The sequence below is a fragment of the Chenopodium album genome, chromosome 4 (genome assembly GCF_948465745.1).
Source record: "Chenopodium album chromosome 4, dcCheAlbu1.1, whole genome shotgun sequence".
NCBI classification, from domain to species: Eukaryota; Viridiplantae; Streptophyta; class Magnoliopsida; order Caryophyllales; family Amaranthaceae; genus Chenopodium; species Chenopodium album.
In genome coordinates, this window is record NC_137837.1 from 3,568,019 (window position 1) to 3,634,234 (window position 66,216).

Consider the following 66,216-nt stretch of genomic DNA (forward strand, 5'->3'; position numbering starts at 1 on the left):
TCAGTTCAGTTCAGTTCAGTTCAGTTCAGCTCGGTTCGGTTCAGTTCAGTTCAGTTCAGTTCAATTCAGTTCAGCTGAGTTCAGTCAATCGGAACAGGCCCTAAACTTGTACTTATATTAGAAGTTGGTACTTGTATATTCATAACTAAAACGAACTATCAATTGGATATTTTTTTTTTTGAAGCCTCAATTGGATGTTGATGTAGCGATACTTGAGCTGCATTTTGGTGGAAAAAATCGCGTGTTCGATCCCCGCAATAACAATTAGGAGGGGATTAAAACCTAATTACGCAAAACTTAACCCTAAAATAAACTGATAAGTTTTTCTTTAATAATAATAATAATAATAATAATAATAATAATAATAATAATAATAATAATAATAATAATAATAATAATAATAATAATAATAATAATAATAATAATAATAATAATAATAATCTAATATATATATATATAAATAAAGTAGGCATTTTTCGGGAGCATTTGACGCGCCACATAAGAAAAGGTATTATTTTGTCCAATGAAAAATTAGATTAATTATTTATTTTAGAATTAAAAAATTTACTCGCCACCTAAGCAAAAGTGACGAATAAAATTTAAGAATTTTAACACATAGGTAAAAACAACGAATAGTGAATAATTAAAATTTAAATTACTTTTAAAAACCAATAGTTATCTTCTCTAAAAAAACAATAAAAAAAATTAAGTAATAATTATCTTTTTTACATATATGGATGCAAATTTTTAATCTCAAATATCTTTAATCTCTCCCTAGAAAATTTTGTAAAAGTCTGATTTTAATAATGTACTCATCGAGACGAATAAAACTAAATCTCATATGATTAATTTCCCATAATATTTTATAGTTAAACGATTATAAATGAGACTAACATTTTAAACAGAACGAGTATATTAAATAAACGCATATGCAAAAGACTTATTTTGATTTATTAAAAAACGATATTTGTCATTTCAGTTTTGAATTAAAAATTTAAATTGTCACATAAGCAAAATTAGTGAATAAGGTTTGGGATTTTAAATTCAAGCATCAGTGCGTCACATAAAATAAATAAAACAATAAAAGATAACTTTAGTGTTAAAATTAAAAAAGTATCTTATGATATTAAGAATTTTATCCATATAACTAATGAATGATCTTCATAAATATACACAATTTTAAATTAAATAAAATAATTACTAGAACCGTGCATCGCACGGGCTTACATCTAGTAATAATAATAATAATAATAATAATAATAAAATTAAAAAAAAAAACCTACAAATTCAATCAATTTACAAGAAATTGGTAGGGAGCCGAGATACAATCTGGGCTCCCACCCCTCTAGCTATAGCGAACCCGATCCTACTGACGATGTGAGCAGCTGCACGAGCACCAATATCCTGAGTCTTAGAGAACGCCTGAACCCGCTTCAGCATCGCAATAGCATCAATAATAATAATAATAATAATAATAAATTGGTAAGTATAGTAATTGTATGAAAATAGAGAAATAGGGGATTCTTGCTTTTCTAGAAATAGTTGTCCAATTTTCTACAACAAACTTGATTATGATAGGTCTTTTCTTATGATCAATCAAGGAAAAAATGGAGCTTTTTGTGAAAAAGAGGTCCACAACCACAATGCATTAGGTACTTTGCAAAAGGTTATCCACTAATCACGTACACTTCTAATTATTTTCCTCTACCGTGGGGTTAAGGGAATTGTGACTATGAGTTTTTCTATATAATGGATGCATTACGTTATTTATCATTTTAGAATAGGCATGATTTGAAAAATCAGTTTAAAATTACTTTAATTTAAACTTTTTGATGGTTGGATCTTGCTTTCTGCACAAGTGTAACGCATTAACACGTTAATCATGCATGATTAATACTTTGATCTACTCGGTACTTTGTATTGTGAGGGTCTGTCCTGATTTACTGAATTGAGCTGAATTAAACTGAATTAATTGGAGCTGAACTAAACTGTGGACTGATTATTTTATAAAAGAAGGAAATTAGAAAATGAAGTGAACTGAACTGAACTGAAAATTAGTTGAAGAGAATAAACCCTAAGTATTATGTAGTTATGAACAACACTTTATTTTATTTTTCATTACATATGATAAATGTCACAATATAATAATATTTTAACAACTTCTATTATAAAATCTACTTTATAAGGTAAACATCATGATAATTTGAATGTGCCATTTTCTTATTTTATGGACACTTTTAGGGAGCGATAATCATGAGTTTGCCAACCCATTATATGGTTCCAAATTTCTAAGATATTGAGTTGGGTTCAAAAAATCCTATCCAATAATCCAAATACAGGAGAATCAAATCAGCCCGATTTCTAAGGACACAAATCATACAATAGCATAAGATCAGACTATTCAGACACATTGAAATCAAATTTATTGCCTATAACTTGAAATGATTAGATCGATATATTTGAGCATAATCCCTTTTTTGTTCAAAAATATTGCTAAGATCTTTATGAACCTCCTATCGATCTCCTTATAAAAGTTTTAAATTTTTTTGAGCCCACCCCTAGAATAATTTTAGAATAATTTGGAGTAACTTGTAAGAATTCATTCTTTTTGATTGGTTGCTAGTCAAAATCTAATTGTGTGGGGGAAGCAATTTTAAAAAGTACATATACTTCATACTATGTATATGATTATGACCATAATATTAAAGTCAGGTCACAAGTATAAGCATCAATTTTTCGAGCTTGAACTTTGGTTATAATTTTTTTATCAAAATATATAAAATAATATAAAATTATAATCCATAATTTATATATGAAGCAAAATAATACTTTTCAGAGGCGAATCCAGAATATCAATTCATGCACATAAACTGTAAATAAAAAAAAGTACAAGTACATATTATTATTATTATTATGCAATTAAAGATGTCAAGAGAATTTAAGTTTTATTAGTCACATAGTAACAATGTATCTTTTATTTTCTTTTTATTAACTTTAAGTTTTTTCTTTTTGATTGATAGAAAAACTTTAAATTGTATGAAATCCCTAGCTAGCAAAAAAAGTAGGGTTTTAACTTAACCTCTATACTCTAACCATACAACCCTAAAAACAATTGTAATTGTCAGTGTCTTAGACAATTAGAAGGTTGCATAAACCCTATAACTTTTCCATAGGCATTTTCACCTTCACATTCAGGAATCTCGTTACGATACGAGAGTTTAATATCTTGCAACGTTAATCCTACACAAGGCTTCTTGGAGCTACATTCAAAGATCAAGGCCGTTTTAGAAGCTGATGTACCACGAATCCCCTTGTATACAACATTATTAATTTGTATGCCCGATCCCTATTATATAAATTACATAAAAGAAAATGATTAATAATATGCTCTTAAGGGGTAGATTGAATTAAACTGAACTTAACTGAAAGAAATCAAAGGATACCTGGCCAGTAGGGCAACTATTATGAGGGCAATAATTTTGATCGATGATAATTGGGTTTTGGACATTATTCATTCGGGCCCCCAAGAAAAATATGTCCTTAACTCTTCCATTGACTGAAGTTGAAAAAGTCTTAATTCTCAGCCCATTAGATGTTCCTGTGAATGTTACTGACTTCACCATCACATTTTGGACCATTACACCTTCTTCTGACTTTTCACGTCCAAGGCTCCCTATACTGTTGGTCCAAACAGCATAATTATAAAATTAATACCAATATTAGTAACAGATTTTAATTTTGTAACAATCTAATTTCACCATAAATATTAAAAAAAAATTAAGGTAACACAGTAAAGTATTCAAATGAGCTTGAGTATTCTAGAGACACAAAGATCAAATAAGAATTAACCATAACGTTTTAATAGTACGTACGTAGAGATCATACCTAATACCGTGGCCTGGACCACAATGTATGTTTTCGATCCATAAGTTTTGATTATTTGGACCAATTGAAATGCAATCATCACCCGTCTTAATATTTGAATCCAATATTGTAACTCCGCTTGAAAAGGCTATGTGAATGCCATCAGTATTAGGACTATTAGCATGTGCTGTAATTGTCATCCTTGTTATCTTTATATTTTGGCATGCATTAATAGTAACATGGAACATTTGGCTGTCAATTGATGTCAAACCATCAACAAATATGTTCTTCGAGTTATCAAACCCCAATGTCTACTCCAACAAAGGGGAAACAAAAAACGAGAAGAGGTATATTAGAAAATACAAAATCAAAGATTGATATTAACGTACACGAGACATAAGATATCAACAATAAGGTAAAGTTTTGTATGAGACAATAATTGATCTCGATCATTAACCACCGAGTATATTCGATCTTTACCAATTATATCAAAACAATCTATTTCAACAGGAATGACATAGAACACTACTATATGTACAAAAAAAATCATATGATATGAAATGATACTAAAATAATTTATTGCCTAACGCTTTGATCGATATTCTTGACTATTAGGATTATTCAATCTTTTTTAGGAACATTGTTAGCTTGTGACATGTAACGTGATTTCAAGTAGACAAAATTATTAAACAAAAACAATGTACAATATACATATATTCTACCGGCTTCAATTCAAACGAATACATTATAGCCAGGTGGCTAAAAAAGTATAATTCAAGTTAAGCAAAAATAACGAGGTTACCTTAGCCCCATCGGGACATTGTTGATTAGATGCCTTACAATTCCACAAGTACTTACCCTTAGCATCTAGGACACCACCCTTAATATGAAGGCCATTTATTCCATGAAACATAATCCAATGATGAGTTGAAGCTATCTCTCTATAATCATTAGGAGCAACTAGGGTTCCATCAATTTGGAACACAATTTTTGGGCTCTTACAATTTCCTTCAAATTGCAATGATTTCAACAAATATTCTCCTTTTGGTACGTATAAAACGGATGGATTCGTCGAAGAACAAGCAGCATCCCACGCATCAAGGAATGCTTTTGTTGCATCCGTCTTTCCATCATTTCTTGCACCAAAATTTCTTACATTTATAAATCTTTGTATCGATGAGGATGATGACAACGACGACAACAATGATGGTGATAGGGAATTATCGAATCTCGGTCTCATTCGATATGCTAAAGAAGGGTGAAGGAAGAAAAAGGGGAGTATTAGAAGGAGAATGAGGTTGTTACTACTAGGAGTCATGGTGATGAGCTTAATTCTAAGGGTTTTTGTGCGTGTAAAGTGATGAAAATGAAGAGTCAATAAAATGGTTTAATTAGGAGTTCAATGGTTATTAATTTATACTAAGGGGTATGATAATTTATTTATGGAATTGAAATAGAGTAGAAGAAAGAGTGGTGTATCAAAAATATTTTATTCCTAGTAAATCTCAATTAAGGGATGTAAAATATTTTAGATCAATTTGGATTGGGTAATATCTTATTTTCTCTTGATTTTTGTCCATTTTAAACTCTTCCTAATATGGGTTTGATTTTAGTTTTTGATGGAAAATATGAATTTGTTAATTATATTTGATTCAAATATGTTGTTTTCTTGAATTTTTAAATCTTGTATATTTTCTTTGTTTACAAATTGGTAATCATGCTATAAAAATGTTAAAATTAATTCCCCATTTAGATTCCAACTTCTATAATTTCGATTGAAATTCACAGCCTCAAATTAATTATTTTAATTAGGCATCATTAAGTACAGTAACAATAATCCGTACCGACCGTACGTACTTCCATATTTACTTCCTCTTTACTAATTAAGTCATGAACTAGTGGCAGTACGTAGCAATAAGTGCAATATTTAAAACTACATTAGATTTCAGTATTGAAATCTTTCTTCATTTGTAATGATTTTTTTCTACATTTGAAAAATTCTTATTTTCTCGAACAATTAGTAGAATCTTACCTAAATAACTACTCCCTCCGTCCCTAAATTACATTCATACTTCTAGCATTTATTTCTCACATAATAGAGAGAAACAGAAATGTAATTTAGGGACGGAGGGAGTACATCGGACCATATTAAGTAATCACACAATATATCAACATATCATGACTATATATTGATGTCCTGAGGAGAAAAAGAATTGTATGCACATATCATACATACTGTTGTCAAAAAAAAAAAAAAAAAAACATATCATACATACATATTAAATTTTTTTTTTCTTATATTGTTAATATTTTAAATTATTGGTAGCTTTATGTACAACCTTTTACAATGGTTACATCTAAATAACGCTCTCTAATATCTTGTTGTAATGATACTAGCGATATGGATCTAGACTTAAAATAAACATAACCAATATGTCGGATCACTTCTGATAGAACGAATTGGTTTTTAAAATTGATCAATACGAATAATCACTTCACATCCACATCAGCTATTAACAACTAAATAATGATTATGCTAGCTAAGCTATCAATGATGGAATGATATTGAAATTAATATTCATTCGTCATTACAATTTTTTTGTACAACAATACAAAAGGATAGAATACACAATAAGACGAAGGGATCAAGGGAGTACGTACTTATTTATATACATGCGGTGGAAATACAGAACTAAATTTTAAGTAGCTAGCCTAATGCGTGATGATAAGCTCTATAGTTAATCGATTTAAAAGACGTACTTTGTGTAAAGTGCATGCTCAATCTCATTACAAGTTTAAAATTTTACATTAATTATAATGTGATTATATATAGATAGAGAACAAAAATCTCCCCATATTAATCATGGAGTATAATATAACCTTTATGGTACAAATTGAGAGTACTTTATAAAGAATGTAATGTCTGAAGAATCGCATAATACGCTATCAAAATTGGAAGTGATGCCATCATTCCGAAGATCACCCTGCAATATGCCAAAAGAGACAAGACACAAAATTATTAAAAGGTCATAAACGACACCAAAATGTTAAATAATTAATCGCGGAGTACATAATTATTGAAATCTCTTAGTTGTTATTATTATTATTACTCCCTCCGTTCTCAATCCTTACATACTTCTTTTTCAGCTATAATTATTATTAATTTTGACGAATTTCTTAAAGCATTTGTTGATCAAACAAACTTACGCTGTACTAAGCACATCCGCATGTAGTCCGTATTCTTTGGCATATATGAATGAGGTAATAGATTGTGGTAATGCCGCCTGAAAAAAGAAAAACAAAATAGTTGTTATTGTAACACTACGTAAGTTTTAACAAATATATCGTAACACTAAACATAATATAGTATAATCCCTTCCTCCGAAGTTGGTCATAATTCGGACAGAGGTAGTACAAGTTACAACAATTAAACTAGCTAGTAATATAACAATATGATTTTAAAATTGAAGAGAATAACAAGGGTGTACACTATTGTATATATATACCTGGATAATAGCTATACGAAGAACATCGCCATGCAAACCAACAACAAGGGCAGCAATAGCCATGGCAGCTGGGCCAGCTACAAACTTCAGGATCATCCCAAACATGGTCAATTTTGGTCCACACGCGATTAGCTTCTCTTGCAAAGCCATGAACATGCCTACATATCCCCAATATAACTAAACATTAAGTTCATTATACATCTGGGTGTACCTATATTTTGATAATTTTGTGTACTGCACGTATATATAACTATTTGTTTGAGAGGGTAACACGCGTTTTTTATATATGTAATTAGGCTTACCCATACTAAACATAGAAGTGCCAGTCCCAGCTTTTGACATAATGAGTATAGATCCATCAACAATGCTTGGTATTTGAAAATTGAACCTACATGTATACATCAATAACATTAACATGTTAATATCTAAATCATAACAAATTAATTAAATCAAATAATAAAATCATAGCACATAATTATAATAATTACCTGCAAGCGAAAAGCGCCCAAACAATGCCTACAATGCAAGAATAAGAGTTGGGATTAGCAAGCAATTTCTTCCCAACTACCTTCATCAAACACCATAACGATGGTCTATTACCATCCCCTAAACCATCAATATTAATAACTTTTCCTTCCAAATCGTTCCGAGAACTCTCAAGAGAATGGACTTGAGGAGGATTCCTCACTACACTAGTACTACAATTCATAGTACTAGGAAAATCTGATCTAGATTGACGAAACTCAAGAACAAATAAAAGCACCGTTAGCCAAACAATAGCTTGAATAACCGAAAATTGAACAACTAAGTCAATACCTAGTTGACCGTACATGGCTCCTAGTAAGGGCACCCCAACCACAAGTGAGCTAGTTAGTGTACACAAAGAAAAATTAGTAATCGACCAACAATAACTTCCTTTACTACTACACCTAGCCCAAAGGGCTAACACCGCGACAATAATGACTTTAGATATACCATCCGCGGCTAGGAACTTGTAGTTCCATTTAAAGGGATTACTATGTGCGGTGAAGTCTAAGTTGAATAGAGGAAGGGTGAAGTAACAAACGAGCCGGTTTATGGCATCGACTTGATCGGGTTTAAATAGGTGCCACCATTTGACCGAACCATAACCTAAGATTAGGGCTACATAGAGTGGAACCGTGGCTACTATGACCTTATATATATCATCTAAGCTAATCATAATTATTTCTCTAAATGATAATATATGAACGAACCCTTGTTAATAAGGCTTTATATAATATCAAAGTATTTAATTTATTTGAGTAGAGAGCACTGTTTATGACAAAATCAATGGTCATCTTGCTAGCTATTTATATGCATATTCCATAATTAGCATCTCTACTTTAGAGTAAAGTTTTTGTATAATTTTTTTTGGGAAATAAGTGTTCGGCTATTAAGTTAAAACTTTATAAGAATATAAGGTACATGTTTTAGAAAGTACGTTTTTTTACGGAAGTATAAAGAGAATTAAATTAAAAAATGAAAGGCTTAACCATGGCATAGTAATTTTCCATATTAACAAAAGAATTTTTTTTATTTATATTTTTTTTTTATTACAATTTACAATAACAAAATAAAAATTGGATTCTTATAAATACATAAATAAATAAATAAAAATTGAATTGAAATGAAATGAAGCTCAAATTAGAAAGGTTTTTTTTTTTTTTTTTTTTTTATTTATTTTTTATTTATTTTTTAATTTTTTTATTGTATGTCTTTATTGAATATCTTTCCTATTTTTAAAGGCCATTTACTATTTAAAATTTTTTGACATGTATTATTTATTTTTTTCATTATATTTAATTCAAGCAAATGATTGAACTTGATATGGAGTAAAATTAAATAATTAATGGGAAAATTTGTACTCAAACTTTTTAAAGAAAAAAACAATGTACATATGGAGAGAATACATATGAATAAATATATATGTATACATAACCAAGCAAATCTTTAATTTCGATTGTCTTTCCTAGTTTTCAAATATTTCACAATATGTCAATTTTACTAAGTCAATTGTTAAATATTTCCAATTTTGCCAACATTCACTTTTTCTTTTTCTTTTTCTTTTTTCTTTTTTATTTTTTTATTGTCTAAATTATTGACATTCATCACTTTGAAACAAAGAGAGTAATACAGGTCTATGAACTAGGATTATATCTTTTAAAAAAAAATATACGGAGTATAAATTTTGTTAATGGCATACGTAAATTATTCCTGATTGGATGATCAAAAAATAAGGGAATGGAATATTATTGGAATGAGGTCCATGAATAATTTTAGTGAACATTATTGTTTTAAGACATGAGTTTGAAGAATTTTGTTTTAACAAATTTACGTTTTGGATTTTGATGATGGCATAAATTTTTTGACAATGCTAGTGTATCAGTGTATGTGAATATGTGATACTATACCTGACAACGTGGAGCATCATTATGCATGCAAGAATTTGTACTCTGAATTATAGATGCTTAATCACTTCAAGTTTTACGCAACTTACACAAGTAGATAGAGCCAACTTTAAATTTTGTCCCGTAATAATGTGTGTTGTGACTTGTGACTCTTTTGATCATGGTAAAGTAATGATTATGCAATTATATGCACCTAGGTTAATTGCGTGTGACTATATGAATATTCCACGTTGATAAAAGAATATATCTCATATATGAGGGGAAGTGTAGAGAGGTCGAGATTGATTGATTACGTTATAAAATTAAGAGACTATAAGTTACACATAGTAGTAAATATTTGCTTTTATGATTTGATTGCATAATTGATTCGTGTTATGTCAAGCCATGCTTTGCAAAATGCGGCCAAGTATAGCTGGCTTTGCCCATAGCGTACACAAGCTCGATATCCTATCTCACGAGCAATTTAGCCACTTGGGTGAGCGATTGATCCCCGGCCGGGCATGCAAGACCCTAGCTAGATGCTCTTCCTCCTTTATAACCATAGAAATTAAGGGAATGTTTCTTCGGAAATTATGAGGTAGATAATATTATGAGTTGTGATAAGAAAACACGAATTTTCGAGTGGAGATAAGACATGTCGAAGAAAGTTGAGAAATCTAATCTTCTTTCTAACACTACTAAATATATATACCATTTCCTTGTGTTTCCATTTTCACAGTTTTTATTTGATGCTCTTTTTTTCTGTCATTTAAGTTTCTCACCATTAAAATAGCATATTAATATCCCTACTTTAAGTCTTTGGATACATTGCTTATTTGCTTATGCAACCAGCATATTTCTTGACAACTTGTTGGTACTAATTTACCATCTTTAGTCAAAGCACATATACAAGTACAATTCGATCTTAAACGCATAGTTGTTATATACCGAAATTATATTTTGAGTATATTTTTTTTAAGTAATACTTCGTAAAATTTGGATGTATACTATTTACCTGATTATCACTTATCTTATCTTACCTGAATTATTTTTATCTTATCTAACTTAATAATCTAAACTTAATTCAAACTTGAAAAACCTTTATCACAACTTATTTTTTCTAAACTGGACATTAATACATTGAATTTAACTTAACTTATTAGATTTGAAATAAGTGAAAATAAGGTGAACTAAACCTGTCCTTATCTATTAGCTTTAGACCCTACCCTTATTCACTTCATCTTTCACTTATTAATTCAAATAACTAAAACTATTTTTACTGATTACACTAATAATTTTAACTTATATATATTAATATGTACAAAGTGAATTAGTGAAACTTATTAAAACTTTTTTTTGTAACTAATCAATAACAATTGTTGTTCTATGAAATTATTGATTTAAATTTTTTTGTAACTAATATAATCACTGGCTATTGTTTTTCTAAAAAATAATTATCGAATTAATTTTTTTTTATTAATTAAAGCTTATTTATGTAACACTAATATTAGTTTGATTCTATTCTATCCACATATATAAATCAATAGGTAAAAACACTAAAACATAAGCATGCAGCTGACTTCCTCTCATTACATATCTAAATTTGGAAGTAAGGAATAGTTTATAGTCCAATCCTAATCCTAATTCCTAAGCAAGTATCATTACAGGTGGTAGTTATGTGCAATGTAAAACCTTTATGTAACTTCAATAAATACAATATCATTTTCTGTCATCTAAAGCCAAAAATATAAACTTGTCCATAAGTGTGTAGAAAAATAAATTGATTAAGACAGAGTAAGAAAAGAAGCATAATTCCCTTACCAATATTCTTATCTGAATATATTCTCTCTAGCATCAAAATTCAAGTTGTATATATTATGAATTTTTTTATTTTTAAATGTCTACAAATTACCATATAAAGAAGACAAGGATGGTTGAGGAACTCCCAATCTTGAGCACAATTTTGTATTATTGTTGAGATAGAGAGACTAAAGAATGGGTGTCATAAAGGACAAATAAAGTAAATACAATTTGATCATCATAGGTTTAAAGTACTAAGAAATTAGGGTCTGTTATGATTTACTAGCTGAACCGAGCTGAAGTGAACTGAAGTGAACTAAACTGAAGTATTTATAAGAGAAGAAAATTAGGAACTGAATTGAATTGAAATTAAGCTGAAAAGAACATGTCCTAAACATTCATGAACAATAGGGTGTTATGTGGCATCACACATCATACATGTTCGCGCCAATAGAGTGTACTAGGATCTTCGTTCCCAAGCTAATTAATGTTTTACTCGTACAACCTGAATTAAACTTGTATAGTAGTAATCACAAAAAGGCTATTGCGTATATTGTTACCTTATATGACAAAAAGGCTATTAGTTATGCTTGTTCCAATACCTAACAAAAATTAATAAAAAGGTATTTTCTTAAAATTTGTCCAAATTTTATTTCTAAAATATTAAAACCTTCCTTTTTCTATTCCACCTTCATTTCTCTCTTCACTTTTTCTAACTTGCAGGCAAGAAGAACCAATTCTACATTGAATGGTTCCAAAATTGACAAGTGTAGAGTAAGTAGTACCTGAGATTGGGACTTTATATATGCAAAAAGACATGATATAAACCATATAAATTGAGTAATATTTTCCAAGTTTTAATTAATTTGTTAAAAATAAAACTAGGCCATTATTTGTTATGCCTTTTTAAGGAACACATAAAAGTTGTTATTGTTGATTGTGGAGCTGTATTTCCAAATTGGGAGATCTTGTTTTGTAACTTTCAGAACTTAGCTAGGATAAGACATTAAAGCTTTTTCATGAGGCAATTTCTCCACCATGCTATTTAGTCTTTTCATTCTTTCTTTCTTTCTCACTTTTTTTAGCAATTGAAGCTTATCTTACAATTGTTGGATCACTTGGGTGGAATTACATCATACAAATTAGAGCTGTCAATTCGGGTAAACGGGTCGGGTAAGAGTGGGTCAGGTCCATTCGGATTAATTCCATAACCTATGCGGGTCGGGTTTGGGTTGGGTCATGCTTTAGTCAGGTCACGTCGGGTCATACTTCTTATCGGGTTTGGGTCGGGTTTAGGTCGGGTTAATAACAGGTCGAGTTACATTCGGGTCGGGTGAACAATAGATCGGGTTTTTATAGGTTAAAACGGGTTAGGGTAATTCTTGGGTTCGAGTTGGGTTTGGTTCAAGTCAATAATTTGGGGGTTAGAATCAGGTCGGGTCATTCTCAGGTTTGAGTCACGTTCGGTTCAAGTCAATAATTTGCGGGATATAATCAGGTCGGGTCATTTACAAGTTGGGTCATTCTCGGGTTCAAGTCGGGTTCGATTCAAGTCAATAAAATGCGGGTTATAATCAGGTTGGGTCATTTCCAAGTCGGGTTAGTCTCGGATTCAAGTCGGGTTATGTTCAAGTCAATAATTTGCAGGTTACAATCAGGTCGGGTCATTTCCAAGTCAGGTCTTATTCGAGTTCAACTAACTATAAATAGATAATTATCATTTTTATCAAGCTAATTATTTTCTTTAACTATAATATATATGAAAATATACTAGAGAACTATAGTCTATAACTTAGGAAGATAATAACTATCTCCTTTGCCATATAACAAATATATACTATATTTAACTCTTAAATTTGAGGATGATGCTCCTTTATTTTGCTGGCCTAGACCGACTTGGTCTCTCTAGACAAAATTTTTTGATCAATAATAATAAGGTGGTCTAAATTGCATTTAAGGTGATTTGGAATTGGGCCAGGAACAATTTGGGTTGAATTTAAGTCGGGTCAATAATAAGTCGTGTTAATTTCAAGTCGGGTTAGTAACAGATCGGGTAACTAATAGGTCTGGTAAAATTCGAGTCGGGTCAATAAAAAGTCGGGTTGAATTTAGGTTAGGTAATTAACAAGTCGGGTTGATTTCGGGTCGGGTTTGTAACATGTTGGGTTAAATTCGGGTCGGGTTAGGAACGGATCGGCCGGGCTGAATTTAGGTCAGGTTAGTAACAAGTCGAGTTAAATTTGGGTTTTGACGTGTTAAAACAGGTTGAGGTCAATTTCGGTTCAAGTCGGGTTCGGTGCAAGTTAATTAAATTGGCCGTTGTAAACCGGTAAATGGGTGCAAGTTGTAAACCGGTAAATTGGTCGTTTAACAGCAAATTGGATGCTTCCACACACCCAATTGTACTCCCGTACCATGGTTAATATTTCGGCAATTTTAATTTCCGGGCAAAAAATGTCAAAAAAATTCCAAAATTGAAGGCTAATATCTACGCTTTTTGATAAATTTGTGAGGTTTCGGGGCCCGAAGTCGAAAAGTCTTGAAATTCTATGGGATACATCTCAGGGTCATATAATGTTGTTTGGAACCATATATGATCATTATTTGTTGTCATAAATATTCGTGGTAGGTATGAATTAATGAAATCGGTGCAAATTGTAAACCGGTAAATTGGTCGTTTTACAGCAATTTGGATGGTTCCACAGACCCAATTGGACTCCCGGAATGTATTAGGGTTCATGGTAAAAATTTTGGCAATTTTTATTTTTGGGCGAAAAAAAGTCAAATAATTCCAAAATTGAAGGCTAATATCCATGTTTTTTGAAAAATTTTGGAGGTTTCGGGGCCCAGTGTAGAAAAGTCTTGATATTTTAGGGGATACATCTGGGGGTCTTATAATTTCGTTTGGAACCATATATGATCATTATATGTTGTCATAAATGTTCGTGGTACACTTGAGTTAATGAAATCGGTGCAAGTTGTAAACCGGTAAATTGGACGTTTAAAGTCAAATTGGATGGTTCCACCAAGCCAATTGGACTCCCGCAGGGTATTAGGGACCATGGTAAACATTTCGGCAGTTTTTATTTTCGGGCGAAAAAAAAGACAAAATTTTCAAAATAAAAGGCTAATATCCACGCTTTTTGAGACATTTCGAATGTTTACGGGCCTGGAGTAGAAAAGTCTTGATATTTTAGGGGATACATCTCGGGGTCATATAATTCCTTTTTGATCCATTTATGATCATTGTATGCTGTCATAAATGTTCGTTTTAGGCTTGATTTAACGAAATCGGTGCAAGTTGTAAACCGGAAAATTGGCCGTTTAATGATATTTGATTGGTTCCACACACCCAATTAGACTCCCAGAATGTATTAGGGTCCATGGTAAACATTTCTGCAATTTTTATTTCCGGGAGATAAAAAGTAAAAAAATTACAAAATTGAATGCTAATATCCACACATTTGAGATATTTCGAAGGTTTACGGGCGTCTTGATATTTTTGGGGATACATCTCAGAGTCATATAATGTCGTATGGAACCATATATGACCATTATTTGTTGTCAAAAATGATCGTGTTGTAGGTTTGAATTAATGAAATCAGTGCAGCTGTAAACCGGTAAATTAGTCGTTTAACAGCAAATTAAATTGGATAGTTCCACACACCCAATTGGACTCCCGGAATGTATTAGGGTCCATGGTAAACATTTCGGCAATTTTTAATTCCGGTAAAAAAAAATCAAAAAAATTCCAAAATAAAAGGCTAATAATATCCACGCTTTTTGAGAAATTTCGAAGGTTTTATGGACCTGGAGTAGAAAAGTCTTGCTATTTTAGGGGATATATCTCGGGGTCATATAATGCCGCTTGGAACCATATATGATCATTATATGTTGTCATAAATGTTCGTAGTATGCTTTAATTGATGAAATCCGTGCAAGTTGTAAACCGGTAAATAGGTCGTTTAAAGGCAAATAGGATAGTTCTACCCACCCAATGGGACTCCTAGACGGTATTAGGGATCATAGTAAACATTTCGGCAATTTTTATTTTTGGGGCGAAAAAAAGTCAAAAATTACGAAATTGAAGGCTAATATCCACGCTTTTTGAGAAATTTTGGAGGTTTCGAGGCCCGGTGTCCAAAAGTCTTGAAATTATAGGGGATACATCTCGAGGTCATATAATGCAATTTAGAGCCATAAATGATCATTATTTATTGTCATAAACGTTCGTAGTAGGCTTGAAATCATGAAACCGGTGTAAGTTGTAAACCGGTAAATTGGTCGTTAAAAGGCAAATTGGATAGTTCTACCCACCCAATGGGAATCCCAGACGGTATTTGGGATCATAGTAAATATTTCGGAAATTTTTGTTTTCGAGGCGAAAAAAGTCAAAAATTTCAAAATTGAAGGCTAATATCCACGTTTTTTGAGAAATTTTAGAGGTTTCAGGGCCCGGTGTCGAAAAGTGTTGAAATTCTATGGGATACATCTTGGGGTCGTATAATCCCATTTGGAACCATATATGATCATTATTTAATGTTATAAAAGTTCGTGGTAGGCTTGAATTAATGAAATTGATGCAAGTTGTAAACTGGTAAATTGGTCGTTTAAAGGCAAATTGGATGGTTCCACACACCCAATTGGACATCCGAAATGTATTAAGGTCCATGGTAAACATTTCGGCAATTTATATTTTCGGGCGAAAAAAAAAAGTAAAAAATTTCAAAATTGAAGGCTAATATCCACTATTTTTGAGAATTTTTTGTGGTTTCGGAGCCCGGTGTCAAAAACTGTTGAAATTCTATGGGATACATCTCGGGGTCATATAATGCCGTTGGAACCATAAATGATCATTATATGTTGTCAAAAATTTTCGTAGTATGCTTGAGTTAATTAAATCCGTGCAAGTTGTAAATCGGTAAATTGACCGTTTAAAGGCAAATTGGATGGTTCCATCAACCCAATTAGACTCCTAGAGGATATTAGGGACTATGGTAAACATTTCGGAAATTTTTATTTTCAGGCGAAAAAAAAAGCCAAAAAATTCGAAAATTGAACATTAAGACCTGCTCTCTTACGTTGAAATTCAGTTCAATTCAGTTTAGCGGAGTTCAGTCAATAAGAACAGGCCCTAATATCCACACTTTTTGAGAAATTTTACAGGTATTGGGGCCCGGTGTCGAAAAGTCTCGAAATTATAGGGGATACATCTTGGGGTCATATAATGCCGTTTGGAACCATATATGATCATTATTTGTTGTAATAAATGTTCGTGGTAGGCTTGAGTTAATGAAATCCGTGCAAGTTGTAAACCGGTAAATTGGTCGTTTAAAGATAAATTGGATGGTTCTATCCATCAAATGGGACTCCCAGACGAGTATTAGGGATCATGGTAAACATTTCGGCAATTTTTACTTCCAGGCGAAAAAAAGGTAAAAAAATTACAAAATTGAAGACTAATATCCACGCTTTTTGAGAAATTTTGGTGGTTTCGGAGCCCGGTTGCGAAAAGTGTTGAAATTCTAAAGGATACATCTCGGGGTCATATAATCCCATTTGGAACCATATATGTTCATTAATTGTTGTCATAAATGTTCGTGGTAGGCTTGAATTAATGAAATCGGTGCAAGTTGTAAACCGGTAAATTGGTCGTTTAACAGCAAATCGGATGATTTCACAAACCCAATTGGACTCTCGGAATGTATTAGGGTCCATGGTAAACATTTCTGCAATTTTTATTTCCGGGCGAAAAAAAGTCAAATAATCCCAAAATAAAAGGCTAATAATATCTACGCTTTTTGAGAAATTTCGAAGGTTTTATGGACTCGGAGTAGAAAAGTCTTGCTATTTTAGGGGATACATCTCAGGGTCATATAATTCCGTTTAGAACCATATATGATCATTATATGTTGTCATAAATGTTCGTAGTATGCTTTAGTTAATGAAATCCGTGCAAGTTGTAAACCGGTAAATTGGTCGTTTAAAGGCAAATTGGATGGTTCCACCAACCCAATTAGACTCCCAGAGGATATTAGGGACCATGGTAAATATTTCGGCAATATTTATTTCCGAGCGGAAAAATGTCAAAAAAAATCCAAAATTAAAGACTAATATCCACGCTTTTTGAGAAATTTTGGAGGTTTCGGGGCCCGGTGGCCAAAAGTCTTGAAATTATAGGGGATATATCTCGAGGTCATATAATGCAGTTTAGAGCCATAAATGATCATTATTTGTTGTCAAAAATGTTCGTAGTAGGATTGAGTTAATGAAACCGTTGCAAGTTGTAAACTGGTAAATTGGCCGTTTAAAAGCAAATTGGATAGTTCTACCCACCCAATGGGACTCCCAGACGGTATTAGGGATAATAATAAACATTTCGGCAATTTTTAATTTCGGGGCAAAAAAAAGTCAAAAATTACAAAATTGAAGGCTAATAATATCCACGCTTTTTAGGAAATTTTGGAGGTTTCGGCGCCCGGTGTCGAAATGTGTTGAAATTCTATGGGATACATCTTGGAGTCATATAATCTCGTTTGGAACCATATATGATCATTATTTAATGTTATAAAAGTTCGTGGTAAAATTGAATTAATGAAATCGGTGCAAGTTGTAAACCGGTAAATTGGTCGTTTAACAGCAAATTGGATGGTTCAACACACCCAATTGGACATCCGAAATGTATTAAGGTCCATGGTAAACATTTTGGCAATTTATATTTTCGGGTGAAAAAAAAGTAAAAAATTTTAAAATTGAAGTCTAATATCCACGCTTTTTGAGAAATTTTGGTGGTTTCGGAGCCCGATGTCGAAAACTGTTGAAATTCTATGGGATATATCTCGGGGTCATATAATTCCGTTTGAAACCATATATGATCATTATATGTTGTCAAAAATGTTCGTAGTATGCTTGAGTTAATTAAATCCGTGCAAGTTGTAAACCGGTAAATTGACCGTTTAAAGGCAAATTGGATGGTTCCACTAATCCAATTAGACTCCCGGAGGATATTAGGGACCATGGTAAACATTTCGGAAATTTTTATTTTCGGCCGAAAAAAAAGCCAAAAAATTCCAAAATAAAAATTGAAGACTAATATCCACGTTTTTTGAGAAATTTTGGTGGTTTCGAAGCTCGGTGGTGAAAAGTGTTGAAATTCTATGGGATACATCTCGGGGTCATATAATCCCGTTTGGAACCATATATGTTCATTAATTGTTGCCATAAATGTTCGTGGTAGGCTTGAATTAATGAAATCGGTGCAAGTTGTAAACCGGTAAATTGGTCGTTTAACAGCAAATTGGATGGTTCCACACACCCAATTGGACTCCTGAAATGTATTAAGGTCCATGGTAAGCATTTCGGCAATTTTTATTTTCAGGCGAAAAAAAAGTAAAAAATTTCCAAAATAAAAGGCTAATATCTATCCACGCTTTTTGAGAAATTTCGAACGTTTACGGGCCCAGTGTAGAAATGTCTTGATATTTTAGGGATACATCTCGGGGTCATATAATGTCGTTTGGAACCATATATGATCATTATATGTTTTCATAAATGTTCGTAGTATGCTTGAGTTAATGAAATCGGTGCAAGTTGTAAACCGGTAAATTGGTCGTTTAAAGGAAAATTGGATGGTTCCACTAACCCAATTAGACTCCCAGAGGATATTAGGGACCATGGTAAACATTTCGGCAATTTTTTTTTCCGGGAGAAAAAAAGTCAAAAAATTCCAAAATTGAAGACTAATATCAACGCTTTTTGAGAAATTTTGGAGGTTTGGGGGCCTAGTGTAGAAAAGTCTTGATATTTTAGGGGATACATCTCGGGGTCATATAATGTTGTTTGGAACCCAATTGTAAGGTTCCACACACCCAATTGGACTCCCGCAATGTATTAGGGTTCATGGTAAATATTTCGGCAATTTTTATTTCCGGGAGAAAAAAAGTCAAAAAAATCCAAAATTAAAGGCTAATGTCTATGCTTTTTGAGAAATTTCGAAGATTTACGGGCCTAGTGTAGAAAAGTTTTGATATAAATCTCGGGGTCATATAATGCCGTTTGGAACCATATATGACCATTTTTTATTGTCATAAATGTTCGTGGTAGGCTTGAGTTAATGAAATTGGTGCAAGTTGTAAACCGGTAAATTAGTCGTTTAACAACAAATTGGATGGTTCCATACACCCAATTAGACTCCTGGAATGCATTTGGGTCCATGGTAAACATTTTGGCAATTTTTATTTTCGGGCGAAAAAAGTCATAAAATTCCAAAATAAAAGGCTAATAATATCCACGTTTTTTGAGATATTTCTATGGTTTATGGACCGGAGTAGAAATGCTTTGATATTTTAGGGGATACATCTTGGGGTCATATAATGCCTTTTGGAACCATATAAGATCATTATATGTTGTCATAATTGTTCGTAGTATGTTTGAGTTAATGAAATCCGTGCAAGTTGTAAACCAGTAAATTGGCCGTTTAAAGGCAAATTAGATGTTCCACCAACCCAATTAGACTCCCGGAGGATATTAGGGACCATGGTTAACATTTCGGAAACTTTTATTTCCGGGTGAATTAAAGTAAAAAAATTCCAAAATTGAAGACTAATATCCACGTTTTTGAGAAATTTTGGAGGTTTCAAGGCCCGGTGTCGAAAAGTCTTGAAATTATAGGGGATACATATCGGGGTCATATAGTGCCGTTTGGAACCATATATGATCACTATTTGTTGTCATAAATGTTCGTGGTGGGCTTGAGTTAACGAAATCGGTGTAAACCGGTAAATTGATCGTTTAAAGGCAAATTGGATGGTTCTACCCACCCAATGGGACTCCCAGACGGTATTAGGGGTCATGGCAAACATTTTGGCAATTTTTATTTTCGGGCGAAAAAAAAGTCAGAAATTACAAAATTGAAGGCTATATCCACGCTTTTTTAGAAATTTTGGTGATTTCGGAGCCCAGTGTCGAAAAGTGTTGAAATTGTATGGGATACATCTCGGAGTCATATAATCCTGTTTGGAATCATATATGATCATTATTTATTGTCATTAATGTTCGTGGTAGGCTTGAATTAATGAAATCGGTGCAAGTTGTAAACCGGTAAATTGGTCGTTTAACAGCAAATTGGATGGTTCCACACACCCAATTGGACTCCTGAAATGTATTAAGGTCCATGGTAAGCATTTCGGCAATTTTTATTTTCAGGCGAAAAAAAAGTAAAAAATTTCCAAAATAAAAGGCTAATATCCACGCTTTTTGAGAATTTTTCATGTTTTACGGGCCCCGGTGTAGAAATGTCTTCATATTTTAGGGGATACATCTCGGGGTCATATAATTCCGTTTGGAACCATGTATGATCATTATATGTTTTCATAAATGTTCGTAGTATGCTTGAGTTATTGAAATCGGTGCAAGTTGTAAACCGGTAAATTTGTCGTTTAAAGGCAAATTGGATGGTTCCACCAACCCAATTAGACACCCGGAGGATATTAAGGACCATGGTTAATATTTTGGGAATTTTTATTTCCGGGCGAAAAAAAGTCAAAAAATTCCAAAATTGAAGACTAATATCAACGCTTTTTGAGAAATTTTAGAGATTTCGGGGCCTGTTGTCGAAAAGTTTTGAAATTATAGGGGATACATATCGGGGTCATATAATGCCTTTTGAAACCATATATGATCATTATTTGTCGTCATAAATGTTTTTGGTAGGCTTGAGTTGATGAAATCGGTGCAAGTTGTAAACATGTAAATTGGTCGTTTAAACTTTAAAGGCAAATTGGATGGTTCTACCCACCTAATGGAACTCCCAGACGGTATTAGGGATCATGGTAAACATTTCGGCAATTTTAATTTTCGTGCAAAAAAAAGTCAAAAATTACAAAATTAAAGGCTAATATCCACGCTTTTTGAGTAATTTTGGAGGATTAGGGGCCCGTTATCGAAAAGTCTTGAAATTCTAGGGAATACATCTCAGGGACATATAATGCTGTTTAGAGACATTTATGATCATTATATGTTGTCATAAATGTTCGTGGTAGGCTTGATTTAATGAAATTGGTGCAAGTTGTAAACCAGTAAATATGCTGTTTAAACGCAATTGGATAGTTTAACCCACCCAATTAGACTCCCGGAGGGTATTAGGAATCATGGTAAAAATTTCGGCAATTTTTATTTTCGAGGGAAAGAAGTTAAAATTTCTAAAATTGAAGGCTTATATCCACGCCTTTTGAGAAATTAAATTTTGGTGGTTTGGGGCAAGTATCGAAAAGCCTTGAAATTTTAGGGAATACATCTCGGTGTCATATAATGATGTTTGCAACCTTATATGTTTATTATATATTGTCATAAATGTTTGTAATAGGCTTGATTTAATGAAATCGGTGCAAGTTATAAACCGGTAAATAGGTCGTTTAAAGGCAAATTGGGGTGGTTCCACCCACCCAATTGAACTCCCAAAGGGTATTAGGGAACATGGTAAACATTTTGACAATTATTATTTCCGGGCGAAAAAAGTCTAAAAATTCCAAATAAAAAGGCTAGTATCCACGCTTTTTGAGAAATTTTGGAGAATTCGGGGCCCGATATCGAAAAGCCATGAGATTTTAGGGAATACATCTCAGGGTCATATAATGTCTTTTTGAACCATATATGATCATTATTTGTTGTCATAAATGTTTGTGGTAGACTTGAGTTAATGAAATCGGCGCAAGTTGTAAACCGGTAAATTGGTCGTTTAAAGGCCAATTGGATGATTCCACCCACCTAATTGGACTATCGGAGGGTATTAGAGACCATGGTAAAAATTTCAGCAATTTTTATTTCCGGGCAAAAAAAAAACAAAAAATTCATAAATTGAAGGCTTATATCCACGTTTTTTGAGAATTTTTGGAGTCTTTGGGGCCTGGTGTCGAAAAGTATTGAAATTCTTGGGAATATATCTCGTGGTCATATAATGTCGTTTGGAACCATATATGATCATTATTTGTTGTCATAAATGTTCGTGGTAAGGTTGAATTAATGAAATCGGTACAAGTTGTAAACCGGTAAATTGGCCGTTTAACAGCAAATTGGATGGTTCCACACACCCAATTGGACTCCTAAAATGTATTAGGGTCCATGGTAAACATTTCGGCAATTTTTATTTCCGGGAGAAAAAAAGTTAAAAAAATTCAAAATTGAAGGCTAATATCCACGTTTTTTGAGAAATTTTGGAGGTTTCGGGGCCCGGTGTTGAAAGGTCTTGAAATTGTATGAGAAACATCTCGGGGTCATATAATGCCATTTGGAACTATATATGATAGATCATTATTTGTTGTCATAAATGTTCGTGGCAGGCTTGACTTAATGAAATCGGTGCAATTTGTAAACCGGTAAATTGGTCGTTTAAAGGCAAATTGGATGGTTCCACCCTGCCAAATGGACTCTCAGAGGGTATTAGGGGCCATGGTAAACATTTCGGCAATTTTTAAATCTGGGTGAAAAAAAGTCAAAAAATTCCAAAATTGAAAACTAATATCCACGCTTTTTGAGAAATTTTGGAGGTTTCGGGTAGAGTTGTCAATTCAGGTAAAAGAGTCGGTTTGGGTCGGTAAGAGTGGGTCAGGTCAACTCGGGTCGGATCAATTCGGATTAATTTCGTAACCTATGCAGGTCGGGTTTGGGTTGGGTCATGCTTTAGTCGGGTTACATCGGGTCATACTTCTTATCGGGTTTGGATCGGGTTAATATCAGGTCGGGTTACATTCGGGTCGGGTGAACAATAGATCGAATTTAATTCGGGTTTTTACGGGTTAAAACGGGTTAGGGTAATGCTCGGGTTCGAGTCGGTTTCAATTCAAGTCAATAATTTGCGGGTTTTAATCACGTCGAGTCATTCTCGGGTTTGAGTTGGGTTCATTTCAAGTCAATAATTTGTGGGATATAATTAGGTGGGGTCATTTTCAAGTCGGGTCATTCTCGAGTTCAAGTCGGGTTCGGTTCAAGTTAATAATTTGCGGGTTATAATCAGGTTGGGTCATTTTCAAGTCGGGTCATTCTCGGATTCAAGTCGGGTTATGTTCGATTCAAAAATTTGCAGGTTACAATTAGGTCGGGTCATTTCCAGCGAGGTCATATTCGGGTTCAACTAATGATAAATAGATAATTATCATTTTTATGAAGCTAATTATTTCCTCTGTCTTTAAATATATATATGGCAATATACTAGAGAACTATAGTCTATAATTTAGGAAGATAATTATCTGCTTTGACCATACAACAAATATATACTATATTTAACTCTTAAATTTGAGAATAATGCTCCTTTCTTTTGCTGGTCTGGACTGACTTGGTCTCCCTAGACAAAATGCTTTGATCAATAATAATAAGGTGGTCTAAATTGCATTTAAGGTGATTTGAAATCGGGTTAGGAACAATTTGGGTTGAATTTAGGTCGGGTCAATAACAAGTCGTGTTGATTTCAAGTCGGGTTAGTAATATATCAAGTTGAATTTTTGGGTCGGGTTAGTAATAGTTCTGGTAAAATTCGGGTCGGGTCAATAACAAGTTGGGTTGAATTTGGGTCAGGTCAATAACAAGTCGGATTGATTTCGGGTCGGGTTTGTAACAGGTTGGGTTAAATTTTGGGTCGGGTTAGGAACGAGTCGGGTTGAATTTAGGTCAGGTTAGTAACAAGTCGGGTTAAATTCGGGTTATGACGGGTTAAAATGGGTTTGGGTCAATTTCGGTTCAAGTCAGGTTCGATTCAGGTCAATAATTTACGGGTTATATTCGGGTCGGGTCATCTCCAGGTCAGTTCATGTTCGGGTTCGGGTTTCACATACTCGGGTCAACTCGGGTCTAGGGTTGGTTTCAGGTTGGGTTTGGGTCACCATTTTTCGGGTTCAGATGGGTCGGTTAATAATCGGATTTGAGTCGGTATTTCAGATCGGGTCAACTTTTGACAGCTCTAATACAAATATAGCATATTGATAAATCAATGGTTGATAGTCTTCGGACCACGCTTTACAATCCGTAATTATGTAATTTCATCCTCTCTATATATATCTATTTAGATACACTCAGATGTATGCTACTCCGTACATAGTTAATTATAATACAATGGTGAATGGTATAAGTCGCACAATGACTGTTGTTTTCATAAAGGCCAACTTCAAGTGGTCAAATAAAAAGATAGTGAATAAAAAGATAGTGTACAATGACTGTTGTTTTTGGACAATCGTAGGCAAAAATGTTCATTTTGCATGAGCCCAATCCAAGCTAAAAACCAAGCATGGATCCAAGGTAGAAACCGAGCATGGCAGATCCAAGCTAGAAACGCTTATCATTTGACATTAAGTTTTTTCACTCTATATCTCACTTCATATATTAATGTTCAAAGCAGTAAATAGAAAAAAAAAAAAAAAAACATGAAGTTAATTCAAAAACACAATCGCAAGGTGTAAAATACACAATTGCAAGGTGAATCATACAAAAATGCTGAAATTGCAATCTCTAAAGGTTCATAATGCTCAACATCATGGGAGAATTCCCAAGTTTTTATTCGATTAGAGTATATAAACAAATAAATAATCCAAATCTCACCAAGCCTAATGGCAAAACATTCAGCTACAAGAAAGCATGTTCCCGCACTACTAATCATTCTTTACAACATAAGACTCCCAAGGTATCGAGTTGAGATATAGAGTGAAACAAGTGTAACCATACTAGGAACCATTCTAGATGAACACGATGTAGTTGCAACTACTAAAATGATTCAGAATCAGAAGATCGTCCCAAAATTTATTGGTTTGTAGAGACAGTTGATGGTGGTGGTGGTGGTGGTCTATTAGTCACGGCATGCATGATCTCCCCATACCCAACAACGCCAACTAAAACATCATCTTCACCCTCAGTTACCCAAACATGGGTTGCCCTGTGAGAGAGCATCTGAGCCATAACAGCAGCCAACGAGCTTGTAGCTCTGCATGTCAAAGGAGCACTTCTTCCTCTATACATACTTCTAGCCCCAGAATTGGGGCTAACAGAGTTTCCAAAAAATCCGATGCTTCTACTGCTAAATCTCCTAAGCCTCATTGAACCACTCCCATTAGTTCCGTTACTGTCTCCTTTGACAGTGGAGTTAACTCCAATATCAGGAACCGACCTTGGTGACATATTATCCTCAACACCCATAACAAACTGCCCGGCAGAGAGATTGGCTAGAGCGTATGCTGCAGCTAAGTAATCACATTTCCATAGTTTACATGCTGATATTTCCCCTATGATTTTATGCTCACCATCAGGAGTAGACTCCACAACTGCAACCGCACTTGGGTCGTGAGGCAGCTTCTTGGTGGCTTCAACAGCAGGGAGGGAGGCCTCAATGGAGGAATAATGAGAACTGATCGCTCCAAGAGAGGAGATGGAAGAGAGAGGAACAGGAGCCAGTGCTCCCAGGCAGCCAATGAGAAAACGAACAACATCTTCTCTAGAGAGACAACAATACTTTGTTTTGCTGATATTGGCGGTAGATGAGGAAGGGCGATTGAGATTTGCGATGCTACTAGCATTACTCCCTGCCTCTATGTTTTTTAGCCATTTTCCATTGTAAAGAATTGAGAACTTCTTGCTCACACCTTTCCATACCACACTCTTTGGCACAAGAAGACGCTTCACACCTTGTTTCATCATTTCCAGTGCATCTATCAATCTTGGCATAATAAACAATGAAAAACATAAGTAAACAATATTAAACGATTCTTTATATGGAGCTCAATGTGAAATAGAAATAAGGCAGGGTAGCTGACATAAATTGCCAAATCAGAGTTTTTTATTTCCAAAAAAAAATAAAAAATAAAAATAAATAAAAAAATAAACATTGCATGAATTTCAATTTATAAGAATGCAAGATATATGTGATTAATATTACGTACTCCCACTTGATCAAGTAATCTAAACAAGATAAATGAGTAATCAAAACAAAACTAAATATATCTCGATTGTTTGGAGCAGCAGCAGAAGCTTATGTAAAAATCAAGTAACCAACAATGTCTACTAGAGACATACAAGCAGTCTCAAACAGCTCCAAGAAATTCCACCATATTACACTACAATCTCATACATTGAAACAAATTCTTTCTTATTGTTGTCTGTAGATGCTGTTCTGGGTTTTTCAAGAACAAAAATAGCATCCCCCACTCCCCCCCCCCCCCCCCCCAAATGATTTTTTTGGCATATAGAGCGAGTATTAACCCAAGAAACCCATTGTGGTGGAAAAATAGATCCAATTGCTGAGTGTTGACCCTATTAATGGGTAATCTATTTCTTCCTATCTACAAATGAGGATGAGGGAGGTGGCTAACTGGACTACAAGTTTCTTGTGCAACATAAATAAGTGCATCAAAAGATCATAAAGCTGCTTCTCTTGGCAAATTCACTTGCGAGTGCAGGTAAAGGCTTCTCTGAGCAATTTTGCACACCTATTTTGTGCATTTTTTATTCTGCGTAAAGTTAAACTATTCTAAGTTCTAACATGTATGCAACAGCTTCTAACAATTCTGTCTATTAAAATTCATCCAGGTCTCCAAAAAAGGCAGGTCTAAAGTATCATCCTAAGTGGACAAGCAATAAGCTGAGCACTCAGTCATGTTTGAATGGAGAGCAGAAGCAACTGTCTACACTTATAAACCAACTTATCCATACAATAATACATTAAATATATAAATCCTTCTGAGAGTGATAATGTGACAAGACTGTGGACTTAACACAAATAATCTCCTGATGTTTCATTATCTAAACAAGACTGCCAACCATCCTAAACTTTGAAGTTTAATTCAAGTATTTTAGCACAGATGCAATGGGTGTCTACTGCTTATTTTCTTAAGTCTCAAAGTAACCCTCTAGAAACTCAACTAAGCCATAAGTTATCCCATTGAAAGATCAAACCAAAAAAAAGTTTCTAGTGTGACTCGTCTTTCAAAGTGATCATTGATAACATGAGCTAAAACTTACCATATACAATGGTTCAAATGGCTTATTGTGACGTGCTGGATACTAACCATTGTGCAATTTGAAGCAATTTAATCCCAGTTACTATGTTTACAATAGTCAATAGACAAAATTAGACTGTCTACACAAGAAGTGCATCAAACATATGGTTACTCAAGCAGGATCACAAAGAAGAACATGAACAATCATAAACAAAATGGGTAGGTTTATCTTGCATAAAAAGTACTGGACTGAGCAATAATGTATGATATCTAAAGTTGTATACTTATATCTCCCAAATTAAAATGCATCATATGTTATTTGCAAGCCAAAAATACCATGCCAATAATTATAGCAAGATTGGTCACAGACACAACACGAGTTCAACTACGGAGTAATTAAAGTTATTGTTTGGAGCGACAACATATGTAGAGGGCATTTGACTACAAAAATCGGACAGCTATACACCAACCATGAAAAACGTTAACATAACCATCACCAACTGCTGTTACAACCCCCCCAACCCCCCCCCCCCCCCCCCCCACAGGATCCAGGCAACATGCCTAAGCTGCATCATCATTCCATGATTACAGTCAATCAGAAGGATACAGACTGTGTCCTGTAGCTATTCCGACATTTATATTCCCAATGTCACTCAGATTTGACAGATGCATCATTTGTGCTAAAATGGTCAACATGGCAAAGGGATCTACTTTATATGCAATCCAAGACAAATTAATGGTGTTTAGAAGCAATAGAAGATCAAAAGCAATTCTACAAAAAGAAGATCAAAAGTAGTTCTATCAAAAAGAAAAATAAGAATAGTATACTTCGCAAGAAAATAAGAACAGATTCAGAAATGAGGTTATTCGCAAGAAAGTAGGGGTGTAGGCATTGCAGACAAACTAAGGGAAAATTGTCTGCGTTGGTTTGGGCATGTAAGATGGAGACCCGAGGGTGCACCAGTGCAAAGAGTGGGGCCATGGTGGGGTTAAATGAGGGAGAGAGAGACCGAAAATGACTTAATTGAAAGGAGTTAGGAAGAATATGAAGTATATGGATTTACATGAGGATGAGGCATTGGATTGTAGGAGATGGAGGAGGAAGATTTTTGTCGATGACTACACTTAATAATCACTTACGGTTCATGTAGCCGACCCCACTTATGGGATCAAGGCTTTGATTGATTGATTGATATTCTCTCTAGAAAATGCTCAAATAATAATTGAAGTCATTTGCATGAGATCTAATCCATGATCAAGTTACAATTCTAGCACTCTAAATCAAAACAAGAATTGATGAAGCTTCCCCCAATCTTTGCTCCCAAAACTCCAATAGCCTTGAGTGAGACTATAGATGCAAGTCCTTTTCAAAATAGAAAATTCAAACAAATTTGAAATAAACTAGGACTGATCAATAGTATCAAACTAGAACTAGAAACAATCCTTATGTACTTGATACATTGATGACGCAAATCACATAAACAAAATTAACAAAACCATCCAGGACAAGTAAACCAGGAACAGATCTAAGGAGAGTACGAACATGACACTTTCATAATATAGATTGTCAACTCAAAATGTCTCAAAATTATACTACATTAAGTGTTGAGCAAACCAAGCCCTGACTTAACATCAAGCAACGAGGATTGCAAAATAGCCTCTAAAATTAAATCAAATAAAATCAGACAATTTATTGCATCATAAAAGGCACACTTATTAGTGGATGTCAAATTGCCAACTACATAGTACTTGAGTTCCTTAAAAGCATTGGGGTGGTATACTGGATCAAATCATATATACAACAGTACAACACCACCTTAAGTGACTAGTATACAGTAATCATTGTTTGGTCTTTACAAAATAAAATCAATGAAACCTAACAAATGATTGGAACAAAAGACAATAAAAAGCAAACTTATAAGTGGAATGCCAACTAGATCAGTTTGTGGATACAATATCTATGATCGAATCACGTCTACATCATTAGCTCGTAAACCAAAACATCTCACAATGAAGGTACATTAAAACAATCAATCACAACAAAAACTTGAAAAATTAAATAAAATAAAATCAAAATTCAAACCTTGTAGCAGGATCCACTTCCTTAAGCAGTGAATTATTAGGAACAACAACTTCAGAAACTGGGGTTTTCATAGCTTTCTCCTGATCCTGCAAACACCAATCTTTTGCCAAAAAAGCCACAATATCCAAAGGATTAAGAATACCCACAAATCTTTGCAACCTCATTTCACTATTTTCAGTCACACCCTTTTGAGGTTTCCTTCTCCAAACCGGAATTCCTCCCTCTGTTGATTCTCCAATCGCTTTTATCGCCGCCTCCACCGTCTCCGTCTCCATAAACTCCACCAACTCTGGCTTCGCCACCGTCAGATCACCGACCACGTGATAAACCAATACAGAAGCCATCTTTTTGCCCCAATTTTTCACTGAAAATTGATTTTTGATGAACTGGGTATGATTTTTTTAAGGTTTTGAGAAAAACCCAGATTGTAGAATTGCGAAATTTTGGTGGGATTTTGAGTGAGGGTATTGATATCTTCCTAGAAATTGGGAGAATTGTTGATTAATCAATAAATTAATTATTATAAGAGGGAATGGAGGAAGATGAGAAGAAGATGAAGGGCAGTAATAGGAAGAGAGAGAGTTTTGGCCATGGAAGATTGATCACAGAAGGCCATCAACAGACATGGCGAATCTGGAGATTTTGAATTTTTCTCTGACCTAAATTATTTAATTTTACGAGATTATTTCTAGCAATGTCCGAAGAACTGTTTGTTAATTTGTAGAAGGAAATAAATTAGGGGTTAAAAAAAGTGGGTCAAAAAACAACAAAATTTAGTGATAGACTTTTCAAGAAGTGGGGTTAGATTTGTTGTTATTTGTTGATGGAGTTTATTGCTCATTTTGATTCATTTTGTCATGAATGATTGATGAGTACAAGATTAGAACAGTTTGGTTTATAAAATTTAAAAAAGTTTGTGTGTATGATATAATACTCGTATTGTTTTAAATGATACAGATTTATGAAGTATTTAGATTGGATATATATATGTACTCCGATATAAGTGTACTTCGAATTTAATACAATATATTCTTTTTGCTGTATATATTAAGACAATTTACGAAATAATGTTTTGTTTAAAGTTGTTTGATAAAGATGTTATAGTTTTATTAATTGAAGATGTTTATGTTTCCACTCTATTCTTTTAATGGCAATTGATATTCTTTCTTTAACCTCCCTTAGTCCCTTATCCTCATTGGATGGGTGAACATAGTTTATTCTAACAATATTTTCTTTCCTACCCGAAACAGTCAAAAGTATACTATTATATAGAAGTAAAAAAAATTAGTATAATTAATTGCGCGTTCTTGCCTATCTTTCGGCATGTAAGGGAAAGCCTTGAGCCGAAATGGGTTTTGTGAGCACAAAGTAACACAGGTGGACATATGTGTATGTATTTCAGTGGACCCTCCTATCAATTAGTGATAGAGTACGGGTGATTGACGCTTGTGACGGCTAAGCTAGTCAAGGGGACACAAGGGAATTGAGGAAGATGAGAAGAAGATGAAGGGTAGTAGTAATAAGGAGATTGAAAGTTTAGGCATTGGAAAATTGATCACAGAAGCCCACCAACAAACATGACAAATCTAGTGATTTTGGTTTTCTCTGACCTAGATTTTGTAATTTGAGATTATCTGATTTATTTTCTAGTAATGTCCAAAGAAATAGGGTGTTAATTTGTAGAAGAAGATAAAATTAGGGATTTAGAAAAGAGTCAAAAAAACAACAAAATTTAGTGGACTTTTTAAGATGTGGGGCGTAGATTTGTTATTTGTTGATGGAGTTTATTGCTCAATTTGATTCAATTTGTAGTGTCATGACTCATGAGTACAAGATTAGAACAGTTTGACTAAAATAATTTAAAAAGAGCTTGTGTATATGATGTTGTACTCGACTACTCGTATTACTTCAAAAGATATACTCATGAAGTACGGAGATTGAGTTGTTAGTACTTTATACTACGTATTTGATATATCCCTCCACTCTAAGACTAAGAGTCTAAGCCTGAAGACGACATAGAAGAGCAGTATGGAGGGAAATTTATGAAAACGCCATTATAGTACGAGTAGGCTGATTGTAGCACTTAGGCTGAAGGCTAAGAGTGGTATGTACAAAGTAAACAGAGCATGTATACTGCTATTGCTTATAGGCTATTCTCACAACATGTTTAAAGGAGCAGTCAAGTACATCTATAATTGTCTTGATGCTTCATTCAAAGAGGATGACAAAAAATGAATTAGTCACATAAAAATTTCTTTCAAGCAGATAATAGTTGAATAACCATGCAACTTCTGGCACATATACTAAACTGGTACTTCATCTGCCACACCCTTGAAAGACTTCAGATTCAAAGATTTAGATATCTATCTCAAGATGAATTTGGGGAATTCATTGTATTAAGGGTAATTTTTAAATTACCACCCAAAAATGTATCCATTTTCAAAATAATCACCCGTTAAATTTTTATTTTTATTTTACCACCCCTTAAATTCAAAAACTACTCAGATTACCAGCCATTTCAAAATTCCGGTGGATTTCTCTTATGTGGGCCTCACCTAACGACTCTTAGTGGTAACATGAAGAAGATGATCAGTAGTAGTGGCAATTTAGATAACAAGCTCTTGGTTTTTTTACTTGTTTTCTTTTGGTTTTAGGTTGTTTTGTACTTAATAAACTGGTTTAAAGGGGAGGTGGAGTTAAGACATGGTTGATTGTAATGCTTAGACATAGCCGTTGCTAGCCATTGGGTAGGTCCACATGCAAGAAATCCACCCGAATTTTGCAATGGGTGGTAGTCTGAGTAGTTTTTTAATTTAAGAGGTGGTAAAATAAAATAAAAAAAAAATTAAACGAGTGGTTATTTTAAAAATGGATACATTTTTGGGTGTTAATTTAAAAATTTTCCTTGTATTAATGATTGAGTTAACAATCCAACACAGGTCAATAAGTCACCTATCAAGGAAGAACTTAGGAGTACACCGGACCCACTTTGAACCATCATTTCTAGCCGTTAAATCGCAGTACCTTCTTGCTGATGGTTAGTAGTCATGCACGCAAACAGCCAATCGCATTCAACATCCAGATTAACTCCTCTAGCCTCAGCTACAAGTCCAGCCTTACACAGAACTTTCTGAACTTATTCTGTGTATAAAACTAAGCTACATGTTTAAGTGTGACAATTTGCTAGGAAATATTATGTGATCGATCATTTCCCTAAGGAGTTTGACAGATATCTTTAGGCTGATGGTCTTTGCAAAGACCGTGTAACAGGATATTATAGTTGACAAGATTAGGAACATCACCACTAGTTTTTATCTTATCCTTTTACTAGACATCTCTTTCAACAGACGCATGGCATCATCCATCCTTCTTTGCTTACAATATCCACTAATCAAGGAGTTGTAGGTTACAACATCAAGTGTACAACCCATATCAAGCATAGTGTCAAAAGTCTGCATTGCTTTAGCGATCAAGCCTTCCTTACAATATCCATTGATCAAAGAGTTGTAGGTTACAACATCAGGTGTACAACCCTTATCAAGCATTGTGTCAAAAGTCTGCATTGCTTTATCGATCAAGCCTTCCTTACAATATCCATTGATCAAAGAGTTGTAGGTTACAACATCAGGTGAACAGCCCATATCAAGCATAGTGTCAAAAGTCTGCATTGCTTTATCGATCAAACCTTTCTTACAATATCCATCGATCAAGGAGCTGTAGGTCACAACATTAGGTGTACAACCCATATCAAGCATTGTGTCAAAAGTCTGCATTGCTTTATCGATCAAGCCTTCCTTACAATATCCATTGATCAAAGAGTTGTAGGTTACAACATCAGGTGAACAGCCCATATCAAGCATAGTGTCAAAAGTCTGCATTGCTTTATCGATCAAACCTTTCTTACAATATCCATCGATCAAGGAGCTGTAGGTCACAACATTAGGTGTACAACCCATATCAAGCATAGTGTCAAAAGTCTGCATTGCTTTAGCGATCAAGCCTTCCTTACAATATCCATTGATCAAAGAGTTGTAGGTTACAACATCAGGTGTACAACCCTTATCAAGCATTGTGTCAAAAGTCTGCATTGCTTTATCGATCAAGCCTTCCTTATAATATCCATTAATCAAAGAGTTGTAGGTTACAACATTAGGTGAACAGCCCATATCAAGCATAGTGTCAAAAGTCTGCATTGCTTTATCGATCAAACCTTTCTTACAATATCCATCGATCAAGGTGCTGTAGGTCACAACATTAGGTGTACAGCCCATATCAAGCATAGTGTCAAAAGTCTGCATTGCTTTATCGATCAAGCCTTCCTTATAATATCCATTAATCAAAGAGTTGTAGGTTACAACATCAGGTGAACAGCCCATATTAAGCATAGTGTCAAAAGTCTGCATTGCTTTATCGATCAAACCTTTCTTACAATATCCATCGATCAAGGAGTTGTAGGTTACAACATCAGGTGTACAACCCATATCAAGCATAGTGTCAAAAGTCTGCATTGCTTTATCGATCAAACCATTCTTACAATATCCATAAATCAAGGAGCTGTAGCTTACAACATCAGGTGCACAACCCTTACTAAGCATAGCATCCAAAATCTGTAGTGCTTCATCCATCCGGCATTGTTTGCAATATCCATCAACCAAGGAGTTGTAGGTTACAACATTAGGTGTACAACCCATATCAAGCATAGTGTCAAAAGTCTGCCTTGCTTTATCGATCAAACCATTCTTACAATATCCATCAATCAACGAGCTGTAAGTTACGGTATTTGGAACATGACAAGAATCGATCATCATATCAAAAACACACTCCATTTCTTTCATCCTCCCTTCTTTACTAAGCCTACCGATTAAAATATTATACAAGGATGTATTAGGTGAAATTCCGGCATCAATCAATTCTCGCAATAACCTCCATAACTCATCCCATTGCCCCAACTTACCATGTCCCCATATTAACAGGTTGTAAGTGGTGACAGTAGGCAAGACACCATCACTGATCATTTCAGAGAAGAGTTTCGAAGCCTGAGGCAATAGATTGTCCTTACAAAATCCATACATAACCATATGATATATCCCAATATCGGGTTTGCAACCCATTAGTCTTCTCATCCTAAGCAACTTCAATGCATCAGCATTTCGCCCGGTTTTACACAAACACTTAATTAAAGCTCCATAAGTATATAAATCCAGCTGGAAACCCAGATCAATACCTTTGTAAAAAAGCTTAACAGCATCAACACTGCTGTTGATTGAACATAATCCATGAATCAAATTGGTGAATGTTCGAATGTCAGGCTCATAACCTAGCTTGATGATTTTACCCAGAAGAGAAAAACCCAAATTGACTTGATTTAAGCGGCAATAGCACTCAATATTCATGTTCAGAGCACACAAATCAGGCAAAATTTGATCATGCAACAAATACAACTTCTTAAAGAGGGGAATTGCTGCAGAATAATGTCTAACTCTAAGAATTGATTTCAAAATTGAAGTAAATGTGGCAATGGGAGGTAAAGGGCGATCATCAATCAACTTATCAAATATGTTTATGGAGTATTCAAAACTAGTTACACTACTTTCAGAGTTGCTAATAATAGAATTAGAATGAAACCCATTTGCAGAAATTTTATACAAGAATTGGGTTTTATTAGCAGAATTAAAATGATCAAAATTTCGAAAGTGAAATTGAAAGGTAGAAATTTCTGGGTAGGAGAGAAAGAAAGAAAATTTACCCTTTTTGAGTGACTTTAAACCCAGAATCAAATTGGTTTTGGCCATCTGCAACAGCAAAGAGGTGGATGGATTTGGTGCTCTTCAATGGTGGCGAATTCATCAAGTAGGTAGTAGTTTTTTTTTTTCTTTTTTTTTTAGGATAAATTTTAATTAGTGGAGTAATATTGTGGGTCAAATTGCCAACATGGCAACATAATAGTGATTTTTTTTTTTTGACAGGAATAATAGTGATTTTCCGTGTTCACTTTGCCTTAAAAAAAATTTAATATTAACTAAAAATAAGAATTTTTTCACATTTGCTACCACCTAAAACACCTAGCTTTAGATTTGCTACCGTTTTAATTTTTTTTTTTACTTTGCTACCGCCTAAATTAGAGTTTGTTAGATATCACTACCACTTAACGGAATCCGTTAGGATTTCCGTTAAGTTTCTTAAGTTTATTAAAAAAAAATAATAATAAAAAAAAAAAAGAAAAACAACCTAGCCACCTCACTGCCACCGACCCCCATCCCCTCAACTGCCAGTCTGCCACCCTCCCCCCTGCCGGCGGCCGGCGCTAAAAGATTCGGCCGGCGGCAACCTCACCCCCTCCCTATTCCCCACCCACTAAGCCAACCCCCCTCCCTATCCCTCACCCACGAAGCCAACCCCACCACCCACGAAGTCGTCCCCCACCGAAATCAGCCCCCCTCCCCGCCGTTACCCCACCGGAATCGAACCCTAAACCTGAAACCACCCCTAACCCTAAACCTCAAGCCACCCAAATGAATTGAGGGTTTGCGAATTTGGTGGTTTAGGGTTTGTGAATTGGGGGTTTGCGAATTTGGTGGCTGTGGTGGTGTTGCAGGCTTATGCAAAATGGTGGCTGCGAATTGAGGAGGGACTGCGAAATTGGTGGCGGAGCTGGTGTTGCGGGTGGGTGCGAATTGGTGGCTGCTGGAAGTAACAGGGAGGGGGGCTGAATTTGGTGGTGGTTGGCTTCGGTGGGTGGGGGAAAGGGAGTGGGGGTTGGCTTCGTGGTGGGGCGGGGAAAGGGAGGGGGGTTAGCTTCGTGGGTGGGGGAAAGGGAGGTGGGGTCGCCGGCGTCGGCCGTTGTTTTGGGCATCGGCCGCAGTCAGGGGGGAGGGGGTGGTAGTGGGGTGGCTGGACGGTGGTTCGGCCCCACTGACGGAGATTGTAACGGTGCATGGCATGAGGTAGTAATTTCTAACAAACTCTGTTTAGGGTGGTAGCAAGGTTAATTTTTTTTTTTAAAACGGTAGCAAATCTGAAGTGAGGTGTTTTAGGTGGTAGCAAATGTGAAAAAATCCTAAAAATAATTTCAGTAGGAAACATAAAAGAAAATCAGTAAAATAATTACAAGTCAGCAAAAATGATTTCAGTTTTGTATAATTAATTTCAGTTCAGTAAAAATAATTTAAGTTCAACAAAAATAATGTCACTTTAGTAAAAATAATTTAAGTTCAACAAATATAATTTCAGTTCAGTTTAAATAATTTCAGTTCAGTAAAAATAAGGTGAAGTGAATAGGGTTGATGTTATTGTAACATTGAGCAATATTACCCTAGAACAAATTTGTCACTTGGTTTGTATAATGGATTACGGTGTACTAGTTGTTCGCTTGATTTGTATTACAAGTTTATCACCTTGATAAACTTGAATTTTCTTGTGTGTTTTGTGTTTAAATTTAAGTTCAAAATACATAATGGTACTAAAAAAAATAAATTACTTTTGTAATTTATATGCTTTCAATGGTACAATTACGGCCTGTTCTGTTCCGTTGAAATTCAGTTCAGTTCAGTTCAGTTCAGTTCACTTCAGTTCAGTTCAGCTCAGCTCTTAATTTATGTCTAATGATATTGCTAATGATATAAAACCAAATTTCATTCTTTTAAGCTCTTATTACAACGACAACAACAACAAAAACAATAATAATAATAATAATAATAATAATAATAATAATAATAATAATAATAATAAATAATAATAATAATAATAATAATAATAATAATAATAATAATAATAATTGAAATAATAATACTAATAATAATAATCAATAAATAATAATAATAATAATAACAATAATAATAATCAATAAATAATAATAATAATAATCATCAATAAATAATAATAATAACAATAATAATAATAATAATAATAATAATCAATAAATAATAATAATAATCATCAATAATTAATAATAATAATAATAATAACAATAATAATATTGATACAATTCATTGTTCAAATGGTTCTATTTTTTTGATACATATTTCTCTTTATTCGGGGTTAGAGCATCTTTAATTCTTTATTTGTAAGATTTGTTATTAATTAAAGGAAAAGAGAGTGGGTTAGGGTGTTGGGCCGTAACAAATTTTAGCTTTTCTTGTTGGTTCTTTTTTTTTTTTAATATTATTTTTTTTAAAATTTGTTTAAATGGGTTAGATACATGTAAGTGTTTTGTGTTCTTTTGTCCTAATACTATTTTATTTTTAAATTAAATAGTATATGTGTTTAAAATGTTTAGAGGTTTCAAGTTTTTAATATATTTTCCATACATTTTATAATATATTTTCCATACATTTTATAATTATAATTATATAGTATATTTTTCGTAAATATTTTAATATGTACATTTGTATATACACATATGTATAGTAATAAATAATCAATAAATAATCAAGGATCACTAATCCGTAGTTAAAAATCACTAATTAATAATTCAGTTCAGTTCAGTTCAGTTCAGTCAATCGGAACAGGCCCTTAAATTGTAGTCCATGTTATATTTTTCTCCATTGTCATTAGTTTCCTTAATACCTTGCATAAAATTATGAAATTTAAGCGATTTACTATTTCAGTTAAGAACTAAATCGATCTTCATACATAAATAATCATGGTACATTATATTTTGTAATCAACCTATTTTTAACCCATATGAAATCAATTTGATGATACATATAGCTATTGAAGTGACCTAGGCAGATTGATTAAAATTTTGAAATAAATAACTCTGTATGTTTCCTATAACTACCCCAACTAATTGGTTCATGAACAATGCACTTTCATGCTAATTGTCAGCCACACTTAAGGAGTGTATCACCCTCTCTGATCAACCATTTAAAAATATACTTCACATGAATTATAAAATCTAAAAAGAGTTCATAATAGTTGATCTAAAAACACAATAGAATAGTGTAATGTTTTATAAACTAAAATAAACACAAAACTATTTCAAATTGATCCTTCATTCTTACTTAGGGCCTGAACTGAACTGAACTGAACTAGAGTGAATTTAACTAGGCTCAAATGAATTGTTTATGAAAAAAAGGAAATTAGAAACTGAACTGAACTAAACTAATTGGAGCTAAACTGAACTGAACTGACCCTTACTCATTAGTCATTACAAATTTCAATCTTTTGAGATGTTTTCTACCTCTCTATAGGAGAAATAAAGTACTTTACATAAATCCTCGTTAGAATACTACAGCTCATTTTGTGTTATTAGGCACTCTTCAATAAATTTTGTTTACAATTATATTATTTCGGAGAAATAATTAAGTTTACTCTATATTAGTACTCCGTAACGCTATTAGTACAATGAATACTAGGACTTAGAAAATGCTTGGTTGATTATAAAAAATACACAATCATAAGTTCATAACATAGAGTACAAATAGAGTCACAATTTTTATAATGTGAGGATCGCTAACTCGTAAGATTACGGTATCCATATCCGAGCTGCGTGAACATCACGCAGAGGGTAAAGAAAGCAAAAGATGCTCTTTACACACAACTTTTATTTTCACATCCGATGAGGGGCTCACAACTCACACACCTCACTCAACTCAGAGTCTCTAAAACCAATTTACAGAGAACAAAGCAAAGACAAAAGGGACCCTCCCAATTGCCAAAGCTGCCGAAAGAAAGAATATTTCACTATTCATTAAATATTACCTTTACCCTTTATTAATCACTACTAATAAATGCCCAGAATTTCTCATAATTCCCCCCTCATTAATTAATTTACACTTTCCTTTTCTTGGAAACTGAGCTTAATTTTCCGTTACACATTTGATTATACTCTCTAATTTAGTAATTATGTTGTTGAAAATGGCCAATTTCAATAAAGTAGACAACAAAGAAGAATGTTTGTTCCTCTTCCTCGTCACATGAGCTTCATTTTCTTCACTTCCTCTGCTTCAGCTTCAACCTCAGTTCAGCTACTTCTTCAGGTCTTCTCTTTCTCTCTTCTCATTTCCTATTTCTGGTAAAAAAAACCCACTTCATTTTTACCAAGAATTTTAAATGGGTTTCAATTTTTAGTCTCAAAGACCTTATCTTTATCTTTGTTTGAAGATTATAATAAATGGGTTGTTAGTTTTTTGTTTTTTTTTTTTTTTTTTGGGTTTTTTGTTTAATTTTTGGGACCCATTAAGCTTCCAAGGTTGTTCATTTTAATGGAAGCTAAAAAGGGTTTAAAATTTTGCAGATTTTTCCAATTTAGTAGGATTTTTTTGCCATTTTTGTTGTATATGTTGTTGATATTGGAAAACCCTAGTGTAGTTTCAGCTGTTGATGTTCACCCACAAGATAAAGCTACACTCAGTGAGTTCAAATCAAAAATTATTGACCCGGTCCCGGGTTTGGCTCCATGGGTCGGGTCCAATTGCTCCAATTGGACCGGCATTACCTGTGAAAACCCGACCGGTCGGGTCATTTCTATGGAATTAAGCTCTATGAACTTGTCTGGGAGTATTAGTCATAGTATATGCAACCTATTTTCTCTTCAAACCCTTGTTTTGTCTCATAATAATTTTACTTCTGTGATTCCACCTTGTTTGGGAAGTGTTTTGAGTTTAAGGGTAGTTGATTTTAGTCATAATGGTCTTAGAGGGTTAATTCCTGATTCATTGAGGAGGTTGAAGCATTTGAGGGAGCTTACATTGAATGGTAATAGGTATTTGGGAGGGAAATTGCCAATGTGGGTTGGTAATTTTTCGAGGTTTCTTGAAAGACTTGATTTGGGGTCGAATTCGTTTGGAGGGGAGATACCGGAAAGTCTGTTCCGGTTGGAGTCTCTCAAGTACTTGGACCTTTCGGAGAATGGTTTGTCAGGGAAGCTTGATGGGTTTCATCAATCTTTGGAGGTCCTCAATCTAGCTTCTAATCGTATTTTGGGTACATTGCCTTGTTTTAATGCTTGTGTGCAATCACTTAGCATACTGAACTTGGCAAACAATTCTTTGGTTGGAAGGATTCCTTCTTGTATGTCTTCACTTCGAGCTTTGAGGCAGCTCAATCTGTCCAACAATGGGTTGCAGTATGGGATTTCGCCAATGTTGGTGTTCTCGGATAAGCTTCTTGCTTTGGACTTGAGTCACAATCAGTTGTCAGGTCCTCTTCCTAGCAAAATTGCTGAGACAACAGACAAGTCGGGGCTTCTTGTTCTTGACCTGTCACACAACCAATTTTCTGGTAACATTCCTCTGAAAATCACGGAGTTGAAAAGTCTACAGGCATTGTTTCTCTCTCACAATTCACTTAATGGGGTTATTCCTGGGAGCATTGGGAATTTGACGTATCTCCAAGTCATCGACCTCTCATACAACTCTCTAACAGGATCCATTCCTTTGAACATTGTCGGGTGCTTCCAGCTTCTTGCATTGATACTCAGCAACAACGGTCTTTCTGGTGAAATTCAACCAGAGCTTGATGCACTAAATAGTTTGAAGATTCTAGATATTAGCAGCAACAAGATCTCTGGTCAAATACCCCAAACCTTAGCCGGATGCAGGTCATTGGAAGTAGTGGATTTCAGCTCTAACAGTCTCTCTGGACCTCTAAATGATGCAATGAACAAATGGTTGAATCTCAAGTTTTTGTCACTTGCTCAAAACAAGTTTGAAGGTACTCTTCCTAATTGGCTCTTTACATTCCCGTTCATCAGAACAATCGATCTTTCAGGGAACAGATTTTCTGGCTTTATACCTGATGGTACATTCAACGTCAGCAAGAGTTTTAACAATGCAGCTATGAGTGGCATGAATACTGAGGGGAGTTTGGTATCAGTTAAAAGTAAGATCATCCAAATTTCTGTTATGGTAATGGATCGAAATGAGCTGAGTTTTGCTTATGGTCTATTTTCACCTGTGGGAATTGACTTGTCAGATAATCAGCTGAATGGGGAGATACCTGAGAGTCTATTCACTTTACATGGTTTGGATTATCTTAATTTGTCCTACAATCTTCTGGTGGGTCAGATTCCTGTGGATTTAGAGAAGATGTGGAATTTAAGGGCTATTGATCTGTCTCACAATTATCTTTCTGGCCCTCTTTTGGCCAATATTTCAAGCCTTCAAGAGCTAATATCGCTGAATTTTTCCTACAATTCTCTCTCTGGATTTATTTCAAGGAAGCAGGGTTACTGGAGATTTCCCGAAGCATTTACTGGAAATCCAGCTTTATGCATTGAGGTATCTGCTGGAAAGTGCCAACCTCCACGAATTCCTGCACTTCCTGGAGACAAGTTCAGGGATGATATGGAGGAAGGGCCAATATCAGTGTGGATTTTTTGTGTAACTGCTGCTGTAACCTTTTATGCAACCCTGATCGCTCTCTTTTGTTGGCCCCGATCAAGAAACTATATTCTTAGGTCAAAAGTTTAGGTGCATTGTACAGAGAACAAAACTTTTGTATATCTGTTTGGTCTCATATGACTTTGATTTGTCCTCCAGGGAGGAAAGCAAGTCATGTCTTTATTGATACAGTTATAGCTTTAAGCTAACTTTAACTTCAACTTGAATTACCATGTTTGAAAGTCTCTTTGTGTATACTGGATGATGAGACAAATGGACAATGGTATTCCCTCTAGTTAATATGCACCATTGCAGTATATGCTACATTTGATTAGGTTTATAAAGAAGTTTAATAAAAAAATTTGTTACCGAACTTCTAGTAAAGCGTAAATTGAAGGTAACATTGGAAATTAACTTTTTTTTTTTTTTTTTTTTTTTTGAAGAACATTGGAAATTGACTTACCAAATCCAGAAAGTAAACTTAGTTCAGGACAACTTAAAACAGAAATGTGGCATGTCGAGGGACAAAAGGAGCATTACTTGTATCTCATGACTGATAAACCTGTAAATTTACACTCTTTGAGCTTTTGCAAAATTGCATACATTCTGAAGATTACTGAATTATTACGAGGCTTAATTGCTGAGATTCAAGACATCAGGGGCTAAGGTAAGTAGGTAACTCAAGGAAGCTAAATCAGTTCCTACTTCCTAGACTACAAGCCTAATGCTTCCCTACAATGCCACCCACCCCCCTAAATAGCCCAAAAATTAACATTCAAATTGACAAAAGAATGAGATTGTGTGACCAGTAATATATGCAGATCACAGGAACAGGCACATATGACTTGATTGCAAGCGTGGCTACCCAAAGGAACAAGAAACTACATTATTCTTGACTTTGATTCCAATCCTTCATGTTGATGACCAAAGCTGTGTAAAGGTAGCATCTTTAAAAATAGGAGCGAGACTTCAAGCAATCTTCAGTCCATTCTCATTTCCAAGAATTCAGGTTACCTTGCACTGTTCTATTTGTAGAGCACCCCATCTTATACAGACCCATCACACAATGGCAGCATCTTCTCTAACAGACAACACCCTTTTTTTATGATTTGACATCCCTTGTAACAAACTTGTGTTTTCCAAAAAGCCTTTGCTAATATTTGATCGGTCCTTCCAAACTCCCTGATGCAAACTGGACAAGCAGCAACAAAATTAATGTATTATTTAAGCAATGTACAATCTAGCTGACACATGAACTTGCCATTGCAAATACTTTGCTTCGTAGTAGTTATCATTCTTACTCATCTCAATTGCAGTAGATGAGTAAGACACTGAAATACTATAAATTTCAAACTATAGCCATGGTAAATACCTGCTGAACAATGGGGCTAGTTGAGGAAGTAAATTCATGTGTCAGTCCTTCCCAAACAATTTTCCCCTCGTATAAGAAAATCAGCCTGGATCAATAAAGATTATCAGAGATACGATGAATTGAAACTCTAATCACATGCATTATATTTGATTGAAAAAGACATTTACCTATCAACTGCTCTTTGGATAGTACTATGTTGGTGAGTTACAACTATATATGATGCAGCCTTTCCAGCCAATCCAACAGCATCTTCACCTTTAATATGAACAGAACGGATCAGGTCTTCAACAACAGTTGATGCAATTGGATCAAGTCCAGCTGTTGGTTCATCATACAAAAGCACCTGCCCCAAAAAAAGAGACAAAGCAACCACTTAGCCAAAGAAATGGCAATTTTCTATTCGCGCTAATACAACTGACTTTAAGTGATGAAAAAGAAGAAAATATATAATACTAGAATTGACATTGCATGCTTGGCAAACAAAGCTGGTCAACATAAACAAACTACCTGGTGTGAAATCCCATCACATAGAAGCATTTTTGCTAAAATCTAGGTTGTGCATACACAAAACAGGCTCATAATCCTAAAATGTAGCACATAAAGGCAGATACAGCTTATTATTACCATGTACTAAAAACTCGAAAATCAGGACAAAAAAATGTGTAAAAAGAAGCATGTAAAGCTCCTATATCCATACATGCATATACATTATTATTATTAATAAGTATATAAGACACAGACATGACATCAAGTACTAAGGATGCTTAACATGAAGTGAATAAGGGATGGGAGCCACTGGATCAGCACAACCCAAGGCTTGACATTTGATAGTGTTGACAAATGAGCACGTACAATGGTACAAGTAGGTAAATAGAACATTAAAAAAGCAGCACATACAAATAGGGAGAAGAGCATGTGAGTTTTAAAACAATTTCAAGAAATTTATAAGGAAACTTAACCAACAGTTGTAGGTAACAGCTGGGTAACGTTTCAACTTCTAAGCCATGTCCCAGCAGAGCAGACTATACTAAACAAGCAACAACAATATCAGAACCTGAATCCCAATGATGAGGTTAGGCCGGATGGCTACATAAACCAAGAATTTATTACTTGTAGTCATCAACAAAGATCCTCTTCCTCCAGGTTCTGATATAAGCTCATGTAAGGCTAATTTCTTCATATCATTCCTAACTCCTACATCCAACTCATTTTTTTATCTCCCACAACTTCTTTCAAGATTCCCATGATACCAAATCTCTATTTTCCTTACCGGCGCATATTTTGGTCCAACTTACATGCCCAAACCAACAAAATCAATTCTACCCAATCTTATTCTCAATGTCCTACATTCCAACTTTAAGGTGTTCTCACACCTCCATCTCAACATAAGCCTCTTTTATACTTCCGTTTTCCTAATTAATCCTTCTTACAGCAGACTATACTAAATCCTTCCTGAAATTTTGAGCTTGAGACAGAAGAGAAACCATATGTAGATGGGTGTATTGTATCAAAGAGACTGAATAGAGAAGAAAAGAGTTCGGGTTCATTAGCCTGTAAGAGGGCAAGCTAAGTGGGCAATATAAAAATTTTCAGCAATATACTAAAAATAATAAAACCAGTTCTGACAAACAGTCCTGAGAATTCCATTGTATTGCAAACCGCAAAGGGATTAATAGAACTATAGTGAATCTATGGCCCCATCGCAACAGTATTCTCAGTATTTGGGCAGTTCTATCTTGGATGGTCATAAAGAATTTTTTTTTTAAAAAAAAAAAAGAAAAAAAAAAAAGAAGAAACCTAGAAAAACATAAAGACAGGATAATTCTAAAACATCATATCACATCAAGTACATTCATAGGATTTTACAGCCATAAGAATACGGAAAAAATTCAAGAACTATTAATGAACTTATTAGTGATAGACATTACTGATAATGTTATATAATTCAGTATAGCAGTATGATATTAAATGGCATGCTTCCAATTATATTGGGACCTGTGAAAGGTTTACTCATAGGGTATTATACATACCTCAGGTTCTACAGTTTCTTTTGTGACATCACATATGATAGAACGAGCCAAGGCAACTCGTTTTTTCATCCCTCCCGATAACTCAGAAGGTAACCGATCCTCAACATCCTGCACATAAGCAATATTTTTCGGTATATCTCAGAATCACCTCACCCAACTAGCAATTAGTGACATGAACAAGCTTGTCATGGCCATAAAGACTCTTGAAAAAGGAGATTACTATTTGTATTGTTAATACATACCTTCAGTCCTACTGCGGCTAAAGTTTCAGTTACCAGCTCAGAAATTTTATCATCCGGCATACTAGAATTTTCATATCTAATTCACGGTGGGTAAATGTAAAAAGTGGGTAAGCAATTGTATCAAACCCATAAGAAATTCTCAAAAGAAATAACTGATGAGGAGAGGAGCCTCTTACAAAAGGAAACCAACATTTTCACGCACGCTTAAAGAGTCAAATAATGCAGCACTTTGAAAGACCTGTCAATCAAGCAGTACAAAAATGAGCATCCATATGCATTATACAGCTGCTCCAATGAATAATACTTTCTTTTTTTTTTTTTGAAACATCCAATGAATAATACTTCGTAATTAATGATAATGTACAATTACCAAGCCAATACGAAGGCCAGATATTGAGACCTCCTCATCACTGATCAATCCTTCTCTCTTTTTCCCTCGAATATAGACCTCACCCTGTTTATCACAGTACGTCAGTACTCACACAAATTTTTTGAGTTAAATTTATAAGGCTAGTAAGCAAGTACAAAAGGATCCCAGCAAGATTGTTTACCTTGTCTGGAGCAAGAAGTCCAGCAATAATTTTTAATATGGTGGATTTTCCAGTACCAGAAGGTCCAATTATTCCAACTGCTTCCCCGGGTCTGATCTACAAGCAGTTGTAATGATCAAGAAACATTTTTAGGAATGGAATCAAAAAGTAGTACACTCTTCCCCCACACGAAAAGAATATGGAGAAATTGAATTTGCACCTTGAAGCTTACACCTCTTAGAATGTGTTTTTCTCCAAATGACTTGTACACATCTCTACACTCGATAAGCACATCCGAATCATCCTCGGGTTCATCAATTGAGTTAATAATCTTCATATCAGAAGAATCCTAATACCAAGAAAAGAGCATACACAACCAAGTTTACAACCCAGCAAAAAAAAAAGCACAAAAAGAATCAAAAAATTCTTTACTGGAAACTGAAGTAAATAAATACTTAAATGCAAAAACAATTAAACCAATGTTATCAAAGTAACTAACAAGCAAAAACAAGAAAAGTATAAAAAACAAAGATTGAGAGGGAATTCTTAACTACAGAACAGAAATAAAGGGATACACAATGTAATTGCAAATTTAGATTACTAGCCTATCCGATAAAGTGACCGAGACCTTGGATCAAATCTCGTCTACATCATTGCCCTTTGCAACTACCATGTAATTGCAAATAGGACTGAAAGACAAATGTAAAAAGACAAAGACATCAAATCACAACCATGATTACATATATACGATCATTAATCCAAAACACAATTGACATAATGATAGCTAACTACAAAATCAATAACTTGCATCAAAATAAAAGCACTTACACTCAATTTAAAAGGGGAAAAACCCTCGTTCACATTTCTTGAAGGTGTCATACAAGAACAGATGATTTTCCTCTGCTTAAAACCCCAAGAATTGGATATATTGGAAACAATAGTACCAGAAAATATAGTAGAACGAGTATACACATTATATGAAGGTAAAGGAAACATATATGAGCTCGATGTAGACAGCATTTTTTATCAAATCCAATATAATTGGGTGTATTAAAGAAAAGGGTTTTTAAGCAATTTTAAGGGAAACTCAATACAATTGGATTAGATTTCGATTGAAAGGGGGGAAATTTATGTTTTGAGTAGCTGAAATTTGGAATAGGGTATGGAAATAACAGGTTAGAATACAGATTAACTAGCAAATCAATTGAACCCTAAAAAGAAGAGAGAGGATTCAGGGTATTGATGAAATCCCAGGAAATTTGAGGAGAAATTGGGAATTTTGTGATGATAATTGGGGACAAAGTGTAAGATTATGCAATTGATTTCTGGGAGAGATTAAATTGGAGGATTTAAGAGTGATTTGGAGTCCCAGAAAACGGGAAAATGGGGAAGAGCTAGGAACTTAGGAAGAAATACACCCACAGGCCACAGTAGTTCTCTTAAAAACAAACAAGAATTTTTTTTAAAAAAAAACAACAAAATCAAGAAAAAAAAAATAATACTTGCACTCTTAGAGTTGTCAATTGGAGTATTGGGCTATGGTTGGTTTTGGTAGTTCATGATTCTAGGTCAAGTTTTGATTATGGTTTATGGTATCGGGCAAAAAACAAACTATCAATCTCTACTACTAAGTCAAATCCACCACGGTATAGACTATAGAGTTTGTATTGATTGTGTTGTCTTTAGTAAATATGTGTGATAGGGCTATAAATAATGCGAGTTGAGTCAAGTAGTAGTTTGTTCAATCTAAGCTGAGTAATTAGTAGTGTTCGATTTTTCTCAAGCATGTTTTCATTCACGACTTCACGTTACTCCGTACAAGTTTTTTTACGGGAAGAAAAAGTATTTCGTTAATAAAATACAGCCAAATGGCACTTACAAACAAACCCAAAGAAATCTAAAATTCCAACACAAGTACATAGCATCTTAGAATTAATTACATTGCATATTTATTTGATTAACAATTGTCTTAATAAAAAAGCTTCATCAGAATGAGTTAGCACTAATTCAACTTGAAATTCACTTATGCATAGTTGGGGTGAAAACACTTATGTAGTCCTCCAAATATTTACAAAGATTATGAATTCCTAGATCTTCAATCATAGTAAGATGGATAAACAAAGATATTAAACACACCATAATAACCACCATATCAAGGATATGATCTTTTTATTGAAAGCAAGTAAAAAAAAAATTCAGGGCTTACCCTAATGTTTGGCTTACCACTAGTAAAAAACACTAATGGAAGCCCTTACACGATTCACAAATTGAGACCAAGAAGAGAATAGATGAAAGAGCATGAAAAAAAAGGCTAGAAGAATTAAGAAAACCTTAAAAAAAAAAAAATTTAAAAAAAAAAAAAAAAAAAAAAAAAAAAAAAAAAAAAAACTAGCAATGGAAGCTAGGAAAAAGCCTTTCAAAGGAGAACCCTAGAGAAAATCGAAAAGTCACTTAGGGTCTGTTTTGTTCAGTTTAGTTTAGCTTAATTTAGGTAAGTTCCTAATTTCCTTCTCACATAAACAATTTATTTCAACTCTATTCAGTTCAGTCCATTTCAGTTCAATAGTTTTCAGTAAATCAGAACAGGCCCTTAGTCATAAAATTATTGGTACTCTAATGTTTACATTTCATGTTTAAGTGCGTGCTTTAGTAAAGTTTAAATCGAGCTTGGTTAAATGAACAAACCTTGATTTTCCTTTTAAAGATGATTTCTTTTAAGTTTCTACATACTCATCCATTTTATTTAGGATCTTTTTAATCTTTCTAATAACAACAACAACAACAACAACAACAACAACAACAACAACAACAATAACAACAACAACAACAACAACAATAATAACGGCACAAGCACTACAAAAATAAAAGTTTTTTAGCAACTAAGTTTGGCAACAGATTTTTAAAATGTTGCTAAATAGCAACGAATCTAAAATTTTTCATTGCCTAATTAAAAGCGACATTTTATGCTTTAGTTTTTAATAAACAATGGCTACATATTTTTGATTTGTTGCTTTTTAAAACAAATTGTCTTACTAGTTGTTACTAGACGACATCATATTTTTCTCTTGTTGCCAAATAGTAACAAACTATGACAACAAATATTTTATTTGTATTGATTTAGAAACAAACAAATACAATGAATTTTTGAATTGTTTCCATTAGAAACAAGTCTTCTAAATTATTGTTGCTAATTGATAACGCATTATTTTGTTTGTTGCCATTGGAAACGAGTTGTGTTACATATTGTTGTTAATTTATATGTAAGTCACTTTTTGTTGTAATGTATAAAATTATTTGTTGCTAAAATGACATCAAATAGAGACGGATTTCAATTTCGTCTCTAATTTAGAGACGGATTTTTTATTTTGTCCCTAATTTGGAGACAAATTTTTCAATTTCGTCTCTAATATTTTGATCACTTATTATAAATTATATGCATAGAAGTAAACAAATAGTACTTGGTATAGTTTGTAAGAGATTCACCATCTAACTTTGAGGTCGCAAGTTCGACTCCTACCAAATGCGATTCTTGAGATCGGGTTGAACCGAATTGCTAATAGGTAGGGGTGTTAAAAAAAACCAGACCCGATTGTCCCAACTCGATTTCCCGATGACCCGGTAAATACCCGACGGGAAATTTAGGAGAAAAATCTATTTTTTCGGGACGGGTACCCGACCGGTTAAATTCCCTTCTATCCGGGTCGGGACATGGGGCGGAATTCTTCATTATCGGGTACCCGAATACCCGATAATAATAAATTAATTTTTTTTTTAAAAAAAATAATTCTACAAGGCTATAGCCCAGCCCACATACCCTTTTGTTTTGAAACAAACTTAGGTTTCCAGAAGCTTAAGCTCTGCCGTTCTCTCTCTTCCTGCCTCTCTCTCTCTTGCTTCCTTCTTCTTCCTTGAATTCCTTCTCTATTCTTCTTACTTCCATTGCTTCTTCACTCTTCAGTTCTTCCTACATCTTTATTCTCAAACTCTCAAAACCTCTTCTCAACCGCCTTCTTCTTCCTTGAGCCTCGATCTGCTTTGCCCACCTTTGTCTGAGACTCGGTGCTGCTTCGAGTAGGTGGTTGCTGCGTGCTACTTTGCCCAACACGGTGGCCGCTTTGTTCTATGTTGCAACAGCCAACAGTACCTTGGGAGCAAATTAATTGTAATTTCTAATTATATTTTTTCTATTCTAATTTCTTTGTATATTTCAAATTTTATTATTATTATTGAAACAAAGCTTTGTATAAAGTTATTTTGTATCTTGGTTGTTCAATTGTGTGGAGTTTGGGTAGTAGATCTAAATTGTTTTTCAATTTTTTATCTTTTGGGAGCAAATTATTTACAATCATTCAAAATTCCGGGTACCCTATGTCTCGACCCGAATAATTCGGGTACCTGGAACCCGGGTACCCGAAATATTCGGGTCGGGACATGGGACAAATTTACAAGTACCCGAAACTCCGGGTACCCGGATTTGAACACCCCTACTAATAGGGATTGGGTTTTTGTCTCGTAGTGTTGATAACAACCAATATTAATGATTTGTAGCTATTTTTATGAACCAACTTTAATAATTTGTTGCTATTTTTAGGAACCAACATTAATAATTTGTTGCTATTTTAGAAACTGACATTAATAATTTGTTGCTAATTTTAGCAACAACCAATGGTAATTTGTTGCCAAAGTCGGCAACGAATGCACCAAAAACAGCAACAATCATGGAAACTATATTTAAATTGATGCAATATTGCAACAAAATTGCTTTGCAACTGGTTTCCAAAATCCCATGGCAACATGCCTTTTAGCAACAACAAATTTTTGTTTCCAACCCGTTGCTAAATAGAGTTGGCAACGGATTTTTGGTGAATAGCAATAAATTTTAGTTGATGCTATATTGATTTTTTTTTTGTAGTGAAGTAATAGAGATTTTTCGAGCTTTAACAATTAGTTGTAATTGAACATGAACAAACTTATGGAAAAACTCAAACGATTGAATTGTTCACAAACATTTGAAAATTTTGCCAACAACTACCATTCAAATGTTCACTTTTGAGAACAATTACCAATTTTTTTTCATTGAAAAACTACCACAAAAACACAAAAACTTTGAGTAGTACTACCACATGTAATTTTTTCGGCATGAATCTCCGGATATGGGAGTTTAATTTATAAGATTTCAATCAATTGCGGTAGAGAGAACAAGGGAACTCGATAGCCGAGCACAATTACATGTAATTTTTCTTTAATTTCGCATTGTAATCGCTTTAATTTATCAATTGAATATTAAAATTAGGGTTCATAGGCAAAAAATTGAATTTAGGGTTTTGTAAAATTGAGGAATTTGGGACAATCGATGTGTATTACGTAATTTGTGGTTAATGTAGACCAATATTGTCACCTAATTTGGGTTTTTGGAAAGAAAGTTCATAAAATATCTGCCCCCAAAACGGAGATTCTTATTAGAAAAACATAATGTGGTAGTGCTACTCAAAGTTTTTGTGATAGTTTTATCAAAAATTTAAATGGTAGTTGTTTCCAAAAGTGATCATTAAAATGGTAGTTGTTAACAAAATTACCCAACCATTTTTTAGTGTTTGTTCGAACTTGAATTTTATTATAACATCCCAGGTCAACATGAGCCCAATAGTAGATATTGTCATTTCTGGGCTCTAGCTCGCAAGGATTTGCTTTGGTGCAGGACAAAAGTCTTACCCTAAAGGCCTCTACTAGGTTAAGGTATCACTCTCATATAAATGAAGGTTTTGTTCTTTTCAACTTCTGATGTAGGAGCACCATAGACGCTTTCTCCACTCCTTTAAGGAGCTTGCGTCCCGAAGGCCCAACGAACTCCTGTTGTATAAAGAAATATCTCAATTTGCTTATCAATATTTTTAAGCCATAAAAATGACCCTGAAACTTTAACAAAGAACATTTTACATCATGCAAATTGTAAAATAAAAAAGTAATTATATTAAAGAAAAAAAATGAAAGTCACCAGCTTAAACGAGATCAGTAGCCGGAATGCTCACTAAAAACACGCTTTGCACCCAACTCATTAGCTTCTGGTGTTTCACTATTTTGGCTATTATACACAAAGTACAAAGTGTTGGGTATACCAAAGCCATAGTTTATGAGTGTCGAGGCCAATTTTGCCTATTTTAATAGAGTAAACTTACTTTATTTTATTTTCCCTAAACTTCTTAACTTGTTTTATATTACCGTATTTGAACCTTTTTTTTTTTTTGGTGTTCCACCCTGTTCACCCTTTGGGCTAATCCGGATTCAGGGATCAGTTCTGGTTGGTTATGTTCCAATCCCCTCCCGATTGTATACTCAAATATTATAAAGTATACATGATTTTCTAAGAAAATCAGAATAAGAGTTAAAATAAGATAAACCAACTTTATTAAAACTCTCTTAGACAAAATATTATGACAGAGATGTAAAAATTAATCTAATTTCCTTCTCTTATAAAATATTCATTTCATTTCAGTTCAGTTCAGCTCAGTTTAGTTCAATTCAGTTCAATTTAGCCGAGTTCAGTCAATATGAACAAACCCTTTGAAATAGACCAGACATGATTCAACTTCATCAAACTCGTCCCATGGTTTGAATTGACACCTGAAACTCTTGTGTCTTATCCGGTGTAAGTCATGAACGACAACATAATCCATGAGGATTTTGGATATCATTGAAAATCGTAATGAAATCAATAATTTTCATAAAACAGTCTGGCTCGGATTTGGTGCTAATTAGAAGGGTGCACGAGTATCATGAAGGCAATTTATAATCATTATGTAATTTTAACTCCTCTGCTTGGAACAACTAACAATCTATTATACACTTTTTTTTTTTTTTTTTCCTCTGCAAAAATCATCAACTCTTAAAAAATTAAACTTTGTAACAAGAAGCATGAAAAACAACGACTTTATTAATCAAGCTAGATGACACACATTTTCTCAAAAGTGCTAGCTAGTAAACGTCTTGGTCTCATGGAAGCCATTTTTCATGACCCCGTCTATAGAATTAGATTTTTATTTGATGATGATCAACTATGTACAAATGGACTTATATTTATAATTTTTCATTGGAAATGGGTTAGACTTTGAAGGAGATTTTACATTTTCACATTTATCTCAACTAGATTAAATTTCGTGTCATGCAAGGAAATTTATATTATAGATTATTAATTAATAAGTATCATAATAATAAATTAATCAAGGAATAATAAAAGTATGTGATATGTTGATTTAATATTAGCATTTTTTAGTTTTAGCTTATAATAATACACAACTAAAACAAAAGTAGGCAAAAAATCTGAGCAATATTTAAAAAAAAAAAAAAAAAAAAAAAAAGAACCTAAGGACACACCAGAAAATGACACGTGTTATTGCTTGTGTTGTGTTTTAGTATTGATTATTGACGATTGATGATTATTGATGATTGATCCAAACCTTTTTATCAATTTTTTTCGGAACAAAGTTTAGTAAAAAATCAATTTTTATTAGTAATAAATAAGTTAAGTAAAACCTACTCTATTCTCACTCTTTCAGAAAGATCAGGTTGGATAAGTTCAAAATTACTAATTTTTTTTTTTCTTGCAAAGGCTACCAAACTCTGATTTAGGACTTATCTCCACCAATGCTATGAGGTACATTTGTTTACTCAGTTTGGTCATTCATGCAGATAGAACATCTTACTTTGCACTAATGAGAAAATTGATTTTTCCCATTTTGTGCAAAGAAGCAAAACAAATTAGTTATGATAATTGATTGTACATACATCGCAAGATACAACAGACTACGGGCCTGTTCACATTTACTGAACTGAGCTGAACTGAACTGAATTGAATTGAACTGAACTGATTGGAGCTGAATAGAACTGAACTGAACTGAATTGAGTTGAAATGAATAATTTATGAGAGAGGAAAATTAAGAGCTGAACTGAACTGAACTGATTGGAGCTGAACTGAACTGATTTGAATTGATTGGAGCTGAACTAAACTGAAATTAAGAAAATATAAACAGGCCCTACGTAATTAAATTTACAATTTTTGATAATTTCATAATATTTGTTTACATAACTGTAATTTAATATAAATATCTAGAAAAATAAAATCATACGAGTAATCCGTAAAAATAAGGCGAATAAAATAAACTCTAATCGTGCGCCACTTCCTTACACTGCCATTTACACGCAAAAATGTGATTTGTGATTATCTATCCTCCATTAATTAATTAAATAAATAAAGATTTGAATAGTTGATACTCCACTGCTCCCGTATCCTCTTCCACAATTTCCTATAAATTTGTCCATGATACTCTTGTTTCTTTCTTCAGCTTCTTTGATTGAATCTCATACACTAAAAATCACGAATACAAATTTTTTAAATTTAATTAATTTCACAAAAAAATGGCACTTCTTTTCAAACCCACAATTTCTTTCCCTCTTAAATTTTCTTTAGACCCACCAAAGTCAAACTCAAGAAGTTCAATTACCATGAAAGATAGTGTTAATTGCTCCAATTTTAGCACCATTGTTGATTCTTCTGCTGCAATTGAGAAGAAAAAGTTGCCCATTTTGCTGTTTGATGTTATGGATACACTTGTTCGTGATCCCTTTTACCATGATGTTCCAGCTTTTTTTGGGTAATTTTCAATTCCATTGATTTCCCTTTTTTTTTTTTTTTTTTTTTTTCTTTCCATTTTTATGTGGATGTGTTTATGTTTCTGGGTTAATGATGAAAGGTTTGGAAACTTAAACTGCTTTGTTTATGCCCCTTATTATGATTGGGAAAAAATGATTGAAATTTATGTTATTGCACCAAATTAATCTGAAGTTGTATTAGGTTTGATCTAGGGTGTTTATTTGAACTGTATGTTCTTTCGAGAGCATGTTCGATCTAGTCAAGCACGGCCGGCCGGGGGAGGGTGGGACTTGGGAGGCTAGGCATTGCAGGTAGTGTGTGATATACTGGTATGGTATGGTAATTTGCCGAATAAGGCGGGAACTTGTGAATATTATGGAGTTTAGATTTTATGTGTGCATTTTACATGTATATCAAATTGAATTGGAAGAAAATCTTGATAGAAAAGTGGATTTTAGAAGTATGTTTCAGTCATCATTCTCAATGTACATTGTAGAGAAAACTTCTTTATTTATTTGAGTGTTGGTGTAAAAGACTCTCAAAAACTTGACTTCATAGTCAAATTCAAGCTAAACCAGTATAGCAAGACACTTTTCCCCCCTCATGCTATGTGGATTGGTATTAGTCGTTTATTAAGACAATAAAAATTTATCACTGGATGGTTTGGAGCAATGATGTTGGTTCTGTTGATACATTTAAACTGTTGGGTTTGTCATATCTGGGTTTTTCTAATATGAGTAATATCCTAAGTACTTTTTGGTCGCTTGACCACCAGAACTATGAATTGCAGGAGCTGAAACTCTTGAAAGAGATGTCATGAATCTTTGTATTGTTTTTGTTACTCTAAGTTATGTTGTTGCTTGTCTATTGTGGATTTTGTCCCCAGTATGTCCATGAAGGAGTTGATGGAATGCAAGCATCCAACTGCCTGGAGTGAGTTTGAAATGGGATTGATTAATGAGGTATAATGGTGAATGCTAGAAGTGAGATTCATCTTTAGTATAAACTTATTTTGATTCTTGAGCAGTCTGATGGCCGTCTTTGTGTTCTTACTTATACTGGTTGTTGTTGGATATATTGTGGTCTTCCAGTTGTTTTTCGTTTCACCTGTTTTATATATCGTCTTTTCAGTAACTCTTTCTTAACTTCCCACATGTCTGCCTTTGACATTCTCAAATATGCTTCTTACTTTCTTAGTAAGTAGCAGATGTGAGAGTTTAAGAAAATCTTGTTTGCTCTTCAAGTTTAATAAATTTCATTTTTTTTAATAGATTTTGATTGTATTCTAGAAGCCGACATCATATATGGGAATATCTCTTGTATTTGAGTGGGATGCTTGCTTGCTCTCAGGGTCTCAGGGATGCCTGTCCCGAGCATCTTGCTTGCTTTTAAGGTCACAATTTTTGATGCACCTGGGATACAAGTTCTGATTTTAGAGTGGAACAGAAAATTGGTTATTGTATAGTAAGTCACATAAAATGGCTACCTTTTTGATATATTTGTCTAGAAAATAATTTAAAATGGAATAGGTTTTTGCAAAGTTTTACTTTGGTTAGCTGGGTAATGCGTAAGCTGAAGTGAATGTTCTATGTCACCCTTTGATTTATTTTGATGGGAGTTGTTTTTGAAACAGTCACGGTTTGGAAAAACAAAAAAGCCAATAGCATGTCTGTTTTATCTAAATTCAAGAGGCAAATATTGTTGGGAAAATTTTGGATAGTATACGTGGGAACTTTGACAGGATATGTTTTAACAGTATATTAAAACATTTGAAAGTATATATTTAGACCCCTAAATAGGAATTAAGATGTTCTGCTGAAATTATATGTTTTTAATGCTGCCTATAATTTCATTGCTCCTGCCTGACTTATAAGTTTGCTCTCTGCAGGCTGAATTAGCTAAAAAGTTTTTCAAAGATGGAAGGCACCTTGATGTGGAAGGTGAGTTGGTATACTTAGAATTCTTGTGTTGATCATGGTGAATCTGAGTTTCAGTTTTGAACTGCTGGGCAAATTTATTGTCTTATTTTCTTTATTAACTTTTTCACAAATGGTATAAAGGCTGGACCCTCTACAATGTGTCATTCATGGAATTTTGAACTATTATTATATAATAAAAAGAAAATATTGAGTTCCAAATTTTCTGTTGGTATATGTGATCACTATTTCTTTTCCAGCACTCTACAGAAGTTTATTATTTTAGGTGTATGGTTGAAACTTGACTGATGTTCGAGGTGTGAGAATTCAGGTGTATTGGATGGTTTGGACCTGAATTGAGTTACATGCAAGCAATTAACTAGAGGATTGTATAGACCAAATAGTCAAATACTACTGAATAGATTGTTTGGAAAAATTGATTTACTCAACTTATTTTTATTTGTTTATTTATTAGTTTTATTATGGGCTTATATATTAGTTTTATTATGGGCTTATATAGATGCATAGTGATGATGGTATTTATAGTTTCATAGAGAGTACCCTTGTCTCCTGCCTTCCTTCGATACACATATTTTTAGTTATTGATCATTGAGTGGCCTGTGTTATTGTTATATAATGAGTTATAATATACATACAAAAATCTGCGAGCAATTTGGTAAATAAGGGAGCACTTTGTAGTGTTTACTGTGTAACTATTCTCCAATTTCCAGCTCTCTTTCTCCTATAATAGATCTTTGTATTATACTTAGATACTTGTAGATATCTTGAACTTGTGCTACTAGTTATTTGATAGACTGAAGCTTTACAATTTTCTTTATAGGCCTGAAAGCATGCATGAAAAGAGGATATTCCTACTTAGATGGTGTTGAAGATCTTCTTCAAGTTTTAAAGAGAAACAACTATGAAATGCACGCTTTTACAAATTATCCAATCTGGTATTTGAGATTTCCTTCATTCTCTTATAAGATAGAGTATGTTTTTGTTGGGTTCTATTTTATGTGACTTACTTTGTACTTTTGTAATTTGTTTGCAGGTATCAACTAATCGAGGATAAGTTAAAGCTATCAACTTATTTATCTTGGACATTCTGCTCCTGTACAATAGGTATATTACATTTTTACTACCAGTTTATGGATTTCCGGCTGCAGTTGTGCCCTTTGTTTTCAACATTGCGTAGTAGAATGTTGGTAAAAAATGTTCAACTATTCTATGGGTGACTGCTTGCTTTCTTTCTTTGTGGTGATGAATTCTTCCTTCCATTGGAGTGATTAGACCATCTAACAAACTGTGAACAATCAACTGTTGTCATGTACATTGCTGAACATCTTTACAAAACTGTAAATGATCATTGATCACCCCTTTTCAATTTGACCCTGAATTCTAATAATGGTATAGACCGTCATATTTAACCATGCCTGGTATTAGAATCTCTATGGCTGTGAACTACTCTGGGATTAAGCTCATCTATCAGTTCTTTTTATTTTATGCCATTGAACCTTGATCTTTTTTTATTTTTTATTTTTTATTTTTTGAGTTTTGCTCAAAATTTTATAAAATTGTGTTCATTCCCCATGTTGATTCTCTCTTCTTCTTGATATCACTGACCTGCCAAATCAGAATAGGTGATTTTATGAGGGATGGTATTTGGTTTTCGTGGTAGCTTGAGCCAATCGTGCTTTAAAATGTCATTTGCTAATTAATTTATTCTCTCCGCTGACCTGTCAGACTAGAATAGAACTTGTTTTTTTTCTATGTTGAATTATTGTGGACTTCCACTTTTTTATGCCACAACTTTTTTTCTTTTCTTTTTATCCTCCCTATTTTAGGTTTTTTTTTTTTTTTTTTTTTGGTGCCCTTTTTTATCGGACTGAAAAACCTGATAACATGTGTTTTGTAATATTATGTCAAAAAAGAACTAGCTAATGTACTATTTGATGCTGTTTGTTTAAACTATTGTTTGCTCAATTGTGATCATTGTTTTATTTTTCAATTCTCATTATGAAGAATTGTTTTGAAACCAGTTTTTCTAATTAATGCTCTACAGGTAAATTAAAGCCAGACCCTAGTTTTTATAGTGAAGCCTTCAAATACCTTGATGTTGAGCCAGGAAGCTGTATATTTGTTGATGATCGGTAAGTGCTTCCAGCAATTGTGAATATTAAACTCTCATTGTAGATTTGTAATTCAATGCTTGTCTTGGTTTTAGGGAATTTTTAATAAACTGTACCCCCAAATTGATTGTGTACTGCCTGCATTCAATTTATTTCCTGAACTGGACCTTTTCTACAGCTCTCATTTTCATTTTTGAGCTTTGTGAATCATGCAATTCATTTAGGACTTTCCCATCGCCTCTTTTCCTTTTTCTTTTATTCTAATATTTTCTTTGCTATTTCATGTTTTCTGTCATCCGTGAATTTGGCAAACTGCTCATTTGATGGCTGAAACTTAAAAATTTGCAAAACCACATTGCTTTTTAGTAGGTTTTTTTGCTGTTCTATGCTGCAAATATATCTGAAAGCTATACACAAACTTGATACTTGGGTATAGGACTTCAAAAAATATGTAAGATCTTTCAATAGTTTGACCTGTATATGCTGGATACAGGATACTTCTATGAGTGTTTACATATCTGAAAAGTCATTGCCATGAATATTTTTTAAGCCTTGTTTATTCTGATTCTATATTTGAATCTTTACATGTCACTGTTGTGATGAGATTTTTGGTTTCAGGATAAAAAATGTGGAGGGAGCAGTGAGTGTTGGGATGGTTGGCCTGCAATTTAAAGGTGCAGATGTGTTACGTAAAGATCTGTCTCTTCTTGGCTTAAATGTTTCTGCAGATGAGCTCAGCCACAATTGGATGAGCTCATGAAAGACGTTACATTTTGAGTTTAGTATTTGATATTCTTTCAATTGCAGAATTCCTTTGTCACTAATTTTGTTACTCTGCATTGAATTCTTGGTGTTCTCTTTTTTTGTTTTTTTCCATTTGGGTGGGGGGACTCATGTAACATCATGTATATATAAAATTATCTTCTCTTTTGTGTTATGATCTCGTCTGAAACTTATATGACTTTTGACTTGATCGGTATCATGATGCACCATGACATGATCGTCAAACTACATGACATGGTCATCTAAATTCTATACAATTTTTATTCCTAGCTTTCCATTTCTGTATGACCATATTTGTTGTCTCGGTGAATCTAAAATGATAAGATGTAATCATGTAACCAGTTTGATGCTCCCAATTTTTCTTGCTTTGGAGATTCGTGGTTATATACAACTGTAATATTGAAGTTGTTTCAGCCCAAGCCGAAGGTGTTCTGGGCAAGCCAGCCGAGCCGAGACCGGTGTTTCAGCCAAGCCTAAGGCTTTTCAGCCGAGACCGAAGGAGTTTCAGCCCAAGCCGAAGGCGTTCTGGGCGAGCCGAAGGTGATTCAGCAGAAACCAAGGGTGGTACAGTTTACCGCTCCCAAGTTAAGGTCGGTAACCATTGCCGAGCCGAAGCTCACCTCTTATCTCCTGGCCGAGGCTAGCCATAGCCGAAGCCGAGCCCAACCGAGGTTTACCTTCGCCGAGATTCGAGCTCCCAGCCGAGGCTCACAACCATATGAGCCGAGGGTGCTGCCGAAGATGGTTTGTCTGAACCGAAGAAGGTTCATCCAAGCCGAAGCTCATACGAGCTAATGCTAGAGCAACCAAAGCAATTAGCTTCGGCAGTCAAGTGCAATTGGCTCAAATTGTACCCGACCTCAACCTACATCAAATCTGATGATAACAAGTCAGAAGAAAAATTTACCTTCTGACCATTTTCAAAGAGCTATAAGCCATAAAAAAAAACTACCTTTGTGTCACGGTCCGGGAGTTTGGACCCCGAAACGTGCGGCGCGCTCTAGCCTTTTGGCGGCAAGAACGCTAGCCTTGAGCGGAAGAGGGGCTTGTGAGCACAAAGCAACACAAGCGGGCAATAGAATCTCAGGAGCACTCACGTCTATCTGGGCGACGGAGTGCGGGTGGTTGGGGCTTGTGACGGCCGATACTTCAAAGCGGGCACAAGCGGGTCCGAACCACGAGACCTTAGCGCATCAAGTTGGGTTGGAGGGGAGCTAATATGCAAGTAAGACACAATATCTATAAAGGTCTAACAACAAACAAGCATAAAAGCAAGGCAACACTTGGTAGAAGGCTTTAAGATTTCATTAATCATTCGCCCTCTAAAGAGCTTTAAATGACATACAAGGAGAATCCCTAGTGAACACTGATCTGACAGTAACACAATAATGGGACCTCAAGCTAAGAAAACATAACCTAAACTCTAGGAAAGCACTTAAATGGAATCTAATACATCAAAAGGAGTTGGATTCTAACATCCTCCCCCACTTAAGCTGTCGACGACCTCGTCGACTTACAAAAGTTACAATCAAAATTAGAAAACCCTAAACTATCTCAAGTTTCGGATGCGCCGTTGGTGCGGCTGTCTTCTGGAATCTTATCTGACTCTTGAGCTGGATCTTCTTTGTTGACGAGGAGCTTGTCTCTGGAGTCGCTCGGCTCGAACATCTTGTTGAGAGCTTCATCTCTAAATTTCCTCCTGGGAGTGGAATCTGTTGAATTAAGGGGGACAGCTGCTTCCACCATCATCTGTTGGGGAGCTGCTTCCTTGAGACTGTGGTGGAGAGCTTCAAGTTGTGGCTGGTGCCTCTTGGGTGACCATTTTCTTTGTAATCCCTTGCACGCGCCCTGCGTTGTTTGCTCAACCACTGCTTTTCCTCCCTCTTGGGAGGTTCTTCTTTGGTGTCTCTTTGGTGTCTCTGGGCTCGTCGCTCTTTGCTTCGAACCTTGTGACTGATTCTGGTTTTGGCGGGTGTGTATCTGGGATGTTGCCAACTCCATGGGCTTCATCTCCCGCTTCTCTGGGTTTCTGGTGCGAGCTTGTTTCTTAGATGTTGCCTTCTTCTCAGGCTCCATCACTCGCATTGCCGAAAGGTATCGGACTTCTGGTTCTTCTTGAGGTGTTATCATTCTCATAGCACTCAGGCGTCGTATGGAACCCATCCTATATGTGGGCTCCTCATCGCTGCTAGTCTCTTTTGTGGCCTCCTGAACGGACATGGATGACAATCTCTTTTGGATCTTGTCAAGTTCTTCTTTATGCTCGCAATCCCACCATTTGTGTGGACCTCGACAAAGTATGCAGTTTATCGCCCTTGTGTTTGCCGAGGATGCGCTGGCCCTCGAGTTTCCTGAGTTGTGGGAGGGGGTAGATGTTTGTCTCTGGGTATCACCTCCTCCACTTCTTCTATGATATGTATTAATGGTGTTGGACGATACTCGTGAGCCGTTCTCTGTACCCTTTGGAGAGCTTGGAGACGGACTGTTAGAGCGTGTTGACGTCCCACTTGAATCCTTCTCGGATTGACGACCCTTCCCGACTGAGTAGTCCATCAATCTCTCAGCACCACACATAGCAGCAGCGAGGGTATCAATATTCTGCCTCAAAATCTCTCGCTGCGCCCATTCCTTTAACCCGTTGACAAAGTTGAACACACGATCTTTCTCATTCATGTCTGTGATATCCAACATTATCGCCGAGTATTCCTTAACATAGTTGCGAAGAGAACCCTTCTGGCGGCACTCTTGCAACTTCATCCGTGCAACAAACGCTGTGTTGACGGGGTAGAATTGTTCTTTGAGTTCCTCTTTGAACTCCGCCCATGTATCAATCTTGATCCTTCCTGCTTCGATGTCTGCGTGCTTGGTGCGCCACCACAGCTTAGCATCTTCGGACAAATACATGATGGCAGTATCCACCTTCTGATTGTCACTCAGTTGACATATTCGGAAGTACTGCTCCATGTCGAAGAGGAAGTTATCAACTTCTTTCGCATCTCTAGCGCCACTGTAGTCGCGAGGTTTGGGCGGCTTTATCTTTGCCGCACCAACACCCAGTGCGTCTCTGCCCACAGCGCGCGTTAAGGTAGCACATTTCTCAAGTGCTTCGTCGGCTTTTCCTTGAACAAATTGCAATTGTTCGCGGAGGGCATCTCTGTCAGCCATCAATTTCACAATTTGCTCGGCTTGCTCGTGTACAATGACTTGGAGCTCGGCCCATTTGTCCGCCTTCTCCTCGAGCCAAGCGAGCCTTTCTTCTACAAATTCCATCTTCGTGTAGCCCTCCTTGGTGCCTACACGGGTTGCTTGCGACGAGATTTGAACCTGGCTCTGATACCAACTGTCACGGTCCGGGAGTTTGGACCCCGAAACGTGCGGCGCGCTCTAGCCTTTTGGCGGCAAGAACGCTAGCCTTGAGCGGAAGAGGGGCTTGTGAGCACAAAGCAACACAAGCGGGCAATAGAATCTCAGGAGCACTCACGTCTATCTGGGCGACGGAGTGCGGGTGGTTGGGGCTTGTGACGGCCGATACTTCAAAGCGGGCACAAGCGGGTCCGAACCACGAGACCTTAGCGCATCAAGTTGGGTTGGAGGGGAGCTAATATGCAAGTAAGACACAATATCTATAAAGGTCTAACAACAAACAAGCATAAAAGCAAGGCAACACTTGGTAGAAGGCTTTAAGATTTCATTAATCATTCGCCCTCTAAAGAGCTTTAAATGACATACAAGGAGAATCCCTAGTGAACACTGATCTGACAGTAACACAATAATGGGACCTCAAGCTAAGAAAACATAACCTAAACTCTAGGAAAGCACTTAAATGGAATCTAATACATCAAAAGGAGTTGGATTCTAACACTTTGTCAGGGTAGATGGCCAGAAGCTTTCTTACCTGCGGCTACTACTTTTATCAAGTAAATGGCTTTGGGCCCACTTTCATCAAAGCCCATCTATCAAATTGCTTCAGCAAAGAAAAATGGCTCTTAATTTTTGAGTCAATATTTTCCTCAAAAAAAAAATAATATCATCAACCATCCTCACGATGACGATGATAAAATTAATCATCGATCTTCCTCACGATGATGATGATTAAAAAAAAAAAAAAAAACAACTCTTTCTATCCTCGGATCAAGGGTAAACTCTTTCTATCCTCGGATCAAGAGTAAAACTCTTTCTATCCCCGGATCAAGAGTAATAAACTCTTTTTATCCTCGGATTAAGAGTAAAACTCTTTCTATCTTCGGATCAAGAGTAAACTCTTTCTGTTCTCGGATCAAGAGTAATAAACTCTTTTTATCCTCGGATCAAGAGTAAACTCTTTCTGTCCTCGGGTCAAGAGTAATAAACTCTTTTTATCCTCGGATCAAGAGTAAACTCTTTCTATCCCCGGATCAAGAGTAATAAACTCTTTCTATCCTCGGATTAAGGGTAAACTATTTCTATCCTCGGATCAAGAGTAATAAACTCTTTCTATCCCCGGATCAAGAGTAATAAACTCTTTCTATCCTCGGATCAAGAGTAAACTCTTTCTATCCTCGGATTAAGGGTAAACTCTTTCTATCCTCGGATCAAGAGTAATAAACTCTTTTTATCCTAGGATCAAGAGTAAACTCTTTCTATCCCCGGATCAAGAGTAATAAACTCTTTCTATCCTCGGATTAAGGGTAAACTCTTTCTATCCTCGGGTCAAGAGTAATAAACTCTTTCTATCCTCGGATCAAGAGTAACCTCTTTCTATCCCCGGATCAAGAGTAATAAACTCTTTCTATCCTCGGATCAAGAGTAATAAACTCTTTCTATCCTCGGATCAAGAGTATTAAACTCTTTCTATCCTCGGATCAAGAGTAATTAACTCTTACAATCCTCGGATCAAGAGTGTTGCCTCAGATAAACTCTTTCTATCCTTGGATCAAGAGTAATTAACTCTTACAATCCTCGGATCAAGAGTGTTGCCTCAGATAAACTCTTAAAATCCTCGGATCAAGAGTGTTGCCTCAGAATAAACTCTTACAATCCTCGGATCAAGAGTGTTGCCTCGTATGAACTCTTTCATTCCTCGGATCAAGAGTAATTAGCTCTTTCAATCCTTGGATCAAGAGTGTTGCCTCGGATGAACTCTTTTAGTCCTCGGATCAAGAGTAATTAACTCTTTCAGTCCTTGGATCAAGAGTGTTGCCTCGGATGAACTCTTTCAGTCCTCGGATCAAACCTTGGATCAAGAGTGTTGCCTCGGATGAACTCTTTCAGTCCTCGGATCAAGAGTAATTAACTCTTTCAATCCTTGGATCAAGAGTGTTGCCTCGGATGAACTCTTTCAGTCCTCGGATCAAGAGTAATTAACTCTTTCAATCCTTGGATCAAGAGTGTGTTGCCTCGGATGAACTCTTTCAGTCCTCGGATCAAACCTTGGATCAAGAGTGTTGCCTCGGATGAACTCTTTCAGTCCTCGGATCAAACCTTGGATCAAGAGTGTTGCCTCGGATGAACTCTTTCAATCCTCGGATCAAGAGTAATTAACTCTTTCAATCCTTGCATCAAGAGTGTTGCCTCGGATGAACACTTTCAGTCCTCGGATCAAGAGTAATAACTCTTGCAATCCTCGGATCAAGAGTGTTGCCTTGCATAAACCTGAACAAATAAAGTCCTTCGACTCAATTTCTATGAATGAATTATTTGGGAAATTGAAACAAAACCCAACTCATTTTTTCAACTAGAATTGGGTCTCGGGGGCTAATTGTTTGGGTACTAAAATGGTCATACCCATTTTAGTCTTGGGTAACTCTACCCATATAAGCCCAAAGGGCATAAAAAAGGTATAAAAGGCCCCAAATAAGTCAAATACATCAATATGGCCTTCAACGGCCCACATATGTACTTTTAGGGCTCATAAACCCACTTATGTACTCATATAAATACCCCTCAAAGGGCATAAGGTAAAAGGAGGTCACTCTTATCATCTAAGATGACCATACTCCTCCACTCTCTCCCCTAAACTCCTCTCAAAATATGCATTGTTTGGCAACTAACTTGGGCGTCGGAGGCTCCGCCCCGGGTTCAACCCCCGGGGCTCGGGGTTCATTTTGCAGGTCCATTCAAGGCCCAAATTCGAGGTTCTCAGACACCCCTCCAAGGCCCGGTTAGCTCATTTTTTGCCGAAACAAGTACTAATGCTTCTTTTCTGTTCTTTTGATCTATAATGAGCATATATTTGCTGGGTTTTATCTTTTTCAATTGAAATTACTCTTTTTTGGGTTGACATAGAAATTACTTTCATGGAAAATGGAATTTAGAGGTTTGGCTTAGCAGCGTTTCTAGGGTATTTTGGTTACATCTTTACATTCATTAGGGATAAGATTTCGTACATCTGAACCTTCTGAAACTTCTCGACAAAATCACCCTATTTGTTGTTGTTTACCGACTGTATGATTGTATGAGTATTGATTTTATGTTATTGGTTATAACTCTTATAAGTCCATAGACTATGCAATGGTCCCATTTTCTAGTGAAGTGTCAGAGTATTAGAGTATTGTACCTAATCAACTGTTCAATTGTGTTACAGTGTACACTGCATCTTAAGACTAAGTCAATTATAACTGCTATAATAAG

At 34.8% G+C, this 66,216-nt stretch overlaps 6 protein-coding genes and 1 pseudogene across 6 annotated transcripts; 2 read left to right on the plus strand and 5 right to left on the minus strand.

Moving 5' to 3' along the window:
- Positions 1-3,121: 3,121 nt before the first annotated feature.
- LOC145627493 (polygalacturonase-like) lies at positions 3,122-5,182 on the minus strand. Its single transcript, XM_081679883.1, has 4 exons — positions 4,667-5,182; positions 3,886-4,175; positions 3,444-3,678; positions 3,122-3,346 (listed from the first exon to the last, which is right to left on the minus strand). Exons 1-4 carry the CDS (start codon positions 5,180-5,182, stop codon positions 3,122-3,124), a joined length of 1,266 nt encoding a protein of 421 aa, XP_081536009.1.
- A 1,247-nt stretch (positions 5,183-6,429) lies between these two features.
- On the minus strand, positions 6,430-8,660 carry LOC145626361 (auxin efflux carrier component 5-like). Its single transcript, XM_081678781.1, has 5 exons — positions 7,859-8,660; positions 7,673-7,758; positions 7,371-7,528; positions 7,072-7,148; positions 6,430-6,848 (listed from the first exon to the last, which is right to left on the minus strand). The coding sequence occupies exons 1-5, from the start codon at positions 8,569-8,571 to the stop codon at positions 6,770-6,772; spliced, it is 1,113 nt and encodes a 370-aa protein (XP_081534907.1). The 5' UTR covers positions 8,572-8,660; the 3' UTR covers positions 6,430-6,769.
- Positions 8,661-25,040: 16,380 nt separating this feature from the next.
- Positions 25,041-30,467, minus strand: LOC145628581 (CBS domain-containing protein CBSX6-like). Its single transcript, XM_081680916.1, has 2 exons — positions 29,633-30,467; positions 25,041-26,270 (listed from the first exon to the last, which is right to left on the minus strand). Exons 1-2 carry the CDS (start codon positions 29,974-29,976, stop codon positions 25,361-25,363), a joined length of 1,254 nt encoding a protein of 417 aa, XP_081537042.1. The 5' UTR covers positions 29,977-30,467; the 3' UTR covers positions 25,041-25,360.
- Positions 30,468-32,921: 2,454 nt separating this feature from the next.
- LOC145626362 (uncharacterized) lies at positions 32,922-35,471 on the minus strand. Its single transcript, XM_081678782.1, has 2 exons — positions 35,379-35,471; positions 32,922-34,756 (listed from the first exon to the last, which is right to left on the minus strand). The coding sequence occupies exon 2, from the start codon at positions 34,753-34,755 to the stop codon at positions 32,944-32,946; it is 1,812 nt and encodes a 603-aa protein (XP_081534908.1). The 5' UTR covers position 34,756; positions 35,379-35,471; the 3' UTR covers positions 32,922-32,943.
- Positions 35,472-39,225: 3,754 nt separating this feature from the next.
- LOC145628582 (receptor-like protein CLAVATA2 pseudogene) lies at positions 39,226-42,210 on the plus strand (annotated as a pseudogene).
- Positions 42,211-42,472: 262 nt separating this feature from the next.
- Positions 42,473-47,550, minus strand: LOC145628583 (protein TRIGALACTOSYLDIACYLGLYCEROL 3, chloroplastic-like). The gene is made up of 10 exons (XM_081680917.1): positions 46,958-47,550; positions 46,350-46,478; positions 46,151-46,246; positions 45,970-46,053; positions 45,776-45,837; positions 45,600-45,675; positions 45,358-45,465; positions 43,495-43,670; positions 43,328-43,412; positions 42,473-43,147 (listed from the first exon to the last, which is right to left on the minus strand). The coding sequence occupies exons 1-10, from the start codon at positions 47,147-47,149 to the stop codon at positions 43,109-43,111; spliced, it is 1,047 nt and encodes a 348-aa protein (XP_081537043.1). The 5' UTR covers positions 47,150-47,550; the 3' UTR covers positions 42,473-43,108.
- A 6,804-nt stretch (positions 47,551-54,354) lies between these two features.
- On the plus strand, positions 54,355-59,761 carry LOC145628584 (flavin mononucleotide hydrolase 1, chloroplatic-like). Its single transcript, XM_081680918.1, has 7 exons — positions 54,355-54,777; positions 55,663-55,738; positions 56,665-56,716; positions 57,534-57,648; positions 57,747-57,817; positions 58,758-58,845; positions 59,443-59,761. The coding sequence occupies exons 1-7, from the start codon at positions 54,542-54,544 to the stop codon at positions 59,582-59,584; spliced, it is 780 nt and encodes a 259-aa protein (XP_081537044.1). The 5' UTR covers positions 54,355-54,541; the 3' UTR covers positions 59,585-59,761.
- The last annotated feature ends 6,455 nt before the right edge of the window (positions 59,762-66,216 follow it).

Bases quoted from the DNA above. Each gene is read 5' to 3' on its own strand.
- LOC145627493 (XM_081679883.1), bottom strand. From the start codon at position 5,182: ATGACTCCTAGTAGTAACAACCTCATTCTCCTTCTAATACTCCCCTTT. The intron at 4,176-4,666 runs GTAACCTCGTTA...TTGTTGGAGTAG, and splicing joins AATGTCCCGATGGGGCTAAG to ACATTGGGGTTTGATAACTC. The intron at 3,679-3,885 runs GTATGATCTCTA...TTGGACCAACAG, and splicing joins GGTCCAGGCCACGGTATTAG to TATAGGGAGCCTTGGACGTG.
- LOC145626361 (XM_081678781.1), bottom strand. From the start codon at position 8,571: ATGATTAGCTTAGATGATATATATAAGGTCATAGTAGCCACGGTTCCA. The intron at 7,529-7,672 runs GTAAGCCTAATT...GGGGATATGTAG, and splicing joins CACTTCTATGTTTAGTATGG to GCATGTTCATGGCTTTGCAA. The intron at 7,149-7,370 runs GTATATATATAC...TTCTTTTTTCAG, and splicing joins TTCGTATAGCTATTATCCAG to GCGGCATTACCACAATCTAT.
- LOC145628581 (XM_081680916.1), bottom strand. From the start codon at position 29,976: ATGGCTTCTGTATTGGTTTATCACGTGGTCGGTGATCTGACGGTGGCG. The intron at 26,271-29,632 runs GTTTGAATTTTG...TATTATGCCAAG, and splicing joins GAAGTGGATCCTGCTACAAG to ATTGATAGATGCACTGGAAA.
- LOC145626362 (XM_081678782.1), bottom strand. From the start codon at position 34,755: ATGAGAAGACTAATGGGTTGCAAACCCGATATTGGGATATATCATATG.
- LOC145628583 (XM_081680917.1), bottom strand. From the start codon at position 47,149: ATGCTGTCTACATCGAGCTCATATATGTTTCCTTTACCTTCATATAAT. The intron at 46,054-46,150 runs GTAAACAATCTT...TGTGATAAACAG, and splicing joins GACTTCTTGCTCCAGACAAG to GGTGAGGTCTATATTCGAGG. The intron at 43,148-43,327 runs GTATTTACCATG...CTGCTTGTCCAG, and splicing joins CTAGCCCCATTGTTCAGCAG to TTTGCATCAGGGAGTTTGGA.
- LOC145628584 (XM_081680918.1), top strand. From the start codon at position 54,542: ATGGCACTTCTTTTCAAACCCACAATTTCTTTCCCTCTTAAATTTTCT. The intron at 57,649-57,746 runs GTATTTGAGATT...ATTTGTTTGCAG, and splicing joins TTTACAAATTATCCAATCTG to GTATCAACTAATCGAGGATA. The intron at 58,846-59,442 runs GTAAGTGCTTCC...TTTTGGTTTCAG, and splicing joins TGTATATTTGTTGATGATCG to GATAAAAAATGTGGAGGGAG.